Consider the following 71,494-nt stretch of genomic DNA (forward strand, 5'->3'; position numbering starts at 1 on the left):
AACATAAGAATCAAATAGCATATTTGAATCCACTAGAACAGGAATTAAGTGTAAATAAAACTTGCAATATGAATCTTAGAAACTAGAACTTTATCATGAACCATGAAAAATATAGCACATGAAACATTTGAACTAATGAAAACTCAAACAATAGGTGCAAAGCCCAAAGACAAGTTCATTATGCACTTGCCTTAACTTAGGCGAGAATTCGGCGTCACACGCTCGGCACAAGCACCTCCCAATCTATAGAAACAAAACTGCCTTAAGAACTAGCCTTCATCAATCAACCTATTTTACGAATAATCAAGTAAACCTCTTAACTAAACTCTAAATTGTTAGTTCTCATATTTTCAAAAAGAATTGACCGGAATTCTAAATTCTTCGTTGTTTTATTCTTAACTCTAAATTCGTATAGAAATTTTATTTTCTACAACTTTTATTTAGACGTTAAGGACTGATTCTGGCCCCAACTAAGTCAAAACTAACCGAAAATATTTTTGCAAGAAAAAGCGCTAATCAGATAAGCTGTGCATGTGGCCATATATTCCCTAGCAGTTAGGGCACCCACAACAGTAAGAGTCAGCTACTGGCTTTAAGTCAACCTCTTCAATAATATTAGCTTTTAACAATGACTCATAATATTTTTAGGCTCACATGACACTCTCACATGATCTTGAAATATGTGTACTAGCCTAGCTCTTAATCAAGAGCTCACTTTTCTCTTTTTTTCTATTAAAATATGAAAAAAAAAACTCAGAGCTACCTTCCGAGCCTCCCATTGCGGGTGCCCTTAGAAGATCCAGAGTCTCCACACACGATTCATCCTACCTGTTTTGTTTAGGAGTAGTATAGCAGTAGATAATAATTCATACGCTGACGCTGGGTTGTCGTAGACGTGGGTGCTTGATTGATTTTGCAGCGATGGCGATCCCCCAATCAGTTGCTTCGCTGCGCACAGTGTGTGTACGTGGGGCCCGGCCGTACATAAATGAAATGGGATGGGATGAGCTGACCTCCCTTCCAAGCTAGAGCTAGGGGATTAAACAAAGCGGCCATTGGGCACCACTTGCGGTGCGCCCATCCGTCCGCCGCTCCTTAATTCCGCCTTGCCTGCCGCGTGCCCGCCTCTCACCATCCACCACCTGCTCGACCCGCCCCCGCCTCTCTCCATTCCATCACGCCATCGCCACGCCTCCTCCGCTTCTCTCTTCTCCCTCGCTGGCGCTGCCCTCTCCCTCGCTGCGCCCAGTACCTTGCGCCAAATCGTTTTATCGGAGGCCATCGCCCTCGCCTCGCTGCTTCCGGGCCCAGAGGTGACCACACTCTGCTCTTCTCTGACCCCTGCTTGCTTCTCCCTCCCCCTTCTCTTCTGCCTGACGCCTCTCAATGCCCCCTGATGTTCTTGCCTTCTTGGTTCATGTTTGATTGCTTGTTTTCTTCTCTACCATGTTTCTTTCTTATTCAGTACTAGCATCAGCCCTTATTCAGTACTAGCATCAGCGTGCTTCGTTCTTCTCCCCACTTTCGAGATAGGAGTATATACATACATAGAGGGTCCGTGTCTTGCTTTAAGAGGATCTCGACTTTCAGGGTGTACTTTTTTGGTGGAATTGAGTGCCCTTTCTCCACTATGGGGAGCAGACAGGGACAAGTCCCCCCAATCTCTTTCTGTGTCCAGAGAGTGACAAGATTTTCGTGACTGGGATTTCGAAATTCTAGGCTTCGATTTACCCAATTTCTGAATGGTTTAGCTGGTCGGATTCTCACGGTAATGGATTACTATTTACTAGACAACTGTAGCCTCGGAAATTTCCATCACTCGGTGCAATGGCTACGCGGAATTGCGAATGCGCTATGATAGCACCTGAAGTAGTTTTCTTTCTTTTTTTTCCCCTGGTTCGAGAATTCAGAATCTACCGTACTCTGCTTTATGACTAATTCGTGGACTAGGGTTCAAGATAAGAAAGAAAAATAGGGGGGAAGCAAAGCAAGAAAGCAGTTTGAAACATCGAAAGCTCTCGAGAAGAGCAAATTGAAGCCGGGCGATGTGCGGTTAAACCACCTTGGTGGAATGTTAGGTGCTACTGCACATATTATGATACTGTATTATTTATTATGTATACAAGGCTTTTTCCTCTGGCACCAGCTTCGTGCTGATGCTGCTGCATAGTGCTTTGATCGTCGCAACGGTCACGGACTCTCAGTCAACGATCACCACTCACCAGGGGGTCTCCAGGTCGTGCTCACTTTGATGTTTAAGTCAAAAGAGTTGATGCCAATACCGTGTGGTCCATTGATTGATTTCATGCTTTTTGGTGGCAATTTGGTTGCAGATAGGGAACTACTCATTACCTTTGTCCTGATTTTTCTTTCTTTCTTTTTTTTAGAAAAAGGAAATGCTCCATTCTCTCCCTCTCTCAATTATTGTTTGTGGATTACCATTTTGCCATTATTCATTCCTTGTATCTGTTTCTGGAAGGTAGTTTGTCAGGGACTCAACTGAACTGTCAAATGTTAGTAAAGGAAGAGCTTGAGAAACCAATACGAAGCTTTATCAGGAATTGCTCCCACTCAAGCTAGCACAATGAGCTCCTGTTCCAACCTCTCATGAGGGTAAATTTTATTTATGATGATGACCCTTTTCTGTTTTATTTTAAATACATTAGAGCAAAAGTCAAAAGTATCTCATTCTAGATGTAATGTCCATGTGTTTACATCTTTTCTGTCTCCAAGTTACAGTGCTTATGAATTGACTGCTTCGTGCTGAAAGTCTTCAAGAAAATGTGAATTACTACATTTTCCTTTAACAAAACAAATGGCTAATCCCAATACTCCAATAGTCACTTTGTGCTACATTTTTCCATCTATACTGCTGTTCTCAGAAGCATGATTAGTTTTAGAAATCAGCCTGCATCTATCATGCCACTTAAGGAAAATAAAACATCTAGCCAAAGCCAGCACTACTTTCTAATTCTAATTATACTACAATAACTATCACGTGCAGGCTGTTATGGATTCCCTTAGGATTTTGCATGCTTGCTTCTGAACTTACATGCAAATTAGTGAGGAAACCTGTTGAAATAAATGCCGCGAGATGCAACCTGCAAAGCTGTATTGTTCAATCTGGTAGTCTAAGAATCCAAGACTTCCTCCATTCCCAACTGATTTTCTAACTGTGCACATTCTTAAATGCTTCAGATGGAGGGAATGAGTGGATGGTTGTGGAAGGCTGCGCTCATGGAAGTCCCCAGCAAACATCACAGCCCACCAAAATGCTCAGTTATACTATGGATGCTTGCTATAGCCAACCTCTGGATAATTTGCAGCAGCAGTACCCAGAAGCAAGTTCTCATGCCAGGGTTCAGCGCCTCAGAAATGGATTACATTGATAATGATGGGAAGTTTCTTGTCTCCAATGGCTCTGTCTTTGGCTTTGGCTTTGTCACCATCAGCGTGTCAGACAGCACATCCTACATTCTTGCAGTAGTCCACTTGGTCACCACTTCTATTGTCTGGTCTGCTAATGCTAACTCTCCAGTCTCTCATTCAGACAACTTTGTGTTTGACAAGGATGGCAATGCCTACCTGCAGTCTGGAAGTTCCATGGTCTGGACTGCCAATATCTCTGGCAAGGGGGCCACCTCTATGCAGCTGCTAGACTCGGGCAATCTTGTAGTGTTTGGCAAGGACGGCTCTTCTCCTCTGTGGCAGAGTTTCAGCCATCCAACAGACACACTTCTGTCTGGACAGAGCTTCGTTGAGGGGATGAGTTTGGTGAGCCATTCCAATGCACAGAACATGACCTATACACTTCAAATCAAATCTGGGGACATGTTGTTGTATGCAGGCTTACAGATGCCCCAACCGTACTGGTCCGCTCAGCAGGATAACAGGATGATCATCGACAAGAATGGCAACAACAACATATACTCTGCAAACCTGAGTTCAGGTTCCTGGTCATTTTATGATCAATCAGGGCTCCTTCAATCACAGCTTGTCATTGCACAGCAGCAGGGTGATGCTAACACCACACTGGCTGCTGTCCTCGGTGATGATGGTTTGATTAACTTTTATATGCTCCAGAGTGTGAATGGCAAGAGTGTTCTTCCTATCACAGTTCCGCAGGACTCATGTGACATGCCTGCCCACTGCAAGCCGTACTCCATTTGCAACAGTGGGACAGGGTGCCTGTGTCCTTCAGCCCTCAGCTCCTATGCAAACTGCGACCCTGGCATCATATCACCATGCAACTCAAAGGACAAGTTTGAGCTGGTTCAACTGGACAGTGGTGTTGGGTATGTCGGTGCTAGATTCACATCGCCTGTGCCCAAGACAAACCTCACAGGATGCAAGAATGCTTGCATGGGTAACTGCTCATGCATTGCTGTATTCTTCGACCAAAGTTCAGGAAATTGCTTCCTTTTCGACCAGATAGGAAGCTTGCAACAGAAAGATGGAGGTAAAAGTAGTTTTGCATCTTTCATTAAGGTATCAAGCAGTAATCATGGCACAGGGCAAGGTGGTAGTGACAATGGTAGGCTCACCATCATAATTGTTGTCATTATAGTTGGAACTTTGGCTGTCATAGGGGTCCTTGTGTATGTTGGTTTCTGCATTTACCGAAGGAGTCACCATACACCCTCGCATGATGATGCTGGTTCATCAGAAGATGATGGTTTCCTGCAAACTATATCAGGAGCACCGACACGGTATACTTACAGGGAGCTCCAGGATGCGACAAACAACTTCTCAGACAAGCTTGGCCAGGGAGGGTTTGGATCTGTGTATCTTGGTACACTGCCTGATGGCAGACGCATCGCTGTAAAGAAGCTAGAGGGCATAGGACAAGGGAAGAAAGAATTCCGTTCTGAGGTGACCATCATTGGCAGCGTACATCACATCCATCTTGTTAAACTCCGAGGCTTTTGTGCCGAGGGAGCACACAGGCTTCTTGCATATGAGTACATGGCAAAAGGGTCTCTAGATAGATGGATTTTCCAAAGAAACGAGGACTCCTCCCTGCTGGACTGGGACACGAGGTTTAACATTGCCCTTGGAACAGCCAAGGGGTTGGCATACCTCCACCAGGACTGTGAGTCGAAGATCATTCACTGTGACATCAAACCTGAGAACGTCCTCCTTGATGACAACTTCCTCGCGAAGGTGTCAGACTTTGGCCTCGCCAAGTTAATGACCAGGGAGCAGAGCCATGTGTTCACGACACTCAGAGGCACGCGGGGCTACCTTGCACCTGAATGGATCACCAACTATGCCATCTCAGAGAAGAGCGACGTGTACAGCTACGGGATGGTTCTCCTTGAGATTATCAGCGGGAGGAAGAGCTATGATCCTGTGGAAGGCTCGGAGAAAGCTCACTTCCCCTCGTATGCTTTTAAGAAGCTGGAAGAAGGCGATCTCCGCGATATCTCCGACTCCAAGCTAAAATACAAGGACCAGGATAACCGAGTTGAGATGGCAATCAAGGTGGCCCTGTGGTGCATTCAGGAGGACTTCTATCAGAGGCCATCCATGTCGAAGGTTGTCCAGATGCTGGAAGGCGCCTGCGATGTGCCCCAGCCACCAATATCTTCGCATATTGGATACCGGCTGTACGCGAATGCCTTCAAATCTAGCAGCGAAGAGGGCACGTCATCTGGGATGTCAGACTACAATAGTGATGCTTTGCTTTCTGCTGTGCGGCTCTCTGGTCCCAGGTGATATGATTATATGTATATTTCTCTGCTTTAGTTAGCATGATGATGAATTGATGATGTCCAATTTTTGGGGAAGGCCATTCGTTTGGTGTTCGTTTGTTCGTAGTCATGTACATATATGTTGAAAGTTTGAGGTGTGTAGTTCAAATTTTCTGAGGCACAATTTCACCCCTAGAAAACTAAGTTAGCAATTTTGCAATTGTACACCAAAAAAAAAAAAAACAAATTAATGTCGAAGCTATGATCAGGTGTATATACCAGGATTTGGAAATTACAATACTGGCTGACTTTGATCATATTCATGCTAGTGTATTGTTAGGGAAGGATGGCCTCAGATTTGCCCAATCCAGTGCACCATAGTCCCATACTGATAACTATGCCATCTGGTTCTATAGTTTTCTGAACTTCAGTGCAAACCACAAAAAGCTGTCATATCCAACTAGGGATGAAAACGGATCGGATACAGATGGATATAACTGATTATTACATTTGTTTTCATATTTCTGTTCGGATTCGAATACGGATAGGGTGAACCATACCGGATAGGATACGATTAAATATTGACATCATAAATATACGATTTGAGTATTTGGATACGGATACGGTATCGAATGTTGAATATCCGGATTCAGATACGGACAGATCTAAACCCATCTAAATGGATTCGATCTCGAATATGGTCGGAAAATATCTGTACCGTTTTTACCATACCATTGTGCATGTACATTCATTAGCGTTAAGAAGCAGCCATGGTAGAGAGAATGTTATGGCCTAGATGCAAGCATGGATGCCAAGGCTACTATGCGTGTCGATAATGCTTAGGTATCCCACTAGTGATTAGACTATTTTTAGTGAAAAATGTTTTAAAATTTTTTAATGTTACTTATAGGTGTTAAAAGGGGTAAAGTAAATGTTACTCCGTCCGTTTCAAACTAGACGTCGTTTTTGGGTTTTCAGCAAAATGATTTATAATTTGAAACTGAGGGAAGAAGCACCCAGATCAAAGGCTACGTGCTTTTAGGACCCATGCCAAACCGCATCCCCTAGGACCGATGCATTACAGTTCACGAACAATTTGGGTTGTTATATCTACTTTCTTAAATCTTAATTCTAGAGGTAGTTTTCTTAAAGGCCAAGACGTCGAGACATCTCATGTATATAGATATGATTAAACAAGAAATAGATCAAGACTTCCTACTGCCTTCTGTAGCTGCTTAGGTTCAGGACCATCAAAAGTTTGTATGTAGCACAAACGATACAGAAGAGACTTCACTACGAATTTCTCCTAAGTCGTTTATACCTGTTTACATTGTATATAGACTAAAAAAAACAAATTCTCTGTACAAAATTGAAGTTCCGATTGGACGAGGTCAAACGAACTCTGTTTAGGCTCTGCCAGACTGCCGCAACTGAAAAAACATTGTAAGATTTTTTCCGTGTGCACGAGCGTACAAGGAGAGCATAAAGATATTACAGGACAGAAACCCATCCATACACACACACACACACACACACACACACACACACACACAATTAGCTGCTAGTTCTACGACACATCATTTAGGCTTGCTCCAGTCTAATGGAGCAGGAAGCACTTCAATGGCTTCTCAAGGCGAGGACAAGGCTCAGGAGCAGAAAGGGCATGAGGAATATGATCATCCAAATCGACCCGTGGGTATAGATGTTGTTTAGACATGGGAGGGGCCTGAACTTGGACAGCTCCGCTAACAGATCTTCATGATGCTGGAACAGAAGTGAAAGCTGCATTTCGAAGATGATGGAACCAGATGAATCACTAAGCTACAGATTCCTCTTCGACAAAAATGAGAGGATCAGAGCCATGCTAACCTCGCTGTAAGCTTGCAGAGGGATTTGATCATTCTGGTTGAGCACATCGAGCAGTGATAGGTATAGCATATAGTCACGTGCCTGTACCAGCAAAGAGCACGATCAAACACAAATCAGTCAACTATTACAGTATTACTTGCACAGCAGTAAAACAGGGTGCCCCTTTCATTAGTTAATATAATTAATATAATAGGCTTGGTTTCATATATCGCAGGCGCTCTCCAACAATACTTCGTAGCACATAAATGGTGTATCATCAAAATATTCATGTAACACTAGTGATCATTTCAAGAGAAAAAAAAAACTAACAGATACAGGTGAACATGAATGGAGAAAGAGCAAAGTTGCCTCTCATGTTCAAGAACTTTCAGCATACCCTATATTCAAAATGTATTAGATTTTTTTCGTGATTATTTTCATGGGTTGGAACTTGGAACCATCTGATACTGGTTTAACCTCTAGATATGAGAAGGCACAAAATTAATCACGAAAAATCTTAAATATAAAATAGGGAGTAAAACATAGGGATAAAAACATTCTAACTTAACGACAAAAAAATATAACATAGGGTATGTTGTCATATATCACCCCACAAAATGTGAAGTCAAAACCCAAATTGTATGGTGAGCAACCAAAAAATACAAATACCATTTGGAGGTGAATTCACCCAATTTTAGTACTTCAGGGAAGTTAATGATACGAAACTTCATATGACGGGTGAGGTGGACAAAGTGAATAGTTCATTACAGCAATATGGACTTTTTTCCCCTTAGTGTAATTTTTTCCCCAAAGCAGTGGAACATAAATCTTCATGTTTCATATATTTTACTGCATGCAAATTTTAATTATGATAGACTTAATATTTCATATTGCGTGTTACCAGCTACATGAAAGTTATATAGATTGACAGTATACGATTCTGATGATACCAGCTACACCATGGAATACTTTCATAACATATAACTTTCAATATTTGAAATAATACATTTCTACAAAACTGCAATTCAAATACCATGTTGAGACCGTGTAAGCTGTCCTGAACGACTTATGTTTGGAATCAGAGAGAGTAGTACTATTACCCTTTTTCTTTTACTTTTTTTATCAGCTATATTGGTTGATCTTGTTGGGTTTCATCTCTAGTAGTCTAGCCCACCACAACTTTCTAGGTAACAAAAAGTTTTGTTGTTGTTTTTTTGTACATTGTCGGCAACCTGGTTTCAATATCTGTAAAGCAAGTATTTCTATTTGCTTCAGATCCAAATTGCCAAATGATTGCTAACAGCCTTTTATATCATGAAAAAGAACCATTTCCTTCTTCACTTAATTGCAGACAACTTGCTACCAAATGGTTGAAAAGGACTATGCACATTCTTCGGCCTGTTCACTAGGTCGTAAACGATCGTAAATTTTCAGCCAGAATAGTATTTTTCTCTCACACAAAACCAGCCAGTAGTAATAATCCACGATCATATCAGCACCAGCCGAACATGCTGCTTATTGTGCACCCTAGATGATGAAAGTACCATCATGCCTCAGATATTTATGTGAATCAGTAGAACATGGAACATGTACATACTTTTCCATCAGTTAAGGATAAATTGTTGCCACTGATATGACCAGAATGTGAGTTATAAACTAACAGCTATGGGTCGCAACAATGTAAGATTAAAGAACACTATCCATCAAAACTGCAAAAAGCTTCTAACAAGTGAATGAGAGTTCCTTTGAGCAAACTTCTCACCTTTACTTTCTTGACAAAGCTAAGAGATTCCTGAAACGTGACTGGCTCCCACTTAGACATGGAGCCCAGACAGGTAAAAGCAAGTCCCTTGATTCCCTACAAAGAGACATAATTTCCGAAATTCCTGCAAGGAATAATTTGAAAAAGTGAATCTGATATCCCACTACAGAAACGTATGAAAGCAAATGTATGGACCAAACTTGCAGGTTAACAAAAACACAAAAATCACAGTCGACCAAACATAATAAAGACAATTTTTCATTTTGAAAGAGCTTAATAAAGACTAAAGATAATTAAACTCAAAGATTTATCATGGCAACTGAAAATACCATAACTTATAATAGGAAAAACTACCAGTGAAATTATTAGATGCCAATTTGGCCAAGAATTCAAGAGGAGATAGAAAAATTATTAATTCATTCGACCAAGAGATGTACTTTTTTATATCATGAAGACTAGGAGAACATATAAATGGAATTAAGAAAGAATATGAACCTTAATCCTTGGCTTTTTTTTTAGTGGCTAGAGTCTGGAGCAATTCTTAAAATAACCAAAGTAGCAAACCTTGTTTGAGGATCCTACCAATAGGTCTCTGGATTGATACTCCGGGACAACAAGCAACTAGACAGACATAACACCGACCCCTGGAACAGATGGCTCTGTTGAGACTAATTCTGCAAACCAAGGCTAAGTATGGTATGGCGAACCATTCCTAACCAACCACAATTCATAGCAGACGACAACCACAAGTACGGACTCGCAGCGTTTCCGGCGGCAAGTAACTAATTAAACTGCAAGCCAAGATCAGGCCCTAAAGAGAGTTCACTCCATCCATCTCAATCGGATAAACGCGTCCTCCTTGAAGGACAACCAGCACCGGCAATCTAGATTCAAGAGCAAGAACGCAGAGCAGCAAACCGCATCTCTACACAACGAGAAGGCTACCCGAAAATTGGGGAATTTTACATATTTACCATTATTAAGATCGTCACTCATCCGTTTCTCATCTTTACGATGACTCTTACATATTTAGCATCTTTAAAAATCGTGCGTCTCCGTATTGCCACATTTGCTCGTCTGGCACGCTACGGCGACATCACGGTGGCGCATAGTCAGCAGGGCGCAGCAAAATGACCTGCCTGCCCCTGGCTATTTGGAAAAAGGGAAAACGGGCCGGGCCAGTCGCTCGCTCGCCCATTTTCTCGTGCGGGCAACCCCGACGTCCGACGCGTTCTCTTCTTCCCCCGTGAACACCGTCGCCGCCTGCTTCTTCTCGGTCCCCTTCTTCTCTAGCTCGCCCGCTGCCGCCATGCCTGCTCTCCTCCGGCTGTCCCCGAGCCGCGGCCGCCAGTTGCTGCTCGCGACGGATCGAAGGTACGTGGCCCCTGCCTCCCCCTTTGCACCCACATTCCACGGCATTTAGGGTTAGGGTTCATGGGTGTACACATGGCGGGCAGCCTGTCCTGCGTCCGCAAGCGCCGCGTCCTTGTTCGCGGGCTTCTGGGGCGGCCGTATTCAGCCACGTACGTGAGTGCGTCCTTTGACGCGGCAACCGCAAGCCCGCAATCCTGTTTGTGGCCGCTGACCGCATAGAAACGAGAAGCTAGTGATTGGTTATGTACGTCCGTGTTCATTTTTTAATTTACTTCACAAATTTTTCTAGTGATCCGTACGTTAGCTAAAAAATATACGTAAATTACAGAAAATACTATGTATCATTAGGAATATGTGTCTGATTTTTTTTACATTTTCCCCCATTCATGAGCTATCAGAAAAAAATGCAAGTTAGCATCTATCAACATACATACAGATAAAAAAATCATATGCTGATGTAGTAGGTGCACAATGGCAACCAGTGACTACCCGCCTTGGTAAGTGTTACCAACTTAAGCTGTGCAGTGGGTTGGATACTCTCTGACTCTGTATTTCATTCATTGTGGTTGATTATGCCAGGATCGATCCTGGCTCTGCATTTAGACTAGTTGTTAAAGTCGCTAAATATGTTGCTAATGGTGAGTATGGCCTAGTCGAGATGGCAGAGCAGCAACATGACTTATGGTTTGACAGGAACAGTGAGTATACCCTGGCTTTGTTTCATGAGGATTTAGCCGCTAGGATTATATGGGGGCCATCTCAAATACTTTCAGTGTGGGTTCTTGACCAAGATAGTGGGTCTGAGTGGAAGATTAGGAGGGATGAGCATTTGCAGTAGATGGTTAAGGACAGATGGGATGAGAGGATGGCTTTCATTGCAGTAGATGTTGTGAGCAAAGGTGGGTGTACAGACAAAGGCAGTTCTGCAGCAAGATGTGTCTCTGGTGTCACCAATGGGTCTCATGTTGGACCAAGTCATGTGCCTGATGATGCTGAGGGGTGTGGTGATACTTGTAGATCCCCACCAGCACCCCCACTCCCTACTGAACAGCCTGTAGCAGTTGATTGGAATACACTAACCATACAAGAGAATCCTGATGATGATGGCTTAGCTACATAGCTTGTTGATGAGGAATGGGTATATGAGGCAATGGGATTCAAGGAAGTAGAGGCACAAGAAGCCGGCAGAAAAGAGGTTCCCATTCCAGTTATCACAGCAGAGATGCAAGGAGATATGAATTAAGCAGCTGTCAATGTTGATGACACAATTGATGCAGAGCCAATGTATGAATGGGATAGGGACAATCCAGATATGAGTGTTGTCACATGCTATCCTAGCATGGATGAGTTTAGGCTAGCTGTCAGGCAGCATGCTATAAGGAAGGGGTTTGAGCTTGATACTGAGCATTCAGACAAAAAAAGGTTCAGGGGTAAATGTGCTACTCTGGGCTATCCATGGTTTATTAGAGCTAGAACCCAGCAGGATGGCAGTGTTAGGGTATAAATTCTGAATTGTTTATGAACATGTTGTTTTTTGTTTTATAACTCTTACTTTCTGCATTTTACTCATTTTTTGTGTTTACTGCCTTGTTTTGTTCTGATGTTTTGTTCTGTTTGCAAAATGCAGATACAAATCAATAAGAGGGTCCATAAATGTCCATCTACAAAAAGGGTTGTGAACAAGATGGCATCTATAAGCTAGGTGGCAGAGAGAGCAATTCCATTGCTAAAGAAGAAGCCATCAATGGGGGCTACAGAAGTAAAAAAGGAGTTGAAGTACAAATATGGCATTGAAATCTCCTACCAGACAGTGTACAATGGGACAAAGAGAGCATCAGACAAGCTATTTGGTAAGTGGAGTGATTCTTTCGATTGGTTGTATAGATTCAAGGCAGAGATAGAATTGAGATTGAGATCACCTGGTACTGTGGTAGAGATAGACACTATCACTGATGAGGATGGTAAAGCTTGCTATCTGCACTGATGCATGCAAGGGGTTAGAGTCAGCAGTTAAAATAGTGTTTCCACAGGCTAAGACGAGAGAATGTTTTAGGCACCTAATGGAAAACATGAAGAAGTACTACAGTGGTGATGTGTATGGGAAGAATATGTGGCCTGTAGCAAGAGCTTATTCAGCACACAAGTTCAAGTTCTTTTTTGACAAGGTCTTGGCAGTCAGTCTAGATGTGTAGAATTGGCTGACAGAGCACCATCCCTTTCTGTGGGCAAGAAGTAAATTCTGTGATGACATCAAATGTGACTACATCAACAACAATTTAGCAGAATCTTGGAATGCTTGGATCAAAGAACACAAGGACCTGCCTATGCATATGATAGCTGATGCTATTAGAGAGAAGATCATGGTTTTGTTTGCCAAAAGGAGAAAGATTTCTACAGCCCTGTCTCCTGGTATATTGCATGTTGCCATCCATCAACTTAATGCAACATCAAGAGGTCTAGGACACTTGAACATTTTCCAGTGGCCACCCTAATCAAGCTGAGGTTACAAAGGTCTACAAGGATGAAGAAGTTCGAAGACATGTTGTGTATTTATCTTAGAAAATATGCACATGTAGACAGTGGCAGATAACTGGTAAACCATGTCCACATGCCTTGGTTGTAATTACTAGCATGAGGCAACCTGACATGGGAGCATTTGTACACCACTACTACTTAGTGCAAAAGTTTTAGGCAGCATATGCAGGCATAGTTCCTAACATAACTGATAGGGATCAATGGCCTAAGGTGGACAAGGGCTTCAAGCTGTACCCTCCAGCACAGAAAAAGAGAGAAGCAGGTAGGCTGAGGAAGAATAGGATTAAATCAGCAAGGGAGGCAGGTGGAAAAGCTACTAGGCAAGTCAAGTGCCCTAACTGCAATGAGTATGGTCATAGGGGTGGTAGCTGGAAATGTTCCCTCACTAGAACCAAGAAAAGGTGATTTCTTAACTCATGTATTTAATTTGTTTACTAGCTGTTGTAATTACTAACTTGTTTTGTTATTGTTGCATGAAAAGAACTGTCGACGAAATATGGTCGGTAGTCTACCTAGGGGTATGCCCAAGTGAAAGGTCCTTGTTTGGTTTTGGTAATTGAGTGACAACTTAGGTGGACTAATTGTGTTTATGTGAGATACACAGGTGATTAGTCCATAGGTACATGTGTGTGAGCAACATATGCCATGAAGGTGAAAATGGCTTGGAGATGTTGCAAAGCTCACACATGTGATGATGAAGGAGCTTAAATGCACATGAGACATGACATTGAGTCATGTGATCAAGGTGGAGAAGATCAAGACAAGACTTAGCTTGATGGACCGGTTGCAAGCGTGAAGGGCAAGTCAAAGGCTTTGGAGTGATGGACCACGTGGCGGTGAAGCTTGAGCAAGACTTGGCGCCGATGGACGATGGCAACGGTGAAGAGCAAGTAAAGTCAAGATCGATGAACCAATATGATCATGTGATGATATGAAGTGGATCATATCATTGTTGATCGTGTTGGTGCATGTGTTGCATCGACATTGAAGGAGATGGAATGGAATGCGCAAGGCAAAGGTATAACCTAGGGCATTTCATTTCACCGATCATAGGTGTGTAGAGAAGTTTATGACCGGGTTTAGGATAGATGGCCGTACTATCAAGAGGGGCAAACTTGTTTGCATATCGGTCATCTAGTGCCACTCGAGTGATCTAACTTTGCATTGTCGCTAGGATCGAGTGGCGTGGCAAGTTGAGTGGCTAACATCCTTTGGGAAATGATTGTGAAAATGCTAACACACATACACATGGTGGTGTACACTTGGTGGTGTTGGCACATTTACAAAGGAGGTGGTGTTTGCAGGGGTGAGATGGGTTTTGGGTCCCTCTCTTTCGGGAAAATGGAATGCCTACTTTCTATTGCGTCGGATGCAAATTCTTGTGGTTAGCACACTTGAGCAAGGGTGAAGAGAATGGAGGAGATGCCAGCGTCGGTCAAGTGACCGGATGCTGGATCCAAAAGCATCGGACGCTACCTGCCTATGTCCGGTCACGCTGACGTGGAGTGTAGCAATAGCTGGAGAGTGGCCGGACGCTAATGCTGCGTCCGATCGCGTTCGACCGGACGCGTCCGGTCATGCTCGGGACCTTACTGGAAATGACCGGACGCTGGGGGTTCAGCATCCGGTCAGTTGAAGTTACTGCGTCCGGTCAGGTCAAGTGACTGTTGGAATCAAGACACGTGGCCATCTGCGGGCGACCGGACGCTGAGGTCCAGCGTTCGGTCAACATGACCGGAGCATCCGGTCAGCCCGACCATTGCCCAGTGAAGGGGTAATGGCTAGTTTAGCCCTTGGGGCTATAAATAGAAGTGGCCTTCGGCCATGGCTGGTGTGGAGCACCTTGGGGGACTTTGTGTCCATGCTTGAGAGTGCTTGGAAGCCCTCCATCTCACACATACTTGATAGTGATCATTCGATTGTGTGAGTGAGCGATTCTAGTGCGATTGCATCGTGAGGTTGCATCGAGTGACACTAGGTGATTGAGTTGCAAGCTGGTGGTGCTTGTTACTCTTGGAGGTTGCCACCTCCTAGACGGCTTGGTGGTGGTCTCCGTCGAAGCGCGCAAGAAGCTTGTGCGGCGCTCTGGAGAAGTGCTTGTGAGGGGCATTGTGCTCGCCCCGTGCTCGCCCCGCGGGAGCCATGAAGAACAACTCTAGTAAAGCGTGTCATTGAGCTACCCTCACTTCCGGGGTAGGTTCTTGCGGCGCCCGACGTGCGGGCTTAGCGGGTGATGCTAATTAGCCGCCGAACCACCAAGTGAGCGGTCGACACAACGGGGACTAGCGTGTTGGCAAACACATGAACCTCGGGAGAAAAATCATCGTGTCAACCTTATTCTTCCTGTTGGTTTGCATCCCCACTACACAAGCTTGCAATTACTTTTATACATATTAAGCTTGTGTAGTTGCTCTTGTAATTAGATAGCTTGTGCAGCTTGCTAATTACCTTCTTGCTTGTGTAGCATAGAAGTAGCTCCCTTGCGTGGCTAATTTGGTTTTAGTAACCTTGTTAGTCACATTGCTTAGTTTGTGTAGCTAAGTATTTGCGCTCTCTAATTAGGCATTGGTTGCCTTGTTATTGAGCATTGCTAGTGAGCTTAGTTAGCTTTGTGCTTTTGCTTACTAGCATGTGTAGGAGCTCCCTTTTGCTTAAAGTACTAGTGACATAGGTTTGTGTAACCTTGCTCCTAGAATTGTTTAGGAGAGCTCTAACTAGCCCGGCACCTTTGTTGCATAATTGTTATCTTTGCAAGGTGCTAGTGAACATATATAGTGGGGTATAGTCTTGGCTAGATCGATAGTTTTAATTCCGCATTTATATCGGTTAGCCGACGCGATTAAGTTTTAGAAAAGACTATTCACCCCCCCTCTAGTCGCCATCTCGACCCTTCACCAAGGTAGTAGATTGTCGGCAGACAGATGCGCAAGCCACAAACAAGACGGTGACACAAGACAGACACGAGGTTTTATCCAGGTTCGGCCGCCGAGAAGGCGTAATACCTATGTCCTACGTCTGATTGTATTGCTGTATGTCAATGAGAGATGTTTTTTAGAAGGGTCCCCTGCCGCCTTATATAGTCTGGGGGGCAGGGTTATAGATCTAAAAACTATTCCTAGTCAGTTACAATTGCCATAGATGACTGGATAAGGATTCATATTCTAACCGACCAAGATCTTGCTTGATCGCCAAATCTGTCTTGACTCCTTGCGCGGGACTCCGAACAGGTTGGCCGGGCCGCGTGTCGTCTTTTGGTGGACCGGACCCACTGATCCGGGCCAGCCCAATCTTAGCCGTAAGGGTATAGGGGTTAATACCCCCATAGCTAGTCCCCAAGCACCATGTATTATGCTGCGACACGCCATTTTAACCTTCTCCGAATAGTAAAGCTTGAGTCCTTGACATTTCTGACCACCGTTGTCGCCGGAGAAGTAGGTTGTCCGAAGAATGTATGGTGCTCTTAAGAAAAAAGAAAAAGATTTCCATCCTGTGAAGTGTGCCTACTTGTATTTCTGAAAAGAAATATAAGTGAATCTTGAAGCGTAGCATCCTTGATCATCAGAGGCGTAGGGGTTGAAAAACAAACACATTCACCACAAGGTGAAGTGTGCCCACTTAGTCCCCGAGCCTGGTAGTAGGTGACATAGGCACATGGTGCCAGGGTCTAAAAAGAATTCCCAATTAAGTTGAGAACCCAATCGTCGTACAGGCGATACGAGATGCACCGGCAGGTGCATCGTACCGATGTAGTCCCCGGGCTTGCTGGAAGGCAAAGTATGAGCCTTGTAGCAAGGTCTAAATAAATGTCTCTCAACTATATGTGAGTACAAATCACATGTAGCTGAGGAGAACGATCTCTGAGCAGTGGTCAGGACAGTTCCCGAGCACGATAGTAATCCGTTTAATTAGTCAAAGCATAAGAATTGATTAAATAAACACATTCACCGCAAGGTGAAGTGTGCCCACTTAGTCCCCGAGCCTGGTAGTAGGTGACGTAGGCACGTGGTGCCAGGGTCTAAAAAGAATTCCCAGTTAAGTTGAGAACCCAATCGTCGTACAGGCGATACGAGATGCACCGGCAGGTGCATCATACCGATGTAGTCCCCGGGCTTGCTGGAAGGCGAAGTATGAGCCTTGTAGCAAGGTCTAAATAAATGTCTCTCAACTATATGTGAGTACAAATCACATGTAGCTAAGGAGAGCGGTCTCTAAGCAGTGGTCGAGACAGCCCCCGAGCACATTAGTGGTCGAAGTAGTCCCCGAGCACGGTAGTGGTCGTAGCAGTCCCTGAGCACGACAGTGGTCTGGGCAGTCTCCGAGCACTGCAGTGGTCTGGGCAGTCCCCGAGCACGGCAGTGGTCGTAGTAGTCCCCGAGCACGGCAATGGTCGTAGCAGTCCCCGAGCACGACAGTGGTCTGGACCATCCTTGAGCACAAGACATGCAGTGAAAAAACGAACGCCGCTTGTACTATTATTTGGTGTATTTATTTATCTTCTTATTCTGTCAAGTCCAATCGTACACGTCTAGTAAAAAAAGCAGACAGGTATAGCACATCATACTATCTTCTTGCCCTTTCTAGCAAACAGTCGCTTGGCACCTGTAAAGAGGTGCGTCAGTGTGGGCCCTCTCACACTAGCAACGAAGAGGCGCATACACTGGTAACGAAGGGGCACATTTATTGGCGTAGATCTCGAGGTTGTGAAAACAACTGTCTATGGCGTGTGCGCATGTCTCCCAAGAATCTCAGGCGGACGAAATGATGGAACTCTTGGTTATTTATAATATAGAACTGGTAAGTTACTTTTTACCGATCCCCATTATCATTCGCCGCCGCAACCTTCTTCTTCCTCTTGCCAAACCCTACACCTCCGAAATCATCACCAATCACCCCTCCACCATATCCACCCCTTTAGCAAGGATAGAATAATGGCGAAGAGAGACACCCAGAAGAAAGCCAGAGTCATGGTGAAGGAGTGGTGGAAGTCAAGGAGCAATGAGCAGACGATCGAAGACCTTGTCACCATGGGAGTGCTCCACAACAAGGCACTCGCAGGATGGCACGCGCCGGAAGGAGAAAGCTACCCCGATCCACAACTAGGTGAGATTGTGGTTTTCGAGGATTTCTTCAAGCGGGGTTTTGGGGTTCCAGTGCACCCTTTCCTTTAGGGGCTCTGTTTATATTACAAGATTGGGATTTGCAATCTGCATCCCAACTCGATTCTTCTTGTCTCCACCTTCGTCCATCTTTGCGAAGCATATGGTGGCTTCCAGCCCTATTTCGACCTCTTTCGCCATCTATTTTGTCTGCGGAAGAAAGGAAGTGGCGGCTCGAAGATAGCCAGAGGCGTATACCTCAATCTGCATGACGGAATGAAGGCCCAGTACTTGCACTGCCCTTGGAACACGTCGCTGGACGACTGGTACAAGAAGTGGTTCTACATCCGCAAAGAGCCAAACATGATCACCCTATGCGACGTGGGGTTCATTCCAGAGAAGAAGAACAGCTGGTCAGAAAAGCCCGAGCACTTAGAACAGATCGCAAAACTGCTTGGGATGATCCCATGGGGGAAATTGGATGGTCCAAGCATGGCCGGGAACTTCATCAGCTGAAGGATCTAGCCCTGCCAGAGGAGGGTACATCCGGGCTATGAATACCAGGGTAGCGTAGATCCAACGAGGACTAGGAAAGAGGCGCTTGACAAGATAGAAATCAAAGCCAGGATTGGAGAGCTATTCAACTTAGCTGATCCAAATTATGTCAGGTTAAGCGACATCGAGCACGCCTTCAAGCTGGCCTAACCTCCCCCAAAGGTAAATTATGCTGCCTTGTACCTGTAGAGTTATGTTGTAACAAAAATTGACTGTGTTGTCGCCTTTATGTTTCCTAGAGTAATGGTCGTGATAGGGCTACAGTGTTCGTGTCTCCACCCCCTGGTGTGGATTGGCCGCAAGTTGCCGACCCAACCGCCCAGACCAGTGCTAGGGCCGAAGACGTCGACTGGGCTGTACTCGAGGTTGGGGAGGAGGCAACGGCCAGGGCTGCTGGCAAGCGGTCGCCGGCCAGCAAACGTCGTTAGGCCATCTTCCCATTGTCTGATGATGAAATAGAGGATGCAGACATCTTCTGACTCGTCCCTCGAAAGAGGAGGAGACAACTGGAGTCGACGGAGCAGGGTGGCTCCTCCGTGCCAGCGGGGATCGCATCACCGACCACTGCAACGTAGAGGATAAGCGGCAAAGGGGTCGAGCACCAAGCCCCAGTGCTGGTACTGGTCGTGGAAAAAGACCCAGTGGCACCCGCCGAGCACGTGGAGCAAGCATGGTCGAAGAGACGCTCCTTCGCCACATCATTCTATGCTTCCAAGCTGTAAGTATTTGCAACCTTGATGTAAGCTTACAATTTGTATTGGATACTGTTGTCTTTTGAACTTATCTCTGATATATTAGGCCGGCATCCACCGAAAATCCTGATTAGCTAGCCGGGTGTGGCATGGCTTTGCCAGCAATGGTGGAGAGAACTACCCAGCAGCCGGCTATGGAGGAACCTATAGAAGAAAATCCACCGGAGCCTCAGCAGATGAGTTGCCAGATGATAGTCCCCGAGCAGCTGGTCGAGAAGAGAGCCGAGCCAAGTACAAGTGCTCCAAGCACTAACCCTACTGAGGGGGATACTTCGGCGCCAAGGGAATCAGACCAAGCTGAGGAGCAGCAGCCGGAGGTGGCCCAGAGCACGCTTGCCGATGCTACGGCTCGTGGGAAAGCCATAGTGGTCGTAGAGACTACCAACTCCAGACAAGCGCTGCTACCTGAACAAGAGGCCGAAGAGGATGAAGTAGAAGAGGTCCTGGGCCGTCCCCAAGACAAGCGACAACATGTATATGTGTCGCGCTGGCGGAACGACCAGTGGGTTATGCATGAGGAAATCCCAGAGGTCGAAGAGACCATGAAATTTGAACGAGCAGCAAAACGTCTGGTGACAGAAGTCTAGGTATGTTTGGCTTGACCACTTGATCCTGCTATCTAGTCGAATTGTCTGACTTAGCTTTTTTTGCATGCAGGACTTGATGAAGACCGCAAGGTACCGGAAAAAGTGCTTCGACCAGATTAAGGGAATCACAGCAAGCAATAGAGAACTGGCGGCCGAGGTGGAATGCTTGCACCACCAACTTGAAGCCACCGACCAGGAGAGGACAGAGCAAGTGGCACAGAACCAGAACCTGGTCGTCCAGCTCAGTAACAAAGAGCAGGAAAAAACAAGTAAGTTGTCATTTTATCACAGCAAATGCATGACACGTGTTGTTGCATAGTTGGTAGTAACGGCTGTAGTGCAAGCTTAGAAGCTAAAGTAGTCCATCTCCAAGAGGAGAATAGCCGTGTGGCCATAGAGTGTGGTCGCCTAAAGGAAGACAACAAGAAACTGGTGCACGACCAGTCGCAACTCCAGGACCGCACAACCAAGATGAAGGAGGAACTAAAAAGTAAGTGTTCTAGACCACCTTGCTCACTCTGTTGCTCGCCTTATCCTATCGTGGCGTAACATTTTAATGTCTTGTGCGTGTTACAGTTTTAAAAGTCAATGCCAAGAAGCATCTGGAAGCCGTGATGAAAGATCATGACGGCTGGAAGGCGCGATGCCTAGAGATCACCGAGGATCGAGACACATGGAAGAACTGGTGCCAAGAGGTGGCAACTGGCATTTTGCCCGTCCTCGACCTTATCGACCCAGCGCTTACAGAGGAAGTGCCAAGGACGCCGCAGCTTGGACTGGTCAAGAGATGCCGAAAGGCATGGGGATGGTTCCAAGAGTTCGTGAAGGAGGCGGGTGAGTACATAGGTGCACATGTGCTAAGCATGGTGCATGCCCACTACCCCCTGATCGATCTCAAGCGCCTGAAGGCTGGGTACCCAAAGGAGGTAGACCCAAACAAGGCTGAGGAGCTTCGGATGACCCTGCTAGACCTGTCGTCAAAGATAATTGGTGACATTAACCTATGTGTTGGTGGGACAACACCTGTATAGGGTACGCCATCGACAAGTCAGCTGGAAATGCCATTAGTTGTGAGCCAACTGACGAAACATGTGGTCTCAACCAGCTAGGCATCGGCGGGGCCATCCCCTTCAGCTCGACCAGTACAAGAGTCCCCGAGACTCGAGTAGGATATCGGAAGCAGCAAGCAGCGGGTGCCGCGTGTCCCGACCAGCCAATAGAATAGGCTAGAGCTGTAGAAGAAGGACGTAGTTGTGTTATTGTAAACTTGGGCCTCTTCAGGCAAGCTTGTAATAACATAACTGTATATCATCATAAGCTTGAAACTCATTTTGGTGTAACTAAGTGAGAACATGTTAACGTTCTGTTTAGTTGTACCATTTTACTCGACACGTCATCTTGAAAAGTTTGTGCGGCCCTAATTTGCCATGTGGTCAGAATGTGAGGTGCATGACCTATGCACATGTAGACACAGACAAGTCAAACCAGGGGGACCTGCCGATCACCCGTAGCGTAGAGAGTGGATCCCATGCACGCGTTGGGAGGAACCAGAGATAGGGCCTGCTCCAAAAACCATAGAAGGGATGGTGGTCGACTTTTACCGGCTAAGTTAGAATAACCGTAAAATTTGAAGTGACACATTAGAGTGGTTGGAGAGATCATAATAGCTTTATTGAAGTAAATTGAAAGTACAAGAGGAGTACATATCTTAGTAGTTAAGCATAGAAACGTCTAAGCTTGTCGATATGCCATGAATTTGGTACGTCCATACCGTCCAGGTGAGCTAACCTGTAAGAGTTGGTCGTGTGACTTCCTTGATCATGAAGGGCCCCTCCCATGGGATTGCGAGCTTTTTGGACACCAGCCTAGTTCATCTTCCACTTCAGGACCAGGTCCCCGACCACGAAGAACCGCTCTTTAACGTTCTTGTTGTAGTACCTGCGCAAAACATCAAGGTATTTGGCTGTACGTACATAAGAATCGAGCCGTTTCTCTTCTGCACTATTCACTTCTAGCTCCCATACTTCGTTGACCTTGCCTTCGTCGAAGTTCTCTACCCGTGCAGACCTAAAAGTTATATCTATTGGGAGGACTGCCTCAGCGTCGTAAACCATAAAGTATGGTGAGACACCGGTGTTACGACTGGGCTGAGTTCTGAGGCCCCAGACCACGGCTGGCAACTCTTTGAGCCATCTTCCAAGGGCTTTGTCATTTTCTCTATACATTCTCTTTTTCAATGCGTCCAAGATCATGCCATTTGCCCACTCGACTTGTCCATTAGCTCTAGGGTGCGCCACCGAGACGTATTTTACTACTATGCTCCTTTCATCGCAGAAGTCCCAAAAAGCGTTCCCAGTGAATTGAGTACCCAGATCAGTGATGATGCTGTTGGGTATGCCGAAATGGTGGATGACCTGGTCAAGGAACGTGACAGCCTTTTCTGAGGATGCCTGTACCAGAGGCATGTATTCTATCCACTTAGAAAATTTGTCGATCAGCACAAAGACGCATGTAAATTTCCCAGGAGCCAGTTTGAAGGGCCCGATCATATCCAGTCCCCAGCATGCGAAGGGTCAAGAGACTGGTATTGTCTAGATCTCATGTGCTGGTACGTGGATTCTCTTGGCGAAGAACTGATAACCCTCACAGTGGCGGACTAGCTTCTCTGCGTCGGCTACTACTGACGGCCAATAGAACCCTGCTCGGAAAGCCTTACCGACCAGCGTTCTTGAGGCCGCATGGTTGCTGTAGGAGCCAGAGTGTATTTGGTCTAGGAGACGTTTGCCATCCTCCTGGGTTATACACTTCATCAAGATTTCCTCCTTTGTGTTCTTGCGCCATAACTTGCCATCGATGAGCAGGTACTGCTTACTGCGATGCATTAGGCGCTCGTTTTCTATTCGATCAGTGTAACCACTGCCATCTATAAGGTACTTGATGAAAGGTATTCTCCAGTCGAGCTCATGAGTGGTCGGAGGCGGCTCGGTGGTGCTCGACGCCGGAACCGTAGCCACCAATTGCTAGTCCAGAGGCTTGTCGATCGTGGAATCTTCCTCTTCGATGGAAGGCGTGAGCAGGTCTTGGACGAATATGCCATGTGGGACTTTGGCTCAGGATGATCCTAATTTTGACAGCGCATGCGCTGCTTGATTTTTGTCCCGGACCACGTGTATGTACTCGATGCCATAGAACCTACCTTCCAGCTTTCTGATCGATTTATAGTATGCATCCATCTTTTCGCTGGTCGTGTCCCAGTCCTTATTGAGTTGGTTGATGACCAGAGCCGAGTCTCCGTAGACATAGAGATGTTTAACACTGAGCTCGATAGCAATGCGCAAACCATGTAGGCATGCTTCGTACTCGGCGGCATTATTAGATGCTGGGAAATAAATCCTGAGGACATACCGGAGCTGCTCCTTGGATGGTGACACGAAAAGGACTCCTGCTCCCGCACCATCAATGTTGAGAGAGTCATCAAAGTACATCGTCCAATACTCGTCAGACCTCGGAGAGGCAGGCGTGCTTAAGTCTGTCCACTCGACGATGAAATCGACGAGTGCCTGAGACTTGATTGTAGTGCAGCTTGCAAATTCCAAGGAGAAGGGGCATAGCTCCATTGCCCATTTGATGATGCGCCCGTTCGCATCCTTGTTGCTAATGATGTCTCATAGAGGGTACTCAGTCATGACCACCACACGATATGCGTCGAAGTAATGTTTCAACTTTCGAGATGTTATCAGTATGGCGTAGATCAACTTTTGAATCTGTGGGTACCTGGTCTTGGACTCATTGAGTACTTCACTGATGAAATAGATTGGTCGTTGTACCTTGTAGACATGGTCGGGCTTGTCGTGCTCGACCACCATGGCCATGGAGACCACTCGATTAGTAGCCGCAATGTAAAGCAGGAGTGTTTCGTCTTCTCTAGGAGCAGTGAGGATCGGAGGCGACGTAAGGTATTGTTTCAGCTATGTGAAGGCAGCGTCTGCTTCCTCCGACCACTCAAACTTTTCGGATGCTTTGAGCAGTTTAAAGAACAGTAATCCTTTTTTGCCTAATCTTGATATGAAACGGCTGAGGGCGGCCATGCATCCGGTAAGTTTCTGAACATCCTTCACCTTTTTGGGCGGCTTCATGTCCATGACAGCTTTGACTTTCTCTAGGTTAGGGCGTATGCCGTCGTGACTGACGACGTTGCCAAGTAGTATGCCAGAAGGAACACCAAAGATGCACTTTTTGGGTTTAACTTCCACTGGAATGTGTTAAGGGCTGCAAAGGTGCGTTCTAGGTTGTCAACAAGGGTATGTGCTTCCTTGGTTTTGACAACTATATCATCAACATAAGCCTCGACGAGGTCGTCTCTTATCTCGTCTTTGAGGCAGGCCTGTATAGCGTGTTGGTAGGTAGCCCCAGCATTCTTGAGCCCGAACGACATGGTCGTGTAGCAGTAGGCATCGAAAGGTGTGATAAAAGATGTCTTGATCTAGTCGTCCTTTTTTAGAGCGATTTGGTGATAACCAGAGTAGCAATCGAGAAAGGAAAGCAGCTTGCAACCAACGGTTGAATCTATGACCTTGTCTATGCGAGGTAGGCCGAAGGGGTCCTTAGGGCAGTGTTTGTTGAGATCAGTATAATCAACGCACATTCTCCATTCATTATTCTTTTTGCGTACAAGAACCGGGTTGGCTAACCACTCTGGATGATACACTTCTTTGATAAATCCGGCTACCAAAAGCCATGTAACTTCTACCCTAATCACCTCCTTTTTGTTGTGAGCGAACCGTCGTAGCTTCTGCTTGATAGGTTTGGCCTTGCTGTTGACATTCAAGGAGTGCTCGATCAAGTTTCGAGGTACACCGGGCATGTCAGCAGGTTTCCATGTGAACACATCCATGTTGCTCCTCAAGAACCTAACGAGCGCGTCTTCCTATTTGGGATCCAGGTTAGCCCCGATAAGAGCCGTTTTGCTGGGATCACCATCGACCAGTTAGATCACCTTGTGCTCCTTGGACTTGATGTTCTTGCGTGGAGCCTCAAGCTCCAAGATCTCTAGGTGGTCGGCCGAGGTCTTCTTGGCGTCGAGCATGGTCTCAGCCATGCGAATAGAGAGGTCGTGAGCCTCTGCTATTTTGAAACTATTGTCCTCGTAGGTATAAGCTGCGTACACGTTGCCTCGGAGGGTTAGAACTCCTTTCTCGGTAGGCATCTTGAGCACCAAATACCTATAAAGAGGTATGGCCATGAACTTGGTGAGCGACGGTCGACCAAGAATAGCATGGTAGGTGCCGTTGAAGTCAGCGACCACGAAGTTGACGTAGTTAGTGCGGAAGTGGTCTGGGGTCCCAAATTGCATAGGTAGCATGATCTGCCCGAGAGGTGTAGAGCTCTGTCCGGGGAGAACGCCCTAGAACTGTGCCTCATACGGCTTGAGGTCCGCCTGGGCTATCTTCGGGGTGGGCAGACTATTCTTAAACAGTATATCGATGGAGCTGCCATCATCGACCAGTACTCTGTTGAACTGAACCTTGTTGATACAAGGATCCAGGACTAGGGGAAAACATCCTGGCTCAGGTATTGCGGCCCATTGGTCCTTTCTACTGAAGGAGATTTCACGGTGAGACCATGGAGGGAGCCACGGATCGGTGAGGAGATTGTCGGTGTTGGCCACATTCAAGCAAGCGCGGGCGAGCAGCTTGCATTCTCGTTTGGTCTCAATGGACACTTTGCCTCCGATGATGGTGTGCACGCGATCGGTTGGCTTGACGTACTTGTGACGAGGATCTGCATCTTCGTCGTCGTTATCCTCGTTGCGCTGTTCCCCTGCGTCGTTAGGCTTGTCGGATGTATCCGGAGCCTATTGACGCATGTAGATAGACTCGAGAACACGACAATTCTCCATGGTATGGTTTGACTTAGGATGGAGCTGGTAGGGCCCTTTCAATGCTTTGGCGTAGTCATCTTCGTAGTTACGACGTCCGCCACCTTTTTTAACAGTATTGACCTCGCCGTCGTCTTCCCGAGCGCGCTTGCCCCTATAATCGTCATGGCGGTTACGCCGCTGATTACGTTGGTCGTGGTGGTCACAAGAGTCATTGCGCTGGTTGCGGCGGTCAAAATTGTCGTTCCGACCATGGTTGCCGTGGTAGTCATCGCGGTGTGGGGGGTGGTCGGAGCGTAGAACCCTTGCTGCTTCTTGAATAATTATCTTTTTAGCATCGTCGGTGTCCGCATATTTCTTAGCAGTGGCCAGGAGTGCTGTGACCGATTCAGGTCTCTTGTAGAGGAGCTTGTCCCTTAAGGCATCATGGAAGCGGAGGCCAGTGATGAAAGCCTCGATTGCCTCGTTATCGGAGATTGATGGGACCTTGATGCGCATCTCTGAGAAACGCTAGATGTACTCACGCAGTGGCTCATCTTTTCGATCTTGAATCTGTTGCAGATCATATTTGTTGCCGGGTTGTTCGCAAGTAGCAATGAAGTTGTTGATAAAGGCTTGCTTGAGCTCTTGCCAAGAATCAAAGTAGTTTGCCGGCAAGCTGACCAGCCATTGGTGACCTACATGGCCAACAGTGACTGGGAAGTAGTTAGACATAACATGCTCGTCAGCCATGGCTGATCTGCACGCAGTTTCGTAGAGCATGACCCATAATTCGGGGTTTTCCTTGCCGTCATACTTCTGAAGTTTCTCGAGCTTGAAGTTCTTGGGCCATATGACTTGGCGAAGGTGCGGAGTAAACTGCTTCAAACCCGATGGGCCGTGGGCAGTGTCATATTCCATACGGCGATAACTTTTGTGGGATGCTCTATCGTTGGCTCTCTGGTTGATGCAATCATGTAGATCGCGTTCCCTGAGGTAGCGGCAGAGATCGTTATTGCCATCATGGCGATCCCGGTTGCCATCCTGATCAACCTTGCGACCGTGGTGACCACGGCGATTATCGTGGTTATCTCGGCGGTTGTCATCCCGAACATCGTGGCGGTTGTCCTCCCGACGGCAGTTGTCATCCCGACCACCATCATGACCACCATTTCTGCCTTGATGGTTGTCTGATGGGTCGTTGTTACACAAGCCATGTTGGTTGGGTGGCTGTGAGCGACTTGAGTATTAGCGGTTGTGGCTTGATTCGACTGAAACGGATGGAGCCCGGGCTTGATTTACCATCTCTGCGGTCTGAGCCATAGCAGCTGTCAGATAAGCTTGTATATCATCGCGAACTACCTAGGTTTCGGGGGGTGTTGGGTAGCCGTTGCATTGTCACCATGGCGATGGCTACGTTGGTGCTTGGAGTCCTGAAGACCTGTTTGTCCCCCACCTTGTTGAAAGCATTGTTGAGGTCACGTGGCTGGACCCTTATGCATCGTGCCTCCTCTTCTGCTTCAGCTTCGATTTGCCAGCGATTAAACTGGTCAATTGCGTGCCTCGCGTGCAATCCTTTCTTGTTCTGTTTCGCCAACTACTGGTGGTTCATCATTGCTGACAACATTCATCAAATCCCCTCGCCTTGGCAGGAAAGACAGGAATTGCGGGAACCCCGGGGCATGGTCTAGGATATCCAGATCATATTTGATGCCTTCATCATCGTGATGCTGGAGCTCGGTGTGGATGGAGGCATTAGATGCGATGCTAGACGAGGAGCTAGAGTCACCCTCTTGGACCGTGTGGACGGATCCTTCTTGATAATCCTCAATCCGGATCATGTTGACGAAGTTGCTTGGCCTCGGCCGAGGCTGATGTACAAAACACAGATCTGAGCAGTGTTGTATGTTGTACGCATAGTTGGAGGCAGCGTTTCATAGGCCGTAGGGCTGGGCCTAGTAGTTCTCCATCGAGGCTTCGTACTCGGAGAGCCGAAGACCCGTCGCGGAGGCTGGCCGGCGACGAGCGGAGCGCCCTTCAGGAGTAGATATGACCTAGAGATCTGTACCAAGTCATGCAGGATGACTGGCCCGAACTGGTCGAGTAGATCTGTTGTGGGGAGCGGTTACCTGCTCATTAGGTTGACTTTGAATTGTACTTACCAGAGCTAGGGTTTCAGCGAGTTTGGTGCCGACCCGATCGATGGAGTCGAGCAGGTCGGTGTTGTCGATCTGCTTCCCTTTGTAGTGGGGAAGCAGATGATGGGTTGTCGGTGTGGCTGAAAATAACGTAGGCGTGGTCGGAGCCAGATGTATCGTGGTCGGAGCTATATCCACCATGGTCGGAGCCATATCCACCGTGGTCGGAGCCGTAGCCGATGCAGGTGGAGTAGTGGTCGACGTAGATTGAATCCACGCTTCCTCCGTGGTCATGGCGATGAAGTCGTCGGAGCCGGTGGTCCAGGTGATCTGGCCAACAGTGAACGTGAGGCCATTCGGTGTAGCCACAGAGCCAGAGATGATGACCATCTTGTTTGCTTGGAGAGCAGTACGCACACCCCCTACCTGGCATGCCACTATCGACAAAATATGGTCGGTAGTCTACCTAGGGGTATGCCCAAGGTAGTAGATTGTCGGCAGACAGATGCGCAAGCCACAAACAAGACGGTGACGCAAGACAGACACAAGGTTTTATCTAGGTTCGGCCACCGAGAAGGTGTAATACCTACGTCCTGTGTCTGATTGTGTTGCTGTATGTCAATGAGAGATGTTTTTTAGAGGGGTCCCTGCCCGCCTTATATAGTCCGAGGGCAGGGTTATAGATCTAAAAACTAATCCTAGTCAGTTACAATTGCCATAGGTGACTGGATAAGCATTCCTATTCTAACCGACCAAGATCTTGCTTGATCGCCAAATCTATCTTGACTCCTTGCGCGGGACTCTGAACAGGTTGGCCGAGCCACGCGTCGTCTTTTGGTGGACCGGACCCACTGATCCGGGCCGGCCCAATCTTAGCCGTAAGGGTATAGGGGTTAATACCCCCACAAGAACCAAGAAGAGTAATGTTCAGGTTGGGAGGAAGAAAGCAAACAAAGGTGCTGCTGGTGATGAAGCAGTCACTCCAAGAACTAGAAGAGCACTAGCAAGGGAAGCTGTAGCAAAAGCAAGGAGGGATGTTGAAGAAGCTGAACTCAAGGCTGCGGCAGCAAGACAAGTAGCAGAAGCAGCAGCTAGGGAAGAAATTGAGGCTACAAGAAATGAGTTATCTGCAACTCATGCATAGGAAGATGTCCTAGAAGCCTTGGCTTTAGAAGTTGATGTCCCAGAAACTACAAAAGCTAGGAGGTATGCTATTGAGTCTACAACTAGGAGTTTATGTCCCTTGCTGTACCATGACTTTTATTGTTTTGAACAGGAACTTATTCTCAGAAGATGAACTGCAAATTGAGCCTGTCAAGAAAATGACACCTAGGAAGAAGAAGTTGGCAAAGAAAGTGAGGAAGAACTAAGGATGAACTGGGAACTTAAGATGAACTAGAACATTGCTTTTATTTTGCTAAGAGCTTGAACTCTTGATAATATGTGTAATTGGCCAGAACTTTTATTTTGCATGGCCTTCTATTGTAATCAAATGGGCATAACTATCAGCATGCTGTCATGTGTAATGGGCAAAGGCCAAAAACTCTATATGTATGGCCACAATGTGCCCCTATTTGGTTGTCAAAAACAAGTACTTTATATAGTGATCTTAATTTTTCCATAGCTGATGCGCCTATCTTATTTGGTTGTCATATGTGATACTATGTAACGTGCCTCTATTACTTTGCATGGACACAATGTGCCTCTCTTATTTTAGATGGCCACAATTTGCCTCTCTTAATTAGCATGGCCAGAATGTTCTTATTTTTTTATTGCCATATGATTCATTCAAACACAGACAACATGATAGTTCCTAGCCAGGGGGAAACAGAATGGGGGAGCAAGCGCTTGGGCCGGCCAGTTTTCCTGTCTTTGAGCGGGCGAGCAAATGGGCAGGGGCAGTCAAGTCTTTTTGTAGGGCACTGCTGACTGTGACATGTCGTCGTGGCGTGCCAGATGAGCAAATATGGCAAAACAAAGATGCATAATTTTTAAAGGTGCTAAATCTGTAAGAGCCATCGTAAGGATAAGAAACGGATGAGTGACGATCTTAATAATGGTAAATATGTAAAATTCCCTAAAAATTGGGGGACAAGAGAGGGTTCTTCACTTCTTCCTCACCTGAGGCGAATAGGCAATGGAGACGTTGGGCGGCAAGCCGGCAAGAACAAGAAGCTTTCCTTCCCCGCCGACAAGCGATCCCTCGAGGAATGAATCGGTTGGGAAGACAGAGAGGATCGGGTGCAATGGGGACGGATGACAACATGAGTAGCGGGGCCGGGGTGGTGGTGGCCAGTGGTGACTGACTAGCTAGAGGACTGGAGGTGGACTCAATAGGAGTTGGTGCCAGAAATAGGGGAGACACAGGAGATACGAGAAGAGAACGGACAGGAGAGTAATTGTTTGAGATTGTTAATTTTTTTATTAAGGGTGATTTGATCAATATTATTATAATTTCCACGCTGAGACATGTCATTATTATTCATCTATTTAGAAGTTTATCATTATAATTTTATTATCTCTACCTCATCCGTATCATTTCCTATGTCTCGAACCAATTATCGAGACTATCGAGACCACTGCAAATAACTACATATAGCCCAAAATACTCTGCCATTTCTTTGCTCTTCACTCACTGACCGAGAGGGCCCACACATCATCCACTCTCTTTCTTCTTCCTCCATCCATTGGTGCCCACCTGCACAGGCTGCCGCCTACCCCTCCCACTATCGCCCACTTGCACAGACCGCTGAGGCGAGTGGGGTCATGCTCTCGAGCTCGCCGGTGCCACATGTTGTGGACGCGCCGCGCTCCAGCGCATGCCGCCATTGGGTGGGCCATGAGCTTGATCTAGTTGCCGATGGGCGACGGCGGCGAGCTTGCTCATGCACGGATCCTGCCACCACCGAGCCAAGGGCGACAGACATGGGCATGGAGCTAGGCCGCTGTTGGAAATGCCAGTGGAGGCAGAGGCCAACAATGTTGGTTGCCAGAGTAGGAAGGTGACGGGGAGTGTCAAAGGGAAGGAGATGGGCCTGGGGCGCCGGTATAGAGATGGATGGCACGAGTGAAAAGATATATGGATAGATAGAGAGGGGTGAATAGCCTAATTAAAAATTTTACAAGCTCGCAAACACTAGGAAAAGATGTTAGTAAACACAATGATCCTAAAAAGCACTGCTTGCCTAGCTTATGCAATACAAAGCAAGCCCCTACATAGTTCCAGTTGCAAAGAACAAGAATTAAGCACTTCACAAACAAGCAACTAGAGGCACTACACAACAACAAGAAGCTAGCTACTAAAACAACTAGAGAGCTAGAGCTACCAAGTAACAACACAAGCACAAGATATGGTATGTAATTGCAAGTGTTGAGGGGCAAACCAACAAGGCAAGTGACACAAAGATTTTTCCCCGATGTTCGGTTGCTTGCCGGCAACCTACGTTCCCATTCAGGTGGATCCAAAGATCATCACTTCACATAGAAGATGGTAGATCACTATGGACCTTTCCAAACCTCGATTGATTTCACTATAGTTACTCTTTGTGAATCTTCTGCGGGGATGAGCATAAAACCCCTCACAATAGCCAATGACCGGAGGTGGCTACAATCACCAAGAGCCCCTTCCATGGTCCTCCACAAGCACCAAGCTAGCTAGGTGACAACAATCACTAAGAATAACAAGAAATCCCGAGTTACAAAGACCACCTAGTGCCACCAAATGCAATCTCTCAATTTGCAATGCGTTGGATCACTCACAATCTCACACAAATGTGATCACGAAGTTAGCAAGTGAGTTGGAGTGTTTGCTTGAGCTCTATGTATGCAACAATGTCAGCCAAGTGTGTCAAGAGAACCAAATTGGTCGGCCACGCAAGTATATGGTAACAGAGCCTCTATTTACTCGGTAGGATCGTTCTTATTTTGGTAGGATAGTTTGTTCCTTTTCCTATAGTCCACAAATAGCCACACCACCAGCAAATTATATACCTATCATTTCAATTTTCCATCCAAATTTAGTTTGTAGCTTCGAGTTTTAATCCATTGAGTCTTGTCTAGTTGTTGATTCTCCTTTGTTCTTTCCTGCAGTTGATCATAAATCACATCATTTATATGCTGTATTTTTTTGCGATTGTGCATCGCTATCCTAGTTCCCAAATACATAAACCTGATCATTTAGTCCTCTACTTTCTCTTTTCACGAAATGCTTTGCATCAAGTTCCTTTGTTGTTTCACACACCTCAACCTGCAATTTTTTTAGTTGTACTGCATCCATATTGCAGCAACTAAAAAAAGAGGTACAAAGAAAAAGAAGAAAAACAAAATAGAAAGGAAGTGTTCTTATTCTGAAAAAAAAGTTTTGAAAAAAAAGAGAGGGTGTTAGGATTGCAATTCAGTTGATGCAAAGAGTGTCACCTCTAATTTTGGGTGCTAAGTTCTTTCCATCCACATAATTATTCCTTCAACCAGCAACTTAGGCTTGTGGTTCACTTGGATTATTATTCGATTTTGCATCACTAAAGTTTCATATTGCAGTGACGATACATCCCACCTAGCCCCACCCAAAGCATCGTGAGCTGCATACGACATCTCTGATACAATCATTTTTTCCACCACTGATTTGTTGCCCCGGTTCTCCTCTTCAGGGAGACAAAGAGCTTGTTGAGTAAGTTGTGAGGGAGTGATTCCACATCTATTCCACACATATATATTGTCCTATTATTTTTCCCTCTTTACTAATATATCAAGAGACAATCACACTACTCCTACCACTGTTTCTGCTCAAGATATCCAGGCGGTGCATGCACAAATGGATCGACTGATGCAAGAGATGCACACACTTCAACAATCTCTACAGCAACAACATGCTGAGCCTCCGCATGATGCTAGTGACCATGTTAAGGATGATGATCCTACTACAGTGGAGGCGGAAGCTGCATGTCTTCAGGCTGAGGCCGCACGCCGTGCTGCCGTAGGTGGTGGTGGTGGTGGCCGCGGTTGTGGTGGTGGGCAAGGGAATGATGCTGGCTTTGGTAATTTTGGTGGAGCTAATAGGAGGCCGCAATTTTTTGGTCGTGCACGGCGTGTTCCTATTGGAGGTGCTGCACATTTTGATGTTGATGATCATTCAGATCTAGTGATGAATGGGGAGCAGGCCCCCATATTCACCCTGGTGGTTATGATGCTCATGGAGGTGCTAGTTTTGGCCACTTTAGAAATTATGGTGACAACCACTTTAGTGGACATGATGGATACTGTGATCGAGGTCGTCATGATCATGCACGCCGCCAAGATGATGATGGTTTGGGTAAGTTAAAGTGTCCATTCATCCTTTTAGTGGGAAGGAGAATGCCGATGATTACTTTGAATGGGAGACCAAGGTGGACCAGATATTTGATTTGTATGATTACCCTACTAAAAAGAGGGCAAAGCTTGCCACCATTGAGTTTAAAGGTTATGCTCTAACTTGGTGGAATCAAATTCGTGCAGAATACCAACGATTTGGACATCACCGTATTACATGGGAAGAAATGAAGAGGGAACTACGATGTTGTTTTGTTCATGCATATTATTCATGTGACTTACATTTGCAGCTCAAACGCCTTGTGCAAGGTACTCGCAACGTTGATGAATATTTTCAAGAGATGGAAATGTGCCTACTCCATGTGGAATCCACAATGGCTCGGTTCTTGGTTGGTCTGAATAAACCAATTGCTGATAAAGTGGACATGACTAACTACACAAGTCTAACATAATTAGTTCATTTTGCAAAAAGGGCGGAAAGGCAGCTTGCTGAATCTTATAAGAACTGTGTTTCATTTTCAGCTCATAACAGTTCTACTCCATGGCGCCATTCACAACAGCAAGGGTCAGGGGTGCACACACCTTCATCTCGCGCAACTTCTTATTTAGTTTCGACTTCTGCCAAACAATTTGATTCAAAAGGCAAAGCTGTAAGTTTCAATCAGTCTAACTCCTCCGTAGCTACAGCCCCAAGGAAGACAAGTAAGATTGAGTATTTTAAGTGTGGTGGTCATGGGCATAATCAGGTTAAAGGCCCCAATAGGCGTGCTATTATAGCACTTGCTGATGGCTCTCATGGCTCTCAGAGTGAAGAGGAGGGCGAGCACAATATCATGGCATTAGCAGATCAGAATCTTGAAACTTGTGAGTATCAAGCCGAGGATGGTGAATATGAGCTAGGCTTGAATTGTTTAGCCATTCAGTCTATTCCACATGTTGCTCAAGGTGACATACCACAAGCTGTTATTCCTCTGAATCTAGAGGAAATCACAAGTGCTGATTTTGATGATTTGCTTGCTGATATTAATAATTTAGCGGCTCCTATTTTGTCCCAATATGGTAGTTCATTTGGGTCTGCTACAAGTTCCACTACAAGTGCTTATATTTTGAGTGCACCAGATCATTCTTTGGTGGTTTGGTGAGTTTTTTCTACTCAGTTACTTGCAGCTAAGCAAGGACAGTGCCATAATTTGTTTCAATCATGATGCAAAGTGAAAGGACAGGTGTGTAGATTCATAATTGATGGTGGGAGCTACAACAATATTGTTAGTGCCCTGCTTGTTGAAAAGCTTGGTCTGCCCACACGTCGCCATCCACCCCCGTACCATATGCAATGGTTGAATAATTTAGGGACAATGAAGGTTTCATTCATGGTTCGCTTATTGTTCTCAATTGGTGGCTATCATGATAAGGTTGACTGTGATATTGTTCCTATGCAAGCATGCCACTTACTTCTAGGTCGTCCATGGCAATTCGATGTGGATTCAATTTGGTCGGTCAAACAAATACATATTTATTCACAAAGAGAAGAAGGTGGTTCTTGTTCCATTATCTCCAGAAGACATACATTCTTCAGATGTTGCTCACATGAAAAGGGAGGAGAGTGAGAAAAGAAAATTATGTGAGACCTCCAAAAATAGTAAGGGAGCGACTCCTAAACCATCCAGCCACATAAACCCTCCTAAAAATATAAGCCTGCCAAGACAAACTAAGTGTTTATTTGTGAGCAAGAGTGATTTGAGAGAAGTGAGGAACACCACAGCCCCATTCTTTGTGCTCGTGCACATGGAGGTCCTATTTTCAACTAATGATTTACCTTCATCGCTGCCACGTGCTGTTCTTGATTTGTTACAGGACTTTGAGGACATTTTTCCAGATGCGGTGCCAGCTAGTCTTCCCCCCATCCATGACATTGAGCACCAAATTGATTTGGTACCTAGTGCTTCTCTTCCAAATCGTCCAGCCTACCGCACCAATCCTGAAGAAACAAAAGAAATTCAGCGACAGGTAAAAGAGCTTTTGGACAGAGGGTATGTTCATGAATCTCTATCACCTTGTGTTGTTATAGTACTTTTGGTCCCTAAGAAAGATGGCTCTTTGGCGCATGTGTGTTGATTGTCGTGCAATCAATGCTATAAGTGTTAGATATCGCCATCCCATTCCTAGGCTTGATGACATGTTAGATGAATTGAGTGGCTCAACTATTTTCACCAAGATTGATTTATGCAGCGACTATCACCAAATTTGCATGAAAATTAGTGATGAATGGAAGACAACATTTAAGACCAAATTTGGCTTATTTGAATGGCTTGTAATGCCCTTTGGTTTGACAAATGCTCCTTCAACTTTTATGCGTTTAATGAATCATGTTTTAAGAACTTTCATTGGAAAATTTGTGGTTGTATATTTTGATGATATCTTGATCTATAGTCAATCATTTGATGAACATCTTGATCATATCCGTGCAGTCCTTTCTATTTTGAGAGGAGAGAAATTGTATGGAAATATTTCTAAGTGCACCTTTTGCACAGATCGTGTTGTTTTTCTTGGTTTTGTTGTGACTGCAGATGGCATCTAGGTTGATGAAGAGAAGATTAAAGCGATAAAGGATTGGCCTACTCCTAAAAATATGAGCCAAGTTAGAAGTTTCCATGGTCTTGCAGGATTCTGCCGCAGATTTGTTAAAGATTTCAGCACTATCGCTACACCTCTTAACAATTTGACAAAGAAGGATGTTCCATTCAAGTGGGGAGATGAATAGAACCAAGCCTTCAAAGAATTGAAAAGAAAGCTTTGTGAAGCACCGCTACTACAACCACCAGACTTTGGTAAGACCTTTGAGATCAAATGTGATGCAAGTGGTATTTGCATTGGAGGTGTGCTACTTCAAGAAGGTAAACATGTTGCCTACTTTTCTGAAAAACTAAATGGTCCACATCTGAACTACTCTGTCTATGACAAAGAGCTTTATGCCTTAGTTCGAGTATTGGAAGTATGGCAACATTACCTATTACCTAAAGAATTTGTAATCCATTCTGATCATGAAGCTTTGAAATATCTCAAAAGCCAAGGTAAATTGAACCGTCGCCATGCAAAATGGATTGAGTTCATTGAAACATTTCTCTATCTTATCAAACATAAGTGTGGTAAAGATAACATTGTTGCAGATGCTTTGTCACAAAGATGTGGTTTGATTACAAAACTAGATACAAAAGTGCTTGGATTGGAATCAGTTAAAACACTTTATGCTAATGACTCTGATTTTAAAGAACCTTTCTCTAAGTGCATTGTTGCCAAAGGATGGGACAAGTTCTATGTGCATGATGGATTCTTATTTAGGACTAACAAACTATGTATTCCAGCTTGCTCTATTCGTAATGTTCTTTTGTAGGAAGCACATGCTAGTGGGTTAGTTGGTCATTTTGGTGTAAAAAAGACATTGGACATGCTTTCTGATCATTTCTTTTGGCCACATATGAGACATGATGTCTAGCGACATGTTGAGCGATGCATCACTTGCTTGAAAGCTAAGTCATGCCTTAATCCCCATGGTCTATATATTCCACTACCAATTCCGAATGTACTTGGGAAGATATATTCATGGATTTTATTCTAGGGTTACCTCAGTCTCTGAGGGGGAGGGATTCCATTTTTGTTGTTGTAGATCACTTCTCAAAGATGGCACATTTTATTCCATATCATAAGAGCGATGATGCTTCACACGTTGCTGAATTATTTTTTAGGAAGATAGTTCGTTTACATGGAGTGCCAAAGACTATTGTTTCAGACCGGGATACAAAATTTTTGAGCTATTTTTGGAAGACACTATGGGGAAAACTTGGCACCAAGTTGTTATTTTCTACCACTTGTCACCCACAAACTGATGGACAAACTGAGGTTGTCAACCGTACTCTATCTACAATGCTAAGAGCTGTGCTAAAAAAGAACCTAAAAATGTGGGAAGAATGCCTTCCACATGTCGAATTTGCTTACAACTAGGCAGTCCACTCTACTACAAATTTTTATCCTTTTGAAATTGTTTATGGTTTCAAACCACATACTTCTATGGATCTTTTGCCCTTACCATTGCAGGATAGGGTTGATTTAGACACCGTCAAAAGATCTGAGCTAATCAAGAAACTCCATGCTGAAACATGAAAGAACATAGAGACTAAGACGATACAATATGCAAAACAAGCTAACAAAGGTAAGAAACAAGTACTATTTCAGCCAGGTGACCTTGTGTGGCTACATTTGCGCAAGGACCGCTTTCCAAAACAACGCAAGAGTAAGTTATCACCATGAGGAGATGGTCCATTCAAGGTGCCACATAAAGTAAATGATAATGCCTATATACTAGAGCTGCCACCTGAATACTCAAATGTGAGTGCGACATTTAACATCAAAGACTTACTTCCATATGTGGGTGAGTTTGAGTTGAGGATGACTCCTTCTCAAGAGGGGGGAGGCTGATGAGGACATCCCTAGCGTTGACACTTCTCCCACATCTAAACAAAATGCTATTGACATTGTTGGACCTATTACAAGACAGTGGGCAAAACAGTTGGGGAAGGAAATAAATGCTTAGGTGAACGCTAACCTTTCATTCGTTACAAACAATGTTGAAGATTCATCGATGCATTCAGGTTGTTGCTTTATTATTCTTAGGAATGATGGAGCATATGAAAGTGCATGGGATGATGATAATTTTAGTCCACAAGTGTTACTCTAGTGGATTCTTCAAGTGCAAAATTCAGGGCTGAAAAGGTGAAAGCTATCCCTAAATATATATTAAAATTTACATCTTGAATTGTTATATCATGTTTTCACTTCTATTTCAGATTCCACTTAATTCATGGATGTGCAAGGCTGCTACTAGTATTAGGAAAGAATATGCAACTATGTTCAATCAAGACAGAAGATAAAAGAAGACCGACAACTGCGAATTATGCTTAAATGCAAATCAAGGATGTCAATGCCACCTATTAATTAGGTCCAAGAAGATGGAAGGAGAGCATATACTACTGTTCATGTCACTCTACAGGCCTAGGAAGCCCAACCACTTCAGGAAGCCAACAATCATGCTGTTTTACTTTCCCACTAGCAGTTATCACTTATGTTTGAGTGTAAACTGAAAAGCACTCCATTAAACTATAAGTATGATTGTAATAGGATGTGAGAGGGTTCTTTTGGCTATTAAATTTTGTGTAAACACTTGTGTTGTATTTAGAACAACCACACATGAGTCTTGAGAGGCTTGCAAAACTTGTTCTTTCGATTCCTGAGGGAGTGGTAGAACACCGAACTGCGGTTCTCCTAGTTTGTGCCTTCACGTCTTTACGACGTGATTGCGTGGGCTGGCATCGTTGGTGTGTGGAAGGGCGATTGTCTTGGTAGTTCATTGTGAGTGTAGAACTCGTAGTGCACTGCCTTGTCGTCAGGTCACGCAACAATAGTTATCAAGTTCGTGGATCCTTCGAGAAGATCGGGCCACAACTACTTATCACTCGCAATCCCTAGGCATGTGCACATCAATATATATAGTGCCCAACCCCAAAATAATCGTTGGAGCCAACCTACACAAAAATCGGGACCACCAGATTATCCGGTGGTGTCACCGGACTAATCCGGTGACCGCCCGAGCCGAAACTAGCCGCTGTAGCCCGTAACAGTCAACCTCTAGCCCTTGATCTGGTGTCCATCAGATTAATTTGATGCCTTGCAGAGAGGTTCCATAGAGCAATTTTGGCCAACAAATTACTCTGATGCCTATCTCCGGATTATCCATTGACCCCCTTTTAGAACTCCCATGGGAAGACCCCTTGGTGAATAGTGCCAGCGCATCATCCGATGCTGCTTAAACCTAGCCTGGCTTATGCCTGTGCATGTGGTGCTTGCTCTAGTGCCTGTAGTGGAACATCACCGGGTTTAATCCGGTGCCCACAGGAAGGCACCGAACACTCAGTTTTCGCCCTTTTTTCAAACGTGCTAACTCCTGAAGTATTCCATCAACTTGTGCATGTGAGTTAGTCTTTCACAAACATTTTTTCAAGGGCTTTCACTTGTATCTCACCATGCCACTAAGCGATATGCACATACAAATAAAACTCACACTTAGTGTAGATAACCATTGCAATTAAAGATTTCTTCTCTTTATAGTATCCTAAGCCCTAACTAATACCTTTGCCTTGTGGCTTGCTTTTGCTCCATCGTCACTCCATTTGATGAACACTTGCATACATGTGATTGTGACATTCATTTCCATCACCTCCTATGCCTTGTCCATCACTTCCAAGTGGACCCTAGCTAACCATACTTAATGAAAGCATTGGTCCACATGGTTGGAACTCAATTACCAAAATTAAACTAGGGCTTTCAGTGAGCGTCAAACCTTGCCACCGGCTCCATGGTCGCAAACTGCTCATGAGGGGTGGGCGCCTCACTAGTGCACGATGGCCCGTGCAGGTTGGCGACAGTGGGAGGGATGGGGACCATCTTCGACGAGGTGCAGATGTGGGGCGGGGTGGGTAGGGGCACGATAGCGGTCGTGGGTGAGCGCACCGGCTGGACCATCTCCTAGTGGCACGTTCGACAGGGTGCCCCTCCTCATCTCTCCTGGCCTCACCTGCTTGCCATGGGAGCTCGAGCTGTAACAAGAGAGGAAGGAGAAGATGGATAAGAGCCTAGGAGGGAGGAAGGAGATGAGATATGGCCCCCACTTGTAAGTAAGGAAGAGATAAGAGGACTAGCCAGGGTGGTATTTTTGCTAAAAAAGCGATGGTGGTATTTCAGGCCATACGAAAAATATGTATCATCACATACGCCTGCACATGGGTCCGATGTCGTTGGAGACATATGCGTGGCAAGTTTTGAAATAGACGAACAATAATAGCATATCTCAAAAGCATGAAAATTGAAAACAAATGTATCCAAACCCTTTTTTAGTTAGAACCATGCTATTATAAATTTGACGATTCAAAAGCTACTACTTCTTACGTGATAGGTCCAATGACATGAAATATGTCATTTTGTACGCTTATGGGTTACCTAGGCTCATGTATAGACTGCCGCATTTTCATATGTACCAAAATGCCCATGTTGCTCTCCCTCTCTCCATTCATGTAGGTCCCACTTGTCGTCCCCTCCCTCTCTCTTCCCTCTCCTTCTAACATAGGAGACGCAGATTTCTCCATTCATTTGTCAACCGGCAACCAAACACACGACACGATCCTGTTGAAGCCGGCATTGGCTCCACAGCCTTGTCGTGCTACCAACGAGCCTTGATGGTGTTGGTGCCTTGACGTCGTGGCCTGCACAAGAGAAAAGGTAAAACCAGTTGAGGATAGGAACATAGAAAGAAAAGGCACATGAGCGATGGTCATCAAATTTGAGTAAAAATAAGAAATGGGATGGCACACAACGACGATGGATAGAACGACTCTACGACATAGAGAATAGAGAATGATAAGACAAATTTCGTGGTGGTGTTGGTTTTGGTCATAATTTGTCGGATGTGCCAAAAAAAGGTCGCGGAAGTTGAAACTTTTTAGCCTTAAATTTACAGAATTTAGAGTGGTGAGTGAGGGAGTGGTTTGCGGAACTATAAATAGGACAACACAAGAATTACCAGCATATATATAGAGGTAGTGTTTAGGTTCCTTTTTTTTATAATTTTTATTTTTTGAAACAAATTTTTAGTGCAAAAACAATTGTAGAAAATCTAGAGATTGCTTTTTAACCTCGAATATTGTAATTTTCTTTTAAAAAATTCCCAAACATGTTTTAAAAATTTTTAGACGCATAAGTACCAGGTGCATCCAAAAAATAATACAACAAAACAATTAAATTTAAGTTTCAAAAAAATTTAGAAATTCACGTATTTCATTGTTTAACTAGATATATGCTCGTGCGTTGCATCGGGTCATAATTTCTTTTAACTGAACCTCAATAATAGGATGCTGAGTTTGAGCTCCGAGAACTTCGTATTGAACGCGAACACGTGAGCTCTGAGTAGGAGGATGATTCGTATCAGATGCAGACATGTAAGTAGGGATCGAGACTTGGTATTATTGGGTAGATGACGACATTACAATCTTTTTAAGTGTAAATATTCATTCAACTTTTATAAAATTTATTACCCGTACCTAAAATCACAAAAATATACTGCTTTCACCAATTTAGTTGGTAAATTTTAAATCCGGTAGAGTACTTTTTTTGCCAGAGATTTGACGATTGGTTTTTTTATCAGAAAGAAGTTTTTTTTTAGATTCGTACAGAGATCTGTCATTTTTTATTTCATTCGGTCTGCCTGTGGGTAGAGGTTTTACTTTTTTATTAGTTATTTTAACGGAGAGTAGATTTTTTTAGATTCGTACTGAGCCCTTTGAACCTTGTTAGGTGTAGATAGATCTGATGCTATCGACCGTCCCTTCAGACGCGGCATAGAGGCGCGTGGACTTTGGATTTCTGGTGCGGAGAACGGTGATCGGATGGTATACGATTTTTGGTATTATTGGTAGATGATTACTTTACAATCTTTTTAGGTGTAGAGATTTGTTTGTAACTTAATTAAATTCTAGAATTTTTTGAAAAAAATATAAACTATTTATTTTATTTAGTATTTTTAGGGATAAAACGGTCTTTTTCTTTAGGACCTAACACCCTCATACCAATCTAAAGTAAGAGAAGTGTTAAATAGTGGGAAAGAAAAAAAATAAGAGAGTTGACAAATTAAAAAGATTTTAAGTTCAACAGTGAAGTAGACATAAGAGTTTTTTTTTTCTAGGGTGTAAAAATTATGATGGGTGAATGGTGAACCCATCGTCTACCCATTACTCACTCTGTCTTAATATATAAGGTGCAATTATTTTTTTTCAAGTCCCATAATATAAGACATGTTCTCTCTAGACACACGTTACGTGTTCTCTCTAGACACACATATATCGATGTAGTAATATTAGTGTTGAGAGAGAGAATTAATGTTCTTTGGTTTTTGAATCAGAGGTGGTTATGCCTTAGGACGTTCAAAAGGTAGCTATTTGGCTAGCTATTTTGACGTGGATGGAGAAAAAGTAGAAGAGAGTAGTCACTAGCCACGAATAAATAGTTGATCTATTTTACGTAGTCTAAAAATCTAAGAGATGAATACGTGGGTTCAATAGTACATAAAAAAAAAAAAGAATGTATTTTATCTCCATGTAAGCTTGGACCGTTGCAGACCCTGTTATCTTGGGACGGAGGGAGTACGTCGGAGGTGGGCCATCGAGTGGAGCAGCGAAAAGAAAATACTAGTACTAGAAAACAGGCAGCCCCCACAGCCGCGCGTGCGGCCGATGCCAGGTACCAATGCGCGACCCCCTCGCCGCCTTCCTTCGCAGCGGTGGCCATCCTCACTCCGTCCACGGCGTGGCCATCAAGCTTGGCTGCATTGCCTCCACCTTCCTCTGCAACAATCTTCTGCATGCCTACCTCAGCCGCTCCGTTCCCGCGGACGCCTGCAGGCTGTTCGACGAAATGCCCCGCCGCAACCTCGTGTCCTGGTCCGTCGTCATCTCCGGCTCCGCCCGCCACGGCGTCCTCGCGGATGCGTTCGCGTTGTTCTCCCACATGCTTCACGGCGCAGGGCAGGGAAGCTGGGACCGCCCGGACTCGTTCACGCTAGGGGCCTTGGTAGCTGGGTGCTCCCGCGCCAGAGACGTCGACGCTGGCGTGCAGGTGCACGCTTGTGCGGCCAAGTTCGGCGTCGACGAGGATGAGAGCGTTGCGGCAGCGTTGGTGGACATGTACGCCAAGTGCGGGTGGGTGGACTCGTCGTGGCGGGCCTTCACGCTCGCACCGCAGCGGAGCGTCCTGAGTTGGACGAGCATGATTGCCTGTCTGGTCAACCAAGGTTCGTCAGGTTACTATGATGCAGCAATTCTGCTGTTCAAGAAAATGCTGGCATTAAAGGTTTGGCCTACCAATGCGACGTTTTCTTGCATCCTGAAGGTGTTCGATACGCCTGAGTTGCTATCCGTTGGAATGCAAATTCATGGCTGCTTGCTGAAGATGGGGACTGAGGTTGACACTGCTTTGGGGAGTGCCTTGATGACGATGTATGGCAGATGTGGTGGAGTTGATGAGATAGCTAGGTTGGCTTGTCGTATAAGGCATGATGTGTTTTCATGGACTTCCCTGCTTGGAGCTTATGCTCGTAATGGATACAATGCAGAGGCAATTGGTGTTTTCAAGGAGATGATCTTGACAAATATGGCAATTGACCAGTCAGCTATGACTTGTCTGCTGCAGGTTTGTTCATCTGTTGGACAACTGAGAATGGTTCGGGAGGTACATTGTTATGCTTTAAAAACCTTCTTCAAGTTGGATACTTTACTACTGAATGCTACCATCACTGTTTATGGCAGATGTGGTGATACCACTAGTGCTGAAACTGTATTTAATCTAGTGGAGGAAAAGGACATCATATCATGGACGGCATTGTTAACTTGCTACGCTCAGAATGGTCTTGATGAAGAGGTACTCTTGTTCTTTAGGGAAATGCTCCGGAGAGGGTTGGGGTCTCCAGTATTTTGCATGACTAGTGTGCTACGAGCCTGTTCTAGCACCTCAAATCTTGCTGTTGGATTGCAAATCCATTCGAGGACTGTGAAGCTAGGTATTGATGATGATAATTCTGTAGAGAATGCACTCGTAACCTTGTATGCTAATTGTGGAAGTGTTCAGGTTGCCTTGAAGATATTTAACTCAATGAGTAATAGAGACATTGTCACTTGGAATGCATTACTCACAAGTTTTTCACAGCATGGCAATGAGGTGGCAGCCATTCAGCTTTTTGATCTGATGCAAGAAGAAGAGGTCTGCCCAGATGATTATACTTTTGTTGGCCTGCTATCATCTTGCAGCCGAATGGGCCTTGTAAAAGAGGGCTGTGAGTACTTCAATGAAATGAAGGCAAAATACAACTTGGAGCCCAAGATGGTTCATTATACCTGCATGGTTGATCTACTTGCCCGTGCTGGAAGATTTTGTGATGCAATGGACTTCATTGATGCAATGCCTTATGAACCAGACCAAATATTGTGGGAAGCTTTGCTAGCTTCATGTAAGGTTCACGGAAATTTGGGGTTAGGAAGAATAGCAGCTAAGAAGATTCTGGAAATTACACCACATGATTATTCAGCATACATTACATTATCAAGCATTCATGCTTCAGTTGACATGTGGGATGAGAAATGCTGGAATCGCACTGTATTTGATACCCAGCAAGCAAGAAAGGATACTGGAAGGAGTTGGATTGATGCACAAGAATTATCAGAGAATATATTCAATGCATTACAAATTGGAGTGACGTAATGTTAGTTGATAATGCTTCTTTTCCGAAAGACTAGGGGTCTGTTACTCTCCATGGTTGCAGTGAAGCGTAGTGCCCTGAATCATAAGAAATCGACAAGCAGAACAAAACATATTGATGAATGCAAGCAAACCATGGTCTCAATGTCATGCATCGAATAGAACTGACCTATGTCAGATCATCACCGAAGAAAATATATGATGTGGTGCAAAGGGCAGATTATTATCCTTTCTATGGTGTGGAACACGGTTGTAAACTTTCATTGATTATCTTTCTTTAAATTTGTGATGCTGTACGATGCTGCCAATGTTGTAAGCTGTACATAGGGCGCTGCAGTTGGAAAGTATATTGATACTTCTCTATTGTCAGCCAAAATTTACATTGATGTTGGAAATACAGAGACGTCTCTTGAGTGGATACAAACAAAATCTACATCTAGGTTTAAGTTTTTTATGTTCACCTGCTGTGGGAGGTTAGTATGAGCACAGTCCAGCTCTTTATCAGTATGCTTTGCGATTCCTAAATTAACTATAATTTTCTATGCTTTGGACCAGATATGCATGCATACTCTTTTGCACATCAAATGACATGGTAGAGACATGGCATACATGAGTGAGAGCTGAAAGTGAGGTCATTGCACAATGCCAATATGACTCTTTACCAGGATTCTGTAGATCCTTGCAATTCTTAAATTCCAAGTTGTGAAGTTCATTATTGAGATCACAAGAGTTCAGTGACATTGCTATTCTGCTAGTGTCTATTGTACCTTCTAAGTGGCTTATAAAGAAATTTCATGTTTTGCAAAATGATCACAAACCTCTTTAGAGGTAATTTATGCATGACGGGCACAACACAAAATTGATGAGGAGCAAAGGAACATCTGTAGAGCTGAGCTGCTGCTTTATATTGCTTGAGTTTTCTAACAATGTTGGGGAACTTATAGGAACTCTACATTCTATGTAAGTGCCTATTGCTCCCATACAACTTGTCCATACTGACAATGCGGAATGGCCTTTATTGCTCATACAAAAAAATGAATCTTATTAATGGTAGTGTAGTGCATGCTTTCTAGCATTAGTTGGTGTTACATACGAACTGTTTGTATTCTTAACACCTACAAACTGCTCCAGTGGTGGCTCCATTTTGTTAGTCCTCTTCCACTTCATGAAAAGGAAGTGGAACAACCTTCACTGCTCTGAACTTCCCTGCATTGTTTAGGTGTTCATTCTCCAGCCTGACATAAAAGTTTATAGTTCTTTAGTGTGACATTCATGTTTATATCAAATCGAAAAGTTCCTATTTACAGCTTGATTTTCTAAAAGCATTTACCTGTAGAAGTTCCATTGACCTCGTCGTATCACTTCAAGTGCTGCTAAAAAGAACAGAGTTACTCTAGAATCCAGGCTTCCAATATTAGGGTGGATGACAGTCTGAAGCCAAGCAAGCCTCAAGACAAGGTTCAGACCCTGTAAAATATGTGAGTCTCTGTAAGTGAACTATCTATTTTTTCTTTGGAAATCTTGATGCAGAGCTTAATGATTTGAAAACGCACCATGGATACGAAATAAATGTATTTTTGTTTAAGTATCAAATCATTACGAAGCCAGGTATTCTTGGAGTTGAACTGTAGAAGACCCCAGTCCTTGACAAAGTCCCAGTACAGTTGGTAGATAGTTGCAATACTTGATACAATGATAACAAGTGACAGCCACCCAGTACTATTGTTATTCTCATATGCCACCTTTGTTCCTGCAGCAAGCATGGCTGACACATACTTCCCAAGGTTGACAATGTGGTTTATATCCCCTTCATCAAACCATCTCCGTGCGCACTGTAGGATAACAGTAAAGAAAGGTACCACTGGCTTAGAAATAGCCTTTAGAAGGGACAAAAAAAGAAGGGACACTATCATGTCGTCATGTTCAATCTTACTTCCTCCAGATGGAAGTTTTTGAAATAAGTACAGTTTGAAACCATGACTATTGATATGTTTCTAAATTTTCATGTTTAAAACATGAGAATCATATAAGTAGAAGATGTATCTCCAGAAGTACTGTAATAATATTATTATCATTCGGTTCTATTGTTACACTACAATTAAATTATTTATTTGAATATAAATTTTTGGAGAGCATGTCAATGTCCAAAATAACATTATTCTTTCGTGGTGAGTGGTACTGAGGGGTTATATACCTGCATGGCTCTCCAGTAATAAGGCAGGAAGGATACTGCATAAGCGAGGTCTCTGAAGTGTTTAACTCTTGTGCAGTAGCCATAGTCTTGTGTCATGTAGCTGCCTGTTATGTAGTAACATGCCAAATACTCCAGGCTCCTGAGCACTGGTACCTGTTTGTCAGAAGTCATTACATGCTTAAGTCATTTTGATACTAATACAATCATTTATGCTCAAGTATGTAGTAGCCTATCGAGTTGTAACTCAGATAAGTATTTATGGTAGGAGAACCACTTTTATAAGTCCTCTTCAGTTTATATTAAAAATACATACTTCTGAGCATTATGGTTTGTAGGGAATAGCTTAAGTTTGCCTAAGTGAACTTGACCAATCTTTATTATTTAATTAAATTATTACCTGGCTGCAGAGCTGATCAGCCATGAAGAAATCAACCATGACAACCTGCATATATACAAAAAACTTACTAGCTTGTTCCCTTTCGATTTAATTGGAAGTTTAGAACACATCTTAAACAATTGTGCTTAAGAAACTTGCCTTGTAAAAGGGTGTCAGAATGATGTTTCTGATAACTCTAAGGAATTGGTAACGACTTGATTGGTAGATGATGTTGAAAGGGCAGACTAATATCAACAAGAACACCTGAATAGAGGGAGCACCTTATAAGGTCACAAATTTTCATATGTAATTATGAACGAATTTGTTAAGTTCAATAGTGCATACCAGAAGTAGGGACCCTGGTATTGCTTGGACTGCACTTGATGAATTTCCTTTAACAATTATTGTCAGGTGCGCAAACATTACACCAACAACAATTGTCATGGAAGTAGTGCATATCAAGAACACGTCTCTGTACTTGAGCTCTTTAGTAGGCGTGAATTCAAATATGAATGTGTAGTTTATGTGTGTCTTTCTCCACATGAAAATGTTACATCCATAGAGGAAGAGATGCAGAAAGAAGAGGCTGAACATGCTGCAGTTTGGGATCAAATATTATCAGCAATGGCATGCCTGAATTGCAGTTGTTTTTCTTTTTCAGGAACTGCACAGTGGCAACTGAATTGGCATTTTGAGTGCTCACCTAAGAACAGGATAAGATGTTGACATGTACACCTTGTTTGACTGCTGAGTGTACATTCCAGCAATGCGTGCCATGATACAGTAACCTATGAATAATGCTATGAAGCCGCCAGTGAATAATCCTGGAAATTTTATAGGTCTGTTTAAAGATCGGAAATCTATGGTGATGAAGGAATGAAAACCTTATTAAAAATTATTACCAATGAAAAACGTAGTACAATGTGATTCTTCCCTCTGATTTGGCTTCAGATACACCATTGCTTTCCGTTTGTCACCATCTGTGAAATGTCTCAAAAACAGCTCCTCGACATCGTCCATGAGCCTGACTGCCTGTTAAGATGAAAATTGCAGTCAGGAATTTTGGAGCTTAGAAGGAAATTATTGAAAGCATCTCAGAATTGCTTCATTGTTACAAAATACCTTGTCAGAGCTATTGTAGTAGGAGCTCTCCACTACTTTGAGGTAAATTTGCTGCACTTCCTTTGCTGTAACCTGAAACACGAAAATATAGCTTCTGTCATCAGAATTGCTTATATGAGATAAATTTCAGGATATGGCACCATCAAAAGAGAGCAAGAGATATGAACAGAAACCTTGTCAAATTTCTTCAGGATCTTCACAAAGGCCATCATGTTCAAGCTCCTGCAACAAGCATGCTGTCCTTGTCAGTATCCACTTAAGAAAAAGTTGGAAGTACAAGCCATATTGCAAAATCAAGTATGCATACCGGTATGTCTTGAGGTAACCCAATCCTTTGTATAGCTCAACGAGAGCACCTCTGATCATCTTCTCTGCCTGGTGCACCTTCCTCTTGTTGATGCTCAGCTTCTCATTGCCGTCGGTACCATGTGTGCCAATCTTCTTTGATTGGCTCAGCATGTCCTCAAACAGCAGTTCGCGTATGGCAGTGACAGTCCTGGAAGGCGTGGTGACTGGGATGTTGATCCTCACATTCCTGCCGTGGCAGGTGACCACCCTCCCTGAGAGTGTCCTCAGCTTGCTTGTAACTTCTTCATTCGGCTTGCCAAGTCTCCCTGACTCACTAAGACCTTGAGAGACGGAGTGCTGGTCCTCAGGTCCTTCGTCAGCGCTTTTGACAGTAACGTCGTCGTTGAGTTTTCCTTCACGCTCTTGTTCTTTCTCTGCAATCTCCCTAAGAGACTGGCCTCCTGCAATTTTTGAGATGCTATGTCAGGATCAGTGTATAGCAGTCAATCCAAGAAAGGCAACAGGACTATCTTATACGAAGGAAAAAGGTATTTTGTTTCTTCAGCTGGCTTATAATAAGTAATTGGCATACAGGAACAGGAACAGCAACAGCAACAGGACATGGTCTCACCAAGCTGGATGGAGCAAGAAACGGAGGGATCATGATCATCCGTGTCGGCGCTCCCTCTGGAGTCGCCCCCGCGCCGTGCCTGTGCCTGCTGCTGCTGGGTGATGGCAGCCTTGAGGTCGACGAGGATCTGCAGCTGCCGCCTAAGTGACTCGCCGCGCTCCAGGAACTCTCCCTCCTTCCGCTCGTAGAACCGGTTGACCTTGTTGAGCTGTTGATCCAGCCTCTGGAAGAAGGCCTTGGCCGCCTCGGTGTCCGCGAATCCGGCGCCATCCGCCACCGCCGTCTCGTACACCTCCCCGGCCACCGCGCCGTCGATGCTCCCGTCTATGGCCAGCTTCTTGTGCACCTGCATTGCACGCGCGGCATGCATGTTAATTATGTTATTACAGTATTATATTAGGTAGTAGTGGCCGAACTCGATCGCGGCATGCATGTTATTAGGGTGGTAGTTGCCGTAGCGCTAGCTTCCTCTTGTTTATGGTGCTGTGCTCTCTAGAGATTTTATTTGCAGATATGGTTCTGCAAAAAGATACTTTCGAGTAGCTACTAATAGTCTGATATATACTTATAGCAAAGTACGTATGTGTGTAAGCTTGTTTATTTTCCAAACGTGGTGTTGCAGCATCAAACGGAACTTTATTAGGCAGCCAAGGAAAGTTGGCAGTGCATGCCTGAATGGCCGCAGGCTGCCCATGGGGGTGGAAGAACGGCAGCCTCATCACCCAGTGAGCCGGAACCACCGCCGGCTGCAGCGGTGATGCCGGCACCACGGCACCACCATCTCCTGCCGCGGCCTGCAGCTTCTTGACGTCCTTCTTGAGCTGCCAGTAGTCCACGAAGGCATCCTTCCATTCGGGCACCAGCTGGCCCTCGAACTGCTTGGAGAACTTCACCATTGCTGGGGCACCTGCTTCTTCTTCCTCCTCGTCCTCCGTAGACCAGAGGGAGGAGAAGCAGTGCAGTGCTCTGGGATTGGGATGGTGCGTCTCAAGGGAGGCCATGCTTTGGGGGTGTGTACTTATATCATGTGCATGATGGCCTGGCCGGGAGTGTGCTGTGCTGCAGGGTTCAGTTCATTGGACAATTGGAACTAGAATCTAGTGTGACAGGGTTAGGTTAGCACATTCTCAAGTATCTGTGAGCAAGATGTAGGGAATTGTTGCCTATATGGCCTATGGGTGTTGTCGCTCTTAGCTACGTACCTGTTCTGAATTGTGATCACTGGATGGGCATCAAGGCTGACAGGGAATGTAACAAGTCGCTGTGTTGGGTTCTAAGCTAGTGGACAGGGGAGAGAGGGAAAGTGGGAGGGAGGGAGGGTATTTTATAGGATGGGTTGACGCGTAGCGCATTTGGCTCAGGCTGCAACCTCTCATCCTTTCTGGAAAGCAACGCTGATGATGGTTGCCATGTACCAGAATGCAGAGAGATGGGTAAATTGGAAGAATGCAGGTATATATTGGCAACTATCGAGATCACCAGTGGCTTTCAACGACTGATTAAAACCATGGATGTTCTCAAACAACCCCTTCTCGGACATGTTATTGCCTGCCTCATATACAGCACAGATTCATTTCGCTGCTTCAGAATCATTGGGGGGCTGCTTCAACTAAGAGACTGTTTGGTGAGGCTCTGCACAGCTCCAGCTCTATGACGGTAGCACCACTGTACGTCTACTGTAGTGGAGCCATGCAGAGGCACCAAACTGTAGCTCCGCCTACTCCTGTCTGAGTTGAGGCGGAGCCAGGAGCCAGCTTCACCAACATACAGTGTGATGTACAGTGCTAAATAGTGTTGCATAGTACCTAGGAGCCCTTCGAGCCGCGCCAAACGATGCCTAAATTAAGTGTGCCGGTACTATACCCTGCGAGCCTATCACATATATAGGACCACAAATTTAAGTACCATATGAGTGATAATTGGAACACAAATATAACATACATTTTCAAATTAAATATGGTACATGCTTTTTTTTTTGGAAAGGTGGTACATGCTTATTTTGGATAAGTATATGTATGGATCCCCACTTAATGAAAAACGTGCTCAGCCACAGTTGCAATTGAAAAAAAAAGATTGCCTTTTATTATATGGATGCTTAATGATTGTTTATTAAGATTGTTTCCCCAAAGATACGTTGCTGATACTTTTGGGGTAGCTCAAATGCATCTACTATAGCTGAATCTCAAGAAAAACAAGCATGTTCCCCAAAAATAAAAGATGATAATATTTGAAGATCAAATCGAAAACACTACTGAAGATTTTTTTTCATCAAAATCTTTATTCCTATCAATACGGGAGGATATAAAGAGGCTTATGGAGTTGCTATTAGTATATTGTCGCTAACTTTTTTTTATATTTTTGACAAGACAATGGATTTTATATTTGTCATGCCAAAATTAAAGTTTTTCATTAGGAAAGCTTTATTGATTTTAGTTAATTACACTACTAGAAATATCTACTTCTATGATGAATAGATTTCATCATTGAAGGAGCCAAATTCAGTCATAATTTTAGTTTTATGATGAATTTATGACGAAAAACAGTTCGTCATAGAAGTCGCATTATTTTTGAAATTCTATGACAGATTCTATAAATTCGTCATAGATGTGGATAGATCTATGATGAAAACTGAGCGTCATAGAACTGCTTTGGCATGCATGGCGGGGGGCAGCCACGCCGACGGGTGCTTCCATTGGAGATGCTTTCCACGTGTACATGCTATAGCTGGTTGCATTGGAGATGGTTCGGGTACGTATCACCTTCTTATTACACAACGTGGCCATCTCTGGTTTTTGCACGTTTTAGGTTCTTATTGGACCACGTGTCAGGACCTTGTTGTTCCACATGTCATTTTTATATTGGCACACGTGTCGTGTTGCGGTTGAGTCATGTGTCACTTCTTTATTGGACCATGTGTCGTATTTTTATTGGTCACGTGGTGTGACCATAATACCCCACGTGTCTTTCTTTTACTCGATCACGTGTCTCGACGATGTACGTCCGCGTGTCAGTATTTTATTGGGCCACGTATCGCGCCCTGATCTACCCACGTGTCTTTTTTATTCGACCACGTGGTAGGACGGATTTGTACCAAGTATTTTGTTTGTATTGGCCCACGTGCCTGTCGTGGCTCTTACACGTGTCATTCACTGGTTCGTCCACATGTCAGATTCTTATTTAACAACGTGCCTATGCCGTATCTACCACATGCACACCAATTATTACATCAGAGAAAATGATTTCAGATCTACACTGCTGCACAAAATGACTATATGCATAATTATATTGAATCTGAATCAAATAACAGAAGTTTAGCTCAGCAGCAAACCACTGACAGAGTTCATATATCAAGTCACCAAAATTTCACATCAAAATAGTAAACAAACCACATGTTCACTGCATCAACAAGACTGAGAGTTAGCGGCGCTTAAGAGCATGATATGCTCATGGAGCTTATTGTACTCTTCCTGTTGCTGTTTCTTGAATTCCTCAAACTCCCTATTAGTGTTTTCTGCCTTCCTCTTCAGTTGATCCACTTGTTCGGTGAGGACAACTGAACTTTCCTAATGAGCAGCAAGCCGTTCCTAAAGTCTGGAGAAGCTTGTCCTGATACCAGCATTCTTCAAAGAAAAGGTGTTGCAGCTGGCCTAGAAGAGGACCTTGGAAACAACATCAGCAACATGTTCTGCTCGTATAGTTTCCATATCTTCCAGCGAAAACCAAGTAGTAAACATTAGGAAGAGGACTTAATTGTAGAACCAAGAGATTATTTCATTACAAGTAATGCATAGGTCTTCCTCAGCCTACTGCCGACAGAGATTCATAAGCACAATGCATATGTAACATATTAACTGTTGTAATATTACAAATTCAAAATGATGGTACCACTTTAGGCTCCTCCTACTTTTCCTTCTTTTATGCCAATGGCTTCAGTAGATTTCAAGGAAAGCAAATGAAGGTACTTACCACTGCTTCTCTTGCAGCATCGCTCAGTCCCGTGTTGTTACTGGTATGGAAGTTGTTGAAGATTCCCACTGCATCAACATCTTCATGAGGTCAATCATGTTCTTCAATGAGCACTTCTTGATCGTGTCCTACGTCCTTCCTGTTTTTGTCCTTCTATTAAAATTGCACATGCCTTTCTGTTGATACAAAATGCATTGCGTATTTGATATAAAAAGAGTAACACAACCATCACTTATATATGCTTGCAAGTGGGCAATATAGGAGCGAGATCTTGTAACCTAGTGGCACTTGACTTTTGCACGGTTTCGCTTGTTCTACTCTGAGACTGCCTATAACCATAATTGTGTTAGACTGCAGCACAAGTAGATCACATAAAGACTAGACAAGAAATAAATGAGTTCACATACACACACCTTGTTCTTGGAACTTAACCACATGTGGACAAGTGCACATCACTGTGCGTCATTCATGCAAGACACATGAGAGGTCTTTCTGATTTCATCAGTGGGGACGCCGTTGAAGTAAGATCACTTGAACCTATACCATGTCTACCATACAACAGACTAGAATACACTCGTGCATGCTTCTTTTGTTGCTTCATCATTGTCATCAATGGCCAGCCTCAACTGTAGAAGTGTGAATGCAAATTAAATCCATTACTTAGTTGCTCAAGGCAGAGTTAAATGTCAACAGAGGATATACATACTTATAGATAGCTTGGCCACAAATCCATTGAGATGTTCGATCCATTGCTTGTAATGTTTCCAGTGCAAAAAAATTGGTACTTGAGACCTGACTACTACACCTGCCTTAGAGGCAAACTTGGTAGCTTGCAATGGATCATGTGGCCTTCTATTCCCCTTGACAACTGAGATGGGCATCCTTGTTCCCATTGATTGGGTGGTTTTGTAAAGCTCAACCCCCTTAGTTGCTTGCCTCGACTTCCTCGCTCTTCTCTGTAATGGTACTACACAGTTTTCATACATTCAGATTGTTAGAAAAGTAACATGGATATCAAATAGTGTGACTTGATTTATAGACATGTCTAAGGTAGTACCAACCTTCGCAAGTTTGGTCATTCTACTGGTGGGGAGGTGGAGTCTCCTCTTCGGCATGGCTAAGGTCATCTTCACGTGACTAGTCCCTCATAGGGCTTTGTTCACCTTGTGCGTGCTGACTTTTGAACCTAGTTGGAACTACAAGATGCTGCAACTCTGCTGGACTAGTTGGCTTCACTCTCTTGGATTGCGATCCCCTAGGACCCATATCTGTGCTACCTTTTGCCCTGCTGGCAGGGACTTCTCTATGGCTTGTTCAACCCACAGTCTAAAATTGGAGAAACAAACTTAAGTGGCAAGCATGTAAAAAATGCATTGCTATCCACACATCAAAGAATTGAATTGCACTGCTACATAAACCAACCCCCTCCCATCCCAACATGACAAGATAGAACAAGCACCTCAATTGCAAGGGGTACTGGCTCTTCTAAATATGTATCTATATCACCATCCCTGAACACACTCCCCTGCTTCAGGGAGATATTCTAGATGTCAACATGTAGATCACAAAGGCATTTATTGAGTTAACCTTGTACTGAATGTCAACAAAATAGAGCAGGAGCGTGCAAATTAGGTGCCTAAACTATAGCTTATATGGAAGCCATTACTTGAATAAAGCACATGTGAACTACAGCTTATACGGAAGCTATTACACTCGAATAAAGCACATGTGAACTACAATCAACTAAGAAACATGTAACCCCATCACTATATATCTACATGTCCCAGGTTCAACCACTAGTGTACAACACACATCATAAAAGGAATTTGAGTACCTCTTCCTATTACTGGCTACGCTGCGTCGTTGGCACCGCCCTCTTGTCATCCTGGTCGCAGAAGTGGTGTGGCCGACGTCGACGCGAAGGGGTAGTAGATCTGGTGTGGTGGTCATCAATGATGACGCTGGGGCTTGATTGTGATAGGTGTCGATGTAGGGGGTCTAGATCTGGCATGTACCGTCGCTGACAGCGGTCCTTCCACCATCAGCGGACCTGCTATCGACGAAGGGGATCGGATCCAGATCCGGCTCTGGCTCCGACTAGGGTTCAGAAAGGTATGAGAGAGGGTGTGGCTGGAGAGTGGAAAGGGAGTCAAGCTGCTGTGCTGATGTGCCTAGCTAGGGTTTGGACCGGGGTGGCAGAGGGGGCTAGGCTATGGAACAGGAGGAGAGACAGTGCAGCTGGTCTAGCTAGAGAATGGAGTTGGAGGCAGAGACGATGACTTGTGCTTTTATGTGGCCATCACAATACCACAAATACCCTTGTCTAAAATGGATGGCGTGATAAACCAATTTTTCATGAGGGCAAAAGAGAGAGAGATCTAATTTTCAGTTCGTGTTGGCGGCATTACTAGGCATGGGGATTTCATTTTTGCCCAAAATCAAATATTCGCGCGGGCAGATCGCCACCCCATCTGGCGTCTTGTGAGCAGAGACCAAATTTTATATGACGAATGGTGATGATATATACGGACTAATACACTAATGTGTATTAACCGTCGGATCACCAATATTAATCCCCCAAGTTTTGGTGGACCCCCAAGTTTCAGTGGACGGTGACTCTTGACAGCGTTTATGTGTCGGTGATGCAATTACGTGGCACGTGGGATAGTCCGCTGCTAAAGGCATTATCTTAGTACCCATCTTTTTCTCATTTGTGCGCCAATTTTGTCACCATTCGCCCCCTCCAGCGCCACCCACCCTGTGCCACCTCCACCCTCCTCCTCCCCCTCCTCCCTCCCCCACCCCATGCCCCCCACACACTGAAACCTCTTGCTAAGATCCTTCCATGCCATGGGGATCTACTACGCCGCGGCGATCTACCGCACCGCCGTCTGTCAGCGCGCCACTCCTCCAGCGAGCAAGCCGGTCGAGATCACCTTCTCACATCAGCACGATGAGGCCATCTGCGATCTCCTCTTTCTTTTTCTTCATAAATTTATGGTGTTTGATGAAACACATGTGTAATTTTTTCTAATTGTTGCAGATGGCGCGAGTTAAATCAAAGCGGGTAGAACTACCACATCGTAGAAAGAGCCAGAGGCAGGCAACCATTCTCCAAGAAGCAAAGGAACATGCACCACCATTGCCTAGAAAGAGCCAGAGGAAAGCTCACAGTGTCCTAGAAGCAGAGGAACAAGCACCACCACAACCTAGGAAGAGACAAAGGAAGGCAGACAGTATCCAAGAAGCAGAGGAAGAAGCAACCAAAGCTATGCTAGCCCTAGAGTCTAGGAATTCTCACAGGCAAACTCGAATGACCCACCGACAGTAGCAGCGTGAGGAGAGTGCTGAAATGGAACTTAGGGAGGAGGAGCTCACAAAGGAACAACTATAGCAAATGACCGAGTTCCACTCCAAAAACCAGACCAGTCGCTTTGCACCTTCCTGGATCAAATCTATAGCTACTCATGGGGGCATGCATGCTCGCACTCATGGAGGTTCGATGTGTGTCACAATTGGTGGTACAAGGAGCAGTCGAGGAGGTAATTTGATGTGTGCCATAATTGGTTGTGCGAGAAGCATTCGAGGAGGTAATTTGATGTCTGCCAATGGTGGTACAAGTAGTCAAGGAGGTTTGATGTCTACCAATGGTGCTATGAGGAGCAGTAATATTGAGAGAAAGAAAGAGGTGGTTTAGTTCTATGACTTTTGGTATTACAGCTCAAAGAAGATACGGAACATCAAGTTCTACGATATTGAGTTCTGCTTTCCACTACTCAAAGAGCCTAGCAGAAAATCACAGTTCTGGACTATGACTTAGGAGAGTTTCTTCAGGATCTAAAGTGCTAGAGGGACGACACTAGCAGACCAAAGGATACTTGGTTGGGATGAGCTTGAGAGAGCAGCTAGTATACCCATCCGACCCCTCTTTGAGCAGTTCTCGGGCTTCGTTCACCTTTTTAGTGAGGTTGATCGAATTGTGATAAGCTGGGTGCATCAGTTCTATGCAACAGTGTGGATTTATCCGGAGCATGACTACATTGCTTTTATGCTCCATGGTCGGCCAGAGCGATTGTCCTATGATCGCTTGCAAGAACTCCACATGGTTCAAACTTCAGACCGGAAGCTCCATGACATAGTCTATGGAGATGCTCTTCCTCCACGTCGTAGCAGGGCTGGAGGTACTTTTCCTACAGACCAGGAGATTTGGCCGCTCTTCATGGAGCCCTTCGCCGATGGCTCCTTGCGTACACCAGACAGACTATGTCCAGAGGCTTATGTTCTACACATGGCTCTAAGGAAGACAATCCTTCCTCATGGTGGCTGTTGGTATTTCTTAATGCATACATAAATAATCTGTAAGCGCTCGGAATTACCGTTGTAGCATTTCACCCGAAAGTATTCAGGGTATCGTATTTCCACGAGGAATAGAGGTGTAAGAGTCTCTTAAGCTAGTTCACCTAATGATAACAGGAAGAAGGATAGCCTAGGTAGTGAAGTTATCTAGGGATAGAGATCCTAAGCTAAGATAGATTTGCCACTATAGACTTGCTTTGGGCACCCGATAACACTTGGTCCGCCAAGCGTTGCCGGCTAAAAGCTCTAGTTTGGTTTTGGTGAATTGATGAAACCCTAAGTGCTAACCTAATTTATCAAGTGATAATGAGATAGGTAGCACACTCCAAGTTGTGAAGCAAATGAAGATCATAGCACGATGAAGATAATGCCATGGTGATGATCAAGTGCTTGGACTTGGAAAGAAGAAAGAGAAAAACAAAAAGCTCAAGGCAAAGGTATAAACCATATGAGCTATTTTGTTTTGGTGATCAAGACACTTAGAGAGTGTGATCACATTTAGACTTGATAGCCGTACTATTAAGAGGGGTGAAACTCATATCGGAATGTGGTTATCAAAGTGCCACTAGATGCTCTAACTCATTGCATATGCATTTAGGATCTAGTGGAATGCTAACACCCTTGAAAATGCTTGTGAAAATATGCTAACACATGTGCACAAAGTGATACACTTGGTGGTTGTCACATTTGAGTAAGGGTGAAGAAGTTAGAGGTGAAAAGGAGTTAGTCTTGCTAGTGACTAAGTGACCGGACACTGGTCTCAGAGGGACCGGCGCGTCCGGTCAAGTGTGGCAGCAAAGACGCTGGCGTCGGTCATACGACCGGACACTGGGTCTTGGACTGACCGGACGCTGAGGTCCAGGGTTCGATCCTATTGTCAGGCAGCGTAGAGAAATGTTACTGAGTGACCGGACGCTGGAAGGGTCTGGTCAAGCATGACTGGACGCGTCCGGTCAAAGAAAATCGTTTCTAGAACCTTACTAGAAACGACTGGATGCTGGAGGCTGAGCGTCCGGTCAGTTTGTGCGCAACGTCCGATCAGCTGATGACCGTTGAAATCTGACAAATAGTATTTGAAGCAGGGGACACGTGGCATGAATCACGTGATTGGACGCTGAGGGCCAGCATCCGGTCAATCGGACCGGAGCGTCCGGTCACCCCGTGTTGTGCCTAGTGAAGGGGTACAACGGCTCTATTTCGTGGAGGCTTCTATTTAAGCCCCATGGCCGGTTGAAGCTCATATCTTTGGCCATTTTCATTGACATAGCAACCTTGTGAGCTTAGCCAAAGCCCTCCCACTCATCTCCATCATTGATTCATCGTCTTTGTGAGATTGGGAGTGAATCCAAGTGCATTGCTTGAGTGATTGCATCTAGAGGCACTTGGTGTTCGTGTTTCGCTGTGGATTTCGCTTGTTACTCTTGGTGGTTGCCGCCATCTAGATGGCTTGGAGCAGCGAGGATCATTGAGAGGAGAGTGGTTGTAACACCCCTGGTGTTTGGCTTCCACATTTGCACTTGCATTTCATAAACATGAGCATCATTCATCCATTCATAAGTTTAGAATTGTCTAAAACATGCTTTTGAAACATTGCAACATATTGTTACATTCTATGTGTGATTGTTTTAGGAAATGAATAGTGTGTAACAACTCAAGTGCAACATGTGCAACACACTTTAGTGAAACATGGTTAGCTAGTACAATGCCACCAACTCATGAAACATATGAAACATGGTTTTGAAACAGAAGTCACAAAGTCACTTGTTTGTCCTTGTTTCAGTATATGTGATGCTTGATTTTGGTGTGACCAATGTGTGGTGTGGCTAATTATCCTCTTAAGCAACTTAGTTATACTTATAATGTCATTAGGAACAATGTTCATGTTGATCATTTTGCCTAATTAGGTTTCCAAATCATGGTTTGACTACTTTAGACCCCTAGAGCTCCTGGGTTTGACTGTTTAAAAAGTATAGCTTAGATTGTTTGCATGTTTGAGCAACCTAAAGCAAAGTTGTAGCAAATTTTATGAGGAACAAACTTTGTTTAGGAGCCAAGTCATGAAAATGTGCAGAACATGCTAAAAAAGGACCCACAAGTCAGTTTGAGGTCTATTTGGAAACTCAGAAAATTTTCTAAGTCATAAACCAGGATTTCAGTTTTGTGTACTCAACTTTGGCATGATTTTTCTTATGATCCTTTGAGAATTAGGTCTTGGTCCTTTAATAGGAATTGAAGATGGTATGAAGGGCTACAACTTTCATTTATAGTGTTTTCACTGATTCTTCATGGTTTAGGAGATCAAGCACTGTCAATTCTTGCTGGCAGACCTTGATCTCTTAACTGAATCGGAGCTACAGTGCTGACTGGCAACAGAGACCGGCCACCGCGTGGCTGCCTCGCGCCGTGGCTAGCCTGATGCCATTGCCTAGTGTCCTTAGCTTGAAGCCGCGTCCCTCTGCCCTCCCAGCGCTCGCATTCACTCTCCTTCGCCCCCTCCACTCACAGCAGCAGCAGCAGCAGCGCGCCGACTCTGCCATTGCCGCCGAGCATGCGCCGTCGCCTAGCTCCCTCACCACTGTGAAAACGCTGCCTCCAGCTAGCCCAAAGCTCTACCATGTCCTCCTCTACCTCCTCCACCTCTTAGCTGAGCCTATCGAGTCAAGGTGAGGGCACATTTGTCACTTCCGCCGTCACCGCCATGAGCGCGACCTCGCCGGAGTTCAAGGCCGCCGTGGTCGGGATAGCTAGGGTCCCTCTCATCCTCCTTTTCCTACCTAGCTAGCTCCATGGTGACCTCATGAAGCTCGTACTGAGCTCGGAAGAGGAAATGGGGGCTCGCTGTCGCTAGCACTGCCACTGGAGCTCCGCCGAGCCGCCGTGCGCCATGGCCGCCTTACCTAGAGTCCGCTAGAGCTTAGGGTTTGTAGGTCAATCGATGTAGGAGATCATGGCGAGCACGGAGGTACCCTCCTCATCGACGGTGAAGCCGCCGTCGGCGAGCTTCGCCGCTGCCGCACCATTGCAGCTGCCTCCCCTGTTTCCTCTCGCTGACCTGTGGGGTCATCTGACCCGAGGGCCCCGCTTGTCAGTGACTGAGTATTAGAAGCTAGTTCAAATATTTCCTGTTTTGATGCTGTTTTGTAAAAATTGTATCTCCAGTTTTGTAGATCCAAAGTCAGTGGTTCCAATTTTGTTAGGATCATAGTGAAGTGTAGTATTTAGGAAAAATATAACATGAACACTTGTAGTTGAATTTTTGGATGAATTAAATAGGAACTTGAAATGTGTTTTTAAATGCATGCAAACTTGTTTAAATTATATCTTGAGTTCCTATGCTCCAAAAATTATGAAATTTTGTTGGTGAGCTATTCTGGATTAGTAGAAGCTCTGATAAAAATTTGAGAGTCATTGCATGTATGGTTTGTGAGTTATAGATTTTCCTTTTATCATTGAATGATCCTTGTGTGAATTTTTGTAATTTATCTATGAATCCTATGATCATGAAATTTTGTGAGGAATGTCCTAGTACCTTAAGGATACTAGGAAAAATATAAAATTTGTTGCTTGACACTTTTCACTAGGGTTTCCTAATTATGTCATGTTAAGCCTTTATGCCTTGTCATTTTTGTATAGGATGTTATACTTGCTCAAATGATGTGAAATTTTATAGCAGTCTACTTAGATCATGTGGTACCTACTGTAATTTTTATAGATTAAATGGTGTAGTTTTCATATATGTTTACCATTTCCCCTAATTAATTAAATAAATTAAGAAAGGCATTAAAAGAAATGAATTGGTGGTGAACACTTTGCTTTCTGGTGTTCTTGTGACATGTGTGATAAGTGAGTAGAGTTGGTTTTATCCAATTAGTTGTTTGCAACATAAGTTAATAAATATTTCCTGGCATTATGTCTTTCTAGATAGTTCTCGGGACTTTACAAAGTTCCCCATGATATTTTGGTTTGTTGGAAATGTGGTGAATACAAAAGTTGTAAATAACTTATGTATCTAGCTCCTGTTAAAATTTGGTGGCATTTGGCCTAGTAGTTTAGGAGTTACAGTCGTTCAAAGTTGGATCACAGAGTTGCTTGTTCTCTGTCTTGTTTGGACCTGATCATGTAATTCTATAAATTTGACCTGGTAAAGGTTGGAATCATGCCTTGAGGTCTAAAAATGAATTGTAGGTAATTTTGTAAGCTTTCCAAATTGTCTTGTTGCATGTCATTTGGAATTGTAGATCTTCAGTTATGGTCAGTTTACCATACCGCTATATAGTCTCTGTTTCGCTGAAATATGAATGTTTGTGTGCATGCTTTGTTGCAATGTTCTTGTTGATTGTTTAGGTGCTAGCCTAACTTGAGAACATGCTTAGGTGCAGGTGCTAGGTCCTTAACTGTAGATGAGCAATTGTACATTAGATTGTATAAACTTGGTAAGTTAAAGTGAATTGAATAGAGCCTAAGTCGGAAAATGTGGACTGCAGTAAGCATGTGCATTCCCCGAGCATCCCTAACTTCGTTCATGTGCATCCATGATATTTATCTTGTGCATTCATGCAATAGGTGTGCCAGAGGGAGTGACGCTGCTGGAGTTCGAGGGAGCGAGCCAGGAGGAGGAGCCTGAGGTGCAGGAAATCGACGAAGCAGCCGCCGAGGAGGAGTTGCCCAAGTGCCCTGACCACCGTCCTTCCTCTTTCCTGAAAGGCAAGCCCCAGAGCATATTAAGCCTCCTATGTTTTTACAAATACCTTGAGTATCTCTTATTGTTGATGATGCATTAAGTATAGGAATTGGTTGGAACCAATTGTTGCATTATATATTCATCCTTGTCCAGATATCGTACTTGAATCCTATTTAAGTTCAGGAACGGGTTAAATGCTTAGCCATGCTTAGTGCGGTAGAAGTCAGGTGATTTCCTATCACCTGCGAGCTTTAGGATGAGGTGGATCACGGTTGGCTATATTTGCTATCATGGAAAAGAACCATGTTAATAATGAATTAAGACCGGGCGGAGTCTTGTGTAGGGTTGGACATAGTGGCTCCGTCTGTGTCATTTAAGGACCGATACGTTGTACGTCCTTATGTCATGTTGAACGCAGCCTAACATTTAGCTAGCCGGATAACTCATTCCGACCGCGAAGCCTAGTAGCTCGATTCAGGCCAGGGACGCAAGTAGGGGTCCGCAATCTGGATAAAAGTAAGGATGTGCGGGGAGCCATTAGCGTAAGCCCAAGGGCGGGTTAAGTCACCGAGCACTCATGGCAGAGTGGTTCTCTGATTTTGCGGCACTGTTTGGACTTGCGACTCCTACCAAAGATGACTTGTTTATGACCTTGACGAGGGAAGCAAGGTTTGTGTTAGGAATACCCCTCCAGCTGGATAGGAATCGATTCGAATCGCCGTCTCTCCCGGATAGTGAGAACTTGACTGAGCAGCGGCAATGTAGATTCAATTAATTTAACGATATGGTTAAATGGATGATGATGATAATGTTGCCACGATTTATACCTGCTATGGTTATTAATGTTTGCATCTTAATTAAATGGTTGCTTAGTACAGGTGCTAATATAGATGACAGGTTAATGGTTGAAAGTCACTGCTAGCTTAGGTTAAGAGTTGATCATTATTACTTATGCTTTTCCGCAAAAACAAAGTGTCAGTCAGATCCACTAAATTAAGCTATGCATGATCCTTGGTGTCATTTGTTTTGGTTTCTGACGGGTAAGTCTAGCTGAGTACATTCTCGTACTCAGGGTTTATTCCCTCTTGTTGCAGATGACCTTCTATATTAGGGCTTCTGTAAGTATTGTCTCCACCTGGTGGGTGACGAAGACTAGATCATAGGCATGATCTCTATTTCTCTTATCCGAATGCTTTTGCGGGTTGTGATCAGCAAACCAGTATTTGTATTTGAACTCGGGTGTGTAAGTTAAACTATTTGCTTCCATGTACTTTACAACACTTGTTTTGTAATAACGATGACTCTGAGGTGATGTAATCTATTTGCAAACTGTCTGTGAAATGTTGTAACGTATGATATATTATGTTGAATTACTGTGATCTTGGTTGTATGCAAGTTGGTTTGAAATCCTTTGAGGTTTCAGTTGACTACCGAGTTTATATGGGCTCAAGTGCGAGAATTTGATCGTTTCGGCGATTGTTTTTGTACTTATGCTCTTATAAATTGGTCGGTTCTGTGACAGTGGTGATTGTCTTCGGCTCTGATCGTGGTGATTGTGAGGGGTTCTTGACCTTTTCCCGGCAGAGAGCCAAAAGGTACTCTAGTGGATTGCTCATGCCTTGTGTGATCCTCATCTTGTGTTGGTTGTGCGGCACCCTATTGAGGGTTTGGCGTGTGAAGCCAATTAGCGCGTGAACCTCCAAGTGAGTGAATCACCACAACGAGGACTAGCTTGCCGGCAAGCAAGTGAACCTCGGTAAAAATCATTGTGTTCATCATTTGATTCCTAGGTGATTAGTCTTCATTGTTATTCATCTTTGTGATTGATTGGTTCCTTCATCTACACGGCGGTATAACCTTCTTGATCACTCTCTTTACATTACTGCAAACTAGTTGTCAAGCTCTTTAGTGTAGATAGTTGTGAGAGCTTGCTTGCTTAGTTGGTGTGGCTCTTTAGTTAGCTTTTGAGAGCACACTAACATAGGGTAGTGTCATAGCTATTGTGTGAATAGATATTATCTAAACTAGAATTGTGGTAGGTGGCTTGCTTTTTGAGTAGGCTAGCGCAACACTTACTTCACCTCATAATTGTCTAACCATTTTGTTAAGTGTTGTTGTAGAAATTTTTATTAGGCTATTCACCCCCCTCTAGCCATTAGGACCTTTTAAGTGGTATCAGAGCCGAGGTCACCGTGATTTGAGGCTTAACCTTCGGTGTAAAAATGGCTAAAATCAACAACACCAAGAAGCCACCCCAATTTGATGGCACAAATTATCCTTATTGGAAGTCAAAGATGACCACACACATCAAGTCAATCAATAGAAAAGTGTGGAAGGTAGTGGAAACCAAAATTGAGATTGGTGATCTGGAGAATCCCACCGCCGCCGATGAAGTGCTTCTCCAAAACAATGACATTGCTCTAAGTGCTATTCATGATGCAATTGATGAAAGAACATTTGAGCAAATCAAGAATATTGAGATGGCTCATGAGGCTTGGAAGAAATTGGAAGAATCGTTTGAGGGCACTCAAGCCGTGAAGGGTGCACAGGCATACATCCTCAAAGAGAAGTTTGCAAGCTTCAAGATGAAGGAGGATGAGAGTGTGCCGGAGATGTTCGATAGGCTTCAAGTGCTTGTCAATGATCTTAAAGCACTTGGTGAAGAGGTGAAGGACAAGGACTTCTCACATAAGTTCTTGAGATGTTTGCCTTCAAGATTTGGTACATTGGTCACCATTCTAGTGAGAAGCGGTTTGGACACCATGACACCAAACCAAGTATTGGGGGATATAATGACCGATGATACATATAGAGATGATGATGAGAAGGAAGAAAAGAAGGAGAAGAAAGATGACAAGAAGAAGAGCATGGCATTCAAAGCCACATCATCCAAGGGCAAAGCTAAGCAAGAAACATCAAGTGAAGATGATGATTCATGGGATGATGATGGTGATGAGAAGATGGCTCTCTTTGTTAAGAGATTTGGCAAGTTCATGGTGAAGAAGGGCTATCGTGCTAGGAGAAAGAAGTCTTCATCCAAGAACAAATAAGAGTCAAGAAGATGCTTCAAGTGTGGAAGCAAAGATCATCTTGTTGCTCAATGTCCATACAATAGCGACAATGATGATGACAACAAGAAGAACAAGAAGAAGGACAAGAAGGAAAAGAAAGAGAAGAATGACAAGATGGCCTTCAAGAAGAGTCACTTGGGATAGCGATGCTTCATCAAGTGATGATGTCAAGACCACCAACAAGAAGGTTCTTGCAAGCATTGCAATCAATGAGAAGCCTTCTCTCTTCAAATCTTCATCATGCTTCATGGCTAAGGCCACTAAGGTACGAACTAGTGATGATGAAAGCGATGAAGAACATGATGATGAAAATGAAAATAACCATGATAGTGATAGTGATGATGATGAACCCACCAAAGATGAATTATTTGACATGCTAGAGGATGCTAGAGAACACTTTGACATCAAGAGAAGGGAATGCAAAAGCTTGCACAAAGAACTAAAAGCCCTTAAGCAAGCCTTTGATGAGCTCAATGCATCTTATGAGAGGCTAGAGGAAGCCAATGAGAAGCTTGGCAAAGCTCACAAAAAGCTTGAAAAGGCTCATTCCTCTTTGCTTGATGAGCAAAATAAAAAGAAGCATGTTGAAACTTGTAATGTAGGTTTAACTTATGATATATTTGATGAATCGCTATCTATGCCTATCATTGTTGCTCCCACTAACCCTTCTTGTAGTACTTCCACTTCCACCTCATCTAGTAGTGATGGTCTCACTTGTGATACCTCACTAGTGGTTGAGAATGAGAACCTCAAGAAGGAAGTCAACAAGCTCACTCACACCTTAGCTAAAGCTTATGGTGGTGAGGACCGCTTGCTTATGTGCTTGGATAGCCAAAGAGCTTCTCTGTACAAAGAGGGATTGAGCTATACCCCCAAGAAAGGCAATGTAGCCTTTGCTCCTCACAAAACTAGTTTTGTGAAGAACAATAGTCGGTTTTGCACTAGTTGCAAGCAAGTGGGTCATATAGAGCAAAAATGCAACAAGAGCAAAAATGCTAATGTATCCTTCATAAAGCTTGATTCATGCTATATGCTTACTAAGGGTACAAATGGTGTGAAGGCTAAGTTCATTGGTAAACCATGGATGGGCTCAAAGAAGAAAGCCATTTGGGTACCAAAGAGCTTAGTGACTAACCTTCAAGGACCCAAGCAAGTTTGGATACCTAAAAAGAATTGATCTACTTTTGTAGGTCAATTACAAAAGCTGGAGGAAGGCATTGGGTTCTTGATAGTGGGTGCACTCAGCACATGACCGGTGATGCAAGAATGTTCAACTCAATCAACACCAATGGCAATGATGGTTATGATAGTATTACATTTGGTGATAATGGCAAAGGCAAGGTCAAAGGGCTTGGTAAGATTGCAATATCCAATGACATGAGCATTTCCAATGTGTTGCTAGTAGAGAGCTTGAACTTCAACTTGCTATCCATGGCTCAATTGTGTGATCTTGGATTCAAATGCACATTTGGGGTAGATGATGTAGAGATCATAAGTGTAGATGGCTCTAACTTGATCTTCAAAGGCTTTATATATGAGAATCTATACTTGGTTGATTTCAATGCTAGTGAAGCTAGATTATCAACATGCTTGTTCACTAAGTCTAGCATGGGTTGGTTATGGCATAGAAGGCTTGGTCATGTTGGAATGAAACAATTGAATAGATTGGTTAAGCATGACTTGGTTAGAGGCTTGAAAGATGTTGTGTTTGAAAAGGATAAGCTTTGTAGCTCTTGTCAAGCCGGCAAACAAGTTGGAAACACCCATCCTACGAAAAGCATGATGAGCACTAGCAAAGCATTTGAGTTATTGCACATGAATTTGTTTGGGTCAACACAATACACTAGTATCGGTGGAAACAAATATGACTTTGTGATAGTGGATGACTACACTAGATACACATGGGTATTCTTTCTAGTGGACAAAAGTGATGTGTTTGCAACATTCAAATCATTTGTCAAGGGCATTCACAATGAGTTTGAAACAACCATCAAGAGAGTTAAAAGTGACAATGGTAGTGAGTTCAAGAACACTATAATTGATGAGTTGTGTGATGAATTTAGAATTAGACATCAATTCTTGGCCAAGTATACTCCACAATCAAATGGCCTTGTTGAGAGGAAAAATAGAACACTCCTTGATATGGCAAGGTCTATGCTTAGTGAGTACAATGTAAGTCAATCTTTTTGGGCCGAAGCTATCAACACGGTTTGCTATTGTAGCAACCGCCTCTATTGTCACCCATTGAAAGAGAAGACACCATATGAGCTCTTGAATGGTAGAAAGCCCAACATTGCATATTTTTGGGTCTTTGGTTGTAAATGCTATATCTTGAAGAAAGGCACTAGATTGGGCAAAATTGACAAGAAATGTGATGAAGGATTCCTACTTGGATACTCAACTACTAGCAAAGCATATAGAGTTTGGAATTTGGATAGTGGTACTCTTGAGGAAGTTCATGATGTTGAATTTGATAAAACCAAGGGTTCACAAGTAGAGAATGAGAACTTGGAAGATGTTAGAGGCATTCAACTTTCAAATGCCATGAAGAACATGGATGTTGGTGAATTGAGGCCTAGGCAAGTACATAATGATGAAGATGATCAAGTGCAAGTGCTATCTAACTCAAATGTGCAAGATGATACAACTCAAGCTAGTACAAGTGGATCTCATGATAATGAACAAGATCAAGTGGCCAGTACATCATCTCAACCTAATGATCAAGCAAATGCAAGCAATCAAGTTCCAATCCTCCAACCAACCAATGTTGCAAGGGATCATCCATTGGACACTATCATTGGTGATATTTCTAGAGGTGTACAAACAAGATCAAGATTGGCATCATTTTGTGAGCATTTCTCATTTGTATCATCCATTGAACCAAAGAAGATAGATGAAGCATTGAAGGATGTTAATTGGGTGAATGCTATGCATGAAGAATTGAATAACTTCACAAGAAATCAAGTATGGGAATTAGTAGAGAGACCAAAGAGACACGATATGATTGGAACCAAATGGGTCTTTAGAAACAAGCAAGATCAAGATGGGATAGTAGTAAGGAACAAAGCAAGATTGGTAGCTCAAGGCTATACACAAGTTGAAGGTCTTGACTTTGGAGAAACATATGCCCTGGTTGCTAGATTGGAAGCAATTAGAATCTTGCTAGCCTATGCTTGTGCCCACAACATCAAGCTCTATCAAATGGATGTTAAGAGTGCATTTCTCAATGGTTACATCAATGAAGAAGTATATGTTGAGCAACCTCCTGGTTTTGAAGATGACAAGAAGCCCGACCATGTGTACAAGTTGAAGAAGGCATTGTATGGCTTAAAGCAAGCACCTAGAGCATGGTATGAGAGATTGAGGGACTTCCTACTCTCTAAAGGGTTCATGATGGGCAAGGTTGACACCACTCTTTTCATCAAGAAAATTGGAAAAGATCTATTTGTATTGCAAATCTATGTTGATGATATCATATTTGGATCAACCAATCAAGATTTTTGTGATGAGTTTGGAAAGATGATGGCTAATGAGTTTGAGATGTCCATGATTGGAGAGTTAAGTTACTTCCTTGGTCTTCAAATCAAGCAATTGAAGAATGGTACTTTTGTGAGTCAAGGCAAGTACATCAAGGACATGATCAAAAAGTTTGGAATGATTGATAGTAAAGCCATTAGCACACCAATGGGAACCAATTGCAACTTGGATAGTGATGCAAGTGGAAACATGGTGGATAAAAAATTGTATCGGTCTATGATTGGATGCCTAGTCTATGTGACCGCATCAAGGCCGGATGTCATGTTTAGTGTATGCATGTGTGCAAGATTTCAAGCCTCACCTAAAGTAAGTCATTTGAAGGCTACAAAGAGGATATTGAGGTACTTGAAGCATACACCAAATGTTGGCTTGTGGTATCCCAAAGGAGCAAAGTTTGAGCTAGTTGGTTACTCCGACTCGGATTATACGGGATGCAAGGTTGAAAGGAAGAGTACATCAGGCATATGTCAATTGTTGGGAAGATCACTTGTTTCATGGTCATCAAAGAAGCAAAATAGTGTTGCATTATCAACCACCGAAGTCGAATACATATCCGCCAGTAGTTGTTGTGCACAAGTACTTTGGATGAAGGCCACTTTGAGTGACTTTGGAATCAAGTTCAAGAAAGTGCCATTGCTATGTGACAATGAGAGTGCAATCAAGTTGATCAACAATCTGGTTCAATATGCAAGAACAAAGCACATTGATGTCCGCCACCATTTTATAAGAGATCACCAACAAAAAGGGGACATTTGCATTGAGAGTGTGGGCACCAAAGATCAACTCACCGATATATTCACTAAGCCATTGGATGAGAAAAGGTTTTGCAAGCTAAGGAATGAGTTGAACATATTGGATTTCTCAAATATGTGTTGATGCACCCCCACTCATATGACATGTCTCTCCTTCGAGCAATCTAAGGTAAAAGTTGATTGGCATGACATACATCCTTGCTAAGGACATGGTTAGTGCATCTAGTCACATTTTCAATTTTATTAGAACCTTTCAAGTGGTTCCATTTTATTAGGCTCATTCATGTAAATCAAATGAATTTGATGTCTATATGGTATCACTATTTCTTCTATGCTTGACTTGATCTAGTGGTAGCATATGACATGTTTGTGGGCTTGTAAACCTAGTGTTTAATCTAGAAAATGAGCTCTAAGTGTTTAATTCAACATGGTACAAGATAACCCTTATTTGGAGGTGTGAAGAAGCTTGTCCTTGGATCAAACCGAGTTAAATATCTTTGGCAAATATTATAGTTTGAACCAAATTTGAGAAAATGATCCTTACCCCATTGATTGACATTGATAATCTCTACCTATCTATATTTTAAACCTTTGTGGTCATTGATGACAAAGGGGGAGAAATAGTGCACAAAGATAGTGAAAAGACAACACAAAGGGGAAGAGAAACAAAGATATAAGTAATAGGGGGAGAGTTTGACATAGGGGGAGAGATATGACAAAGGAAAGGGATCAATTAAAATTTTGAGCACACAAGTAGGGGGAGCATGCTCATGAACTTGTATGGTGCATTTGAATGTGCATTTCATATGTTTGCTTGCATAGCACAAATTTTAAATTTCAATATCCATGCTTGTGTGGTGTATGCTAGTTGTAAGATTGAATGATGAAATGAAATCATTAGATAACTTTCATTTCCAAGTATTTCCAAGTGGTATCAAGCTAACCATGGTGCTAAGGATGGTATAATGGTGCACTCCGATTGGTATCACACTTCAAAGGTCCATCTTTTACACCGTAGCATCATTGGGTAGACATTGTCTCCTATATTTCCTATCTAAGCATATGTGCAAGCTACAATCCAAACTCTTAGCACATATGTAGGGGGAGCAATTGCTACCATATGGGGTTCATGAAACTTATCCATATTCTTTTACACATAGTAAATATGCTTGGGCAAGCAACATGGATTCAATTGAATTTCAATTCATATCTTTGTGAAAGGGTTGTCATCAATTACCAAAAAGGGGGAGATTGAAAGCTCTAGTTTGGTTTTGGTGAATTGATAAAACCCTAAGTGCTAACCTAATTTATCAAGTGATAATGAGATAGGTAGCACACTCCAAGTTGTGAAGCAAATGAAGATCATAGCATGATGAAGATAATGCCATGGTGATGATCAAGTGCTTGGACTTGGAAAGAAGAAAGAGAAAAACAAAAAGCTCAAGGCAAAGGTATAAACCATAGGAGCTATTTTGTTTTGGTGATTAAGACACTTAGGGAGTGTGATCACATTTAGGTTTGATAGCCGTACTATTAAGAGGGGTGAAACTCGTATCGGAATGCAGTTATCAAAGTGCCACTAGATGCTCTAACTCATTGCATATGCATTTAGGATCTAGTGGAATGCTAACACCTTGAAAATGCTTGTGAAAATATGCTAACACATGTGC

The 71,494-nt window shown here is 43.9% G+C and overlaps 4 protein-coding genes and 1 pseudogene across 6 annotated transcripts; 3 read left to right on the plus strand and 2 right to left on the minus strand.

Moving 5' to 3' along the window:
• Window positions 1–1,140: 1,140 nt before the first annotated feature.
• On the plus strand, window positions 1,141–5,991 carry LOC136520194 (G-type lectin S-receptor-like serine/threonine-protein kinase SD2-5). 3 transcript variants are annotated; one of them, XM_066513642.1, is made up of 3 exons: window positions 1,141–1,313; window positions 2,480–2,613; window positions 3,199–5,991. In XM_066513642.1, the coding sequence occupies exons 2-3, from the start codon at window positions 2,608–2,610 to the stop codon at window positions 5,716–5,718; spliced, it is 2,526 nt and encodes an 841-aa protein (XP_066369739.1). In that variant the 5' UTR covers window positions 1,141–1,313; window positions 2,480–2,607; the 3' UTR covers window positions 5,719–5,991. The 3 variants fall into 3 exon arrangements, with proteins under 3 accessions (XP_066369739.1, XP_066369740.1, XP_066369741.1); XM_066513643.1 differs by having other exon boundaries at window positions 2,484–2,613; XM_066513644.1 differs by lacking the exon at window positions 2,480–2,613.
• A 1,319-nt stretch (window positions 5,992–7,310) lies between these two features.
• On the minus strand, window positions 7,311–9,381 carry LOC136520143 (paired amphipathic helix protein Sin3-like 4). The gene is made up of 3 exons (XM_066513574.1): window positions 9,304–9,381; window positions 7,563–7,643; window positions 7,311–7,475 (listed from the first exon to the last, which is right to left on the minus strand). Exons 1-3 carry the CDS (start codon window positions 9,361–9,363, stop codon window positions 7,311–7,313), a joined length of 306 nt encoding a protein of 101 aa, XP_066369671.1. The 5' UTR covers window positions 9,364–9,381.
• A 3,254-nt stretch (window positions 9,382–12,635) lies between these two features.
• LOC136523978 (uncharacterized) lies at window positions 12,636–29,567 on the plus strand (annotated as a pseudogene).
• Window positions 29,568–42,786: 13,219 nt separating this feature from the next.
• On the plus strand, window positions 42,787–45,310 carry LOC136520955 (pentatricopeptide repeat-containing protein At4g13650-like). Its single transcript, XM_066514652.1, has one exon. The coding sequence runs from the start codon at window positions 42,847–42,849 to the stop codon at window positions 44,851–44,853; it is 2,007 nt and encodes a 668-aa protein (XP_066370749.1). The 5' UTR covers window positions 42,787–42,846; the 3' UTR covers window positions 44,854–45,310.
• Window positions 45,311–45,703: 393 nt separating this feature from the next.
• On the minus strand, window positions 45,704–50,671 carry LOC136520954 (phosphate transporter PHO1-3). The gene is made up of 14 exons (XM_066514651.1): window positions 50,133–50,671; window positions 49,462–49,807; window positions 48,850–49,291; window positions 48,716–48,764; window positions 48,543–48,614; window positions 48,323–48,452; window positions 48,124–48,244; window positions 47,766–48,015; window positions 47,580–47,684; window positions 47,442–47,486; window positions 47,045–47,197; window positions 46,404–46,682; window positions 46,181–46,317; window positions 45,704–46,085 (listed from the first exon to the last, which is right to left on the minus strand). Exons 1-14 carry the CDS (start codon window positions 50,460–50,462, stop codon window positions 45,998–46,000), a joined length of 2,547 nt encoding a protein of 848 aa, XP_066370748.1. The 5' UTR covers window positions 50,463–50,671; the 3' UTR covers window positions 45,704–45,997.
• Between the last annotated feature and the right edge of the window lie 20,823 nt (window positions 50,672–71,494).

This window comes from Miscanthus floridulus, chromosome 18 (assembly GCF_019320115.1).
Source record: "Miscanthus floridulus cultivar M001 chromosome 18, ASM1932011v1, whole genome shotgun sequence".
NCBI classification, from domain to species: domain Eukaryota; kingdom Viridiplantae; phylum Streptophyta; class Magnoliopsida; order Poales; family Poaceae; genus Miscanthus; species Miscanthus floridulus.

What these genes read in the sequence shown, in the direction of transcription:
- LOC136520143 (XM_066513574.1), bottom strand. Translation starts at nt 9,363, where the DNA reads ATGTCTAAGTGGGAGCCAGTCACGTTTCAGGAATCTCTTAGCTTTGTC. An exon ending in GCTTTGTCAAGAAAGTAAAG is followed by an intron (nt 7,644 to 9,303) that starts GTGAGAAGTTTG and finishes TTGCTGGTACAG; the next exon opens with GCACGTGACTATATGCTATA. An exon ending in CTCTGCAAGCTTACAGCGAG is followed by an intron (nt 7,476 to 7,562) that starts GTTAGCATGGCT and finishes TTCGAAATGCAG; the next exon opens with CTTTCACTTCTGTTCCAGCA.
- LOC136520955 (XM_066514652.1), top strand. Translation starts at nt 42,847, where the DNA reads ATGCGCGACCCCCTCGCCGCCTTCCTTCGCAGCGGTGGCCATCCTCAC.
- LOC136520954 (XM_066514651.1), bottom strand. Translation starts at nt 50,462, where the DNA reads ATGGCCTCCCTTGAGACGCACCATCCCAATCCCAGAGCACTGCACTGC. An exon ending in ACATCTTATCCTGTTCTTAG is followed by an intron (nt 48,016 to 48,123) that starts GTGAGCACTCAA and finishes CCCAAACTGCAG; the next exon opens with CATGTTCAGCCTCTTCTTTC. An exon ending in ACATTTATTTCGTATCCATG is followed by an intron (nt 46,318 to 46,403) that starts GTGCGTTTTCAA and finishes CATATTTTACAG; the next exon opens with GGTCTGAACCTTGTCTTGAG.